Source organism: Gymnoscopelus microlampas (assembly GCF_963454915.1).
Source record: "Gymnoscopelus microlampas genome assembly, chromosome: 15".
Classification (NCBI taxonomy): domain Eukaryota; kingdom Metazoa; phylum Chordata; class Actinopteri; order Myctophiformes; family Myctophidae; genus Gymnoscopelus; species Gymnoscopelus microlampas.
Window position 1 is genome coordinate 22,798,836 of NC_139952.1, and position 55,000 is coordinate 22,853,835.

The 55,000-nt window shown below is 44.8% G+C and overlaps 1 protein-coding gene across 1 annotated transcript; it reads left to right on the forward strand.

The window, feature by feature from the left end:
* Positions 1–8,304: 8,304 nt before the first annotated feature.
* angpt2b (angiopoietin 2b) lies at positions 8,305–38,803 on the forward strand. The gene is made up of 9 exons (XM_084079829.1): positions 8,305–9,311; positions 16,746–16,901; positions 20,115–20,236; positions 24,144–24,376; positions 25,504–25,625; positions 30,013–30,114; positions 33,278–33,444; positions 37,181–37,311; positions 38,311–38,803. Exons 1-9 carry the CDS (start codon positions 8,979–8,981, stop codon positions 38,469–38,471), a joined length of 1,527 nt encoding a protein of 508 aa, XP_083935955.1. The 5' UTR covers positions 8,305–8,978; the 3' UTR covers positions 38,472–38,803.
* Positions 38,804–55,000: the final 16,197 nt, after the last annotated feature.

Here is a 55,000-nt window from a genome sequence, read left to right on the forward strand (position 1 = left end):
ACTTGTGTTACTACCTGTATGTCAGTGGTTCACTGATTTCTTTTTCATTTCAAGGACCCCAAAATAATATGTATTTGGCCACGGACCCCCATCTCAATATATTTTGTTCCAAGGACCCCCAGAAGCAAAGATTTGAGTTAAAAATGTTAATTAAAAAATATATATATTCAAATATTTGCACAAATTTGAAAGATTTCTCAAAAATAGCAGATCTACAAGCTCATAGCGCGGCACTCGGTGCCGCGCTATGAGTTTGTATATCTGCTATTTTTGAATAGCCAAAGTGTAAAATAATGCTTTTTACCTCAAATCTAAAAATGACAGATTCTTCTTCAGGTCTTACTGGGTTAAAAACCTTACCATTACGGAATGCTCCAACACATATGGTTGATGCCAGTTTTAAAGGTCTTAGACACCAAGAGCAATGCAAAACGTCACACAACTTTGTCGGCTAAAGAGTGAATCAACTTGGTCTAATTTTTATAATTAACAGAATACTGATCTTCCGATTAGGCTTGTGTCATTACTTCTTACGCTATCGTCATCTGCAAAGGACAATTTCAGATCGCTTCAAACTACTGGTTGTTTTGGTCATGTTTGCCATGTATTTTGACATGTTTGTATCAACGCGTTGCGAGCTTTTAGACCTGCTATTTTCGCCAATTAGGGTTCATGTGGTTGTTAAGAGCCTAGATACTACACCAACAGAAAGTCACTTTCCCTGAAAAGAACACAAGTTAGTGACAGACCTGGTGTGCAGGCCTATATGTGTCATTATGGTTGGTGGGTGTTAGGGAAAGAGGGAGAGTGGATTTCCTGGTTCTGGTGCACACAACAAAGAGAACAAGAGAACAGCTGGCTCCAATATGCGGTTCACCCGTAAAATACTCTGGATTACCTAATCTCACTCACACAACATGAGAGGTGCTCTGCGAAACGCGCACGTACACGCGCACGCACACACACACACACACACACACGCGCGAACGCTTATGAAAGTAGATGAGAACATGAGCACGCTGGCAATCCTGGTCAACAGAACATACATATCACATATGAAGCGCAGATGAACCGTGTGGATAGCCACCGAACGCCTCATGCCTGAAGGGGGAAAAACGCATAAGGAATGGGGAGAAAGGCATGCTAAAGGACATGAACTGGGATTGCATGAAACAGACCATGTCCCTCGCGGCTCGCAGCAGTTTGATCACAGCCAGCTCAATAAGAGCGCTGGCAGAAAACACGTTACCGTTGAAGCAAGCATTTGAAAATATATCAAGTAACCGAGGATGGAGGGAGCACTGGGATCTTCTTAAATCAATATATTTTATAAGGCGCGGCATCAAGTGTAATTATATTTCCCACTAACGGGTTGGAAGTCTCCATAGTAACCATTCCCAAGCTATCAGCCACTACCCACAATGACACAAGCAGCACCACAACAGTGTGTGAAAGTGCTTCAGATCTTCGCAGTAAAAACTAATGGGCAGGCGGTTAACCGGTGGTATAAACACACACACATCATCTGCTCATTGCTCTAATTGATTGCACCCAACCTCAAAGAAGAGGAGAACGGCTCTCGCAAGTTATACGGGAGACCGCAGGCAGATGAATGATGGTGTCTGGGTGTCTGCAACGGCCACTCTGGCATAGCTAACGCTACGTGTCACAGACCGATAATAATAAATGGATACATTTATTGTGGGAGGGGGCGGGGGGGGGGAGAAAAGATTTAGCTGCGAGAGAGGGAGAAGGCCGAATGTTTTTCCTTTGGGATGGAGAAGAGAATGACTTGACAGAGGTGGATGATGGAGAGCAAGAGATAGGGTCTGGATCTGTTTTTAGTTTAGGCTTAGGAATCAGACAAAAACAAATATATATCCATGAATTCAAGTCTCCATGGGGCGATAGTTTTGGGTGAACTATCCCTTTAACTGTTTTAATGAGGGTGTTAAACTGTCTATTTAGAGCAGTTGGTCAGCATATGAAGAATTAACTCTCTACCTGTCTACCTATGAAATTAGGATGTGAGGAGTAGAGCTGGGTGTGAAAACTGCCATTTTCCTAAAGCGCTTTGTCTGTCATTTCCTCCGCCTTCTCTCTTTTTCTGCGTCTTTGCTGGTGTGGCTTTTCTGTGCGGTGTGACTCGATTTTTAAGGTCTATAATGAAGCTGTCGTGCCAGTTTAGGCATTTCCTCCATGGGATAGCATGCATGCAGGGTGAACAGAGGTAAAACATCTGAGAGCCTGTATCAGAACAGAGAAGCCCCGATCTCCATGGTAATAGTATGTGTATCGTGGTATACACAAAGGCAAAGGTGCCAGGGTCAAAGAATCTCTGAGGATTTTTTTTTGCAACATTTCAGCGACTCCCTTCGGAATCTGAAATTCTAAATTTGTTTGTTCTGGATCTGTCAGGTTGTGATTATATCGTCTCCAAGCAGTTTTTCGCTCAAACAATCCAACTCTGACGCGTACAGTACAGTGGGAGCCTCTGAGTTTTTCAGCAAACTTCAACTAACAAGACTTTTTCTTTCCTCCTGTGTTTGTCGGATGCCGGTTCATCCAAGTTCAGCTCAATTCCAGTTCAAATGAGTGGAACTAATCTTTGTTTTCTCTGCTAAGCTGCTCCTCAGGGGTCTCACTTGCCTGAATGTCTTCCTTTCTCAGAAACAGCACAAACAGGCAAAAGAGCTAAGCTAGCAATTTACAATGTACAATTTAGGCATTTAGCTGACACTCATATAAAGAGTGACTTACGAAGTGAAAGCATCACCATCATCATTAATACATCCATTCTGACTTTAACAGGATACCGAGGGCTCAGCACCTCTCCTTTTCACTCATCTGCTAAACCGACGGAAGTAGGGATAGTGACACCAGCCAACAAATCGATCTTAAACAGATGCCTGTTTCCAGAGTGAATGAGAGCATTAACTGTTTTAAAAAGGGGCAGTTCTGTTCTCTTTCCTGTCCTCCCCCCACCCTGCCTGGAAGGAAGGCTGAGATTGTCGTGTGGAGTGACGGGTCCCATTGGGATGAGCGCTATCGCAAGGTTGATGTGCATACCACGTATACCACTCTAACAAGAAAACAAAACAGTCAAACCTTTTATGAAGTAATTATTTAATATATGGCTTCATGAAAAATTTGATGCCCATAATTTATGGCCATAATATTATTGAGCTGTGTTCTGAAAGAAAACACAAACAAATAGTTTTTCCTTTCAAACATAATGCATTTAACGTATCTAATTCCTGTATATAGCATTCCTTATTATAAGACCAAACCTTTTCTGTGGGCAGCCACATACTGTACAGGACTACAATCTCACAATCTACGCTTGTGCAGATGCATTATTCTCTTTTATTCTATTTTGCAACATACGATATTCCCACTTTTTTGTGCTATGTTACTTTTATTATGACTATTTTAATCTTCTTACTGTACTTTCATTATTGTCAGAGAATATTAACGAGGCTCTAAGTATAATAATTGAACTGCCTGCACTGTTGCCACAGCTGTATTGTACAGCAAGTGCATAATATGTGACAATACAAACCTTGAACCAGGTTGTTGTCAGTCGGTGGACAGCTCACAGACTCCCTTGTCCACTCTCATAGAGCATTTCCTCGGGGATGGGGTTTGGTGACAAGTGGGAGGAAACCCAGCCCTCATACCCAGGCCTGAGGGAGGGGTGGCTGGGTGTCACTGTCAAAATCTAGCAGGCGGTTTGCCTCAGGGCCTGCTGGGAAACGGCGGGAAATACCTCAGCCTGACAGGAGACAGTAAAACCCAAACAAACCAGCACTCCAACGAGAGAGCTTTGAGCTGCAACATGCGATGAAATATTGCTACAATTATATACATATATTTTTTACATAAATCATACTTTTTAAAAGAAAGTAATAGTTTGAAACATACCTTTGAATGAGTATGCACTTTGAGCAAAGTTGCGTAACAATTCTCGTAGGGAAAATATTTCCCCTACAAATTCCTCGGAAAATGCTAAAAATAACACTGACCCATTTACTATTACCCATATGTTATGAAAAAATATGACAAATCATGCCAGGAAGGCTTGTTTTGTCACACGCAACTCACCACAAAATGATGAAGTCCGACGTTTCAGTGTCTTATTATGTCCTAGACATTTTTACGGCTTTCCGCTTAAGTATTTGGACGGGCCTTTAACAGTTCCTGTGGTGCAATTACCGCCTCTATTATTTTGTAATTCTTTTCCTCTACAATCTCTGCGCATGCAATTTATAAGACGCAGCCATAATAATGATGACGCATCACCGATGCTCTCCCATTCACTGAGTGTGTGTGTGTGTGTGTGTGTGTGTGTGTGTGTGTGTGTGTGTGTGTGTGTGTGGAAGCAAGGTAGAAGCACAGAGAGAGATAGAGACAGACACATAAGGCAGATGGATAGGGAGTGGGGCTGCGCAATTAACTGAAAATATATCGAAACCGATATTTAGAACCAATAACCGACTTATAACGAAAAATCGAGAAGCAAAGTTATTTATGTATTGATTTATGTTTTCTTATGTACAGTATGTCAACTAATCCACACAAAAATAATAGATTATTTATAATGGACTTAATCAAATAGTCTGAATAACCATTTAACCCTGCAATATTTTGTTGTATAATGGTGGCAACCCGTCGCGGCGTGTTTTCACCTTGTAGATCGGCTATTTTAACTATTTTCCCCTTAATTTGGCTGGGGACTGCCAAGAAAACCCCTCAAGGACCACTGGGAGTCCCTGGGCCCCACTTTGAGAACCACTGGTGTACGATATGAACTGTAGCATTAAAAAAAAAGAGATCATTTTTATGAGCATGTGGGCCCTCTGGGGAGAAACACTGGACATGAGTCAGACTGCTGTCAGCAGATAGGACTGGATTTACCGCTTTCCTTTGTATCCCGTTGCGTAATTGCAGGCAAGTCAGAGTCAGAGATTAAATATTTACCCCAACTTTGTGATTGAATACTGTAAAGTGATACAATAGAGAGCATTGCACATTCCAGGATGTGCAGTGTGGACCTGAGGTGCGCTCGGCCATTTCAGACACATCCATAAATAATCATACGGAGGATTCTCCCGAACATTGGCTTGTTTAGATTGCACCGGGTTTATTTCTGCATATTCTTCCTCCTGTGCCAAAATATCGAATCCCCTTCAAGCCTGTCTCATTTTTATGAAAAAGTAAGTGCAATAAAAGTGAAAGGAGCTCTTTTTTTATGCTCCAGATACAAGCCGTGTGAGGGGAATACAATTCAAACGTCTCCCTGTGGGTATTATGGTGTCAAGAAGTTTGGTTGGAATCATTACTCTGTCACATATACATACTCACCCCATACGGTCTGTACATCCATCTTACATGTAAACGTGCACACGGTAAAATCCTCAGTGTTAATTGGGTCCATTTGGTTCCATTTGTACACTCTCTGTGTTAAATGAACCCTCAAGATTTTATCATGTGTGTACAAAACCCAAAGGTTCGACCAGAGAGACATCACAGAGACAATGAGACAATGTCTGTCTCATTGTCTTGGCGAAATTGCATGGGTTGTATTGTTCTTGTATATTATTCATTTGCGACTGTAGAATTTCGCAACAGTGAATACAAGAGAGGTGCCGCTTTATTATCTGTGGCAAGGCACGACACTGCAGGGATTTCTTGCTGCTGTGAACAGTAGTTGAAGATCAATTAATCAACCGACGAGTCAATGCTATGTCTAGCTTACATCCGCTGGGAAGTACGGCACCAAATTAAGGAAGTCACACATACATCCAGGATCCAACCCGTGAATTAAAACATCCTCTTCTCTTGTCCTTGCCTCAGTCCATCTGCAGGGAATATCATGTGCCCATGCATCAAACAAAAAAGCCTGCTTGTTAAAATGCTACCATCATCCATGTTATACGTATGGATTTCTTACAGGTTTATTTTTTTATGAGAATCAATCATGCTGTGCATGCTCACTGCAACTCCCCAGGGGATAGAACGGAGGGTTTGGGAGATTGTGTGTGTGTACTGCATGTGTGTGGGCAGTCAGGCACTGAGCCGTGTGTGCACGTTTCGCAACGAGTTGATGCGTGGCTCCTTAGATTGGTAGTCATTAGCATGACAGAGTGATGTGGCCACACACTGGGTTTAAAGCCTGCCTGGATCATTAAGCATCACATAAGACAGTCTGGGGAATGCCTCCGCTCATCATGACTGTGGGAGATAAGGCCAGATATGGGGGGGGTGGGGGGGTGATCGTGATGGCGGGAGCAGATGCTTGGATTCCCAAGCCGAAACTCCGCCCACAATTGCTGTGATTGGTTGAGATGGGCAGAGGGAGCGGCCAAGGGAGTCCTCTGCCTCGCATTGCTTCATGTGATAACCTATTCCGTCCACCGCGGCTTGCAAACTCAGACGGCATTCAGGACGGCATGCAAAGCCGGCGTCTGATCGGACGGGCATTTGCTTAACTGACGGTTCGCTTTGGCACACGTCACAAGAGTCAAGACGCTGAGTGAACCAACCCCGGTTCAGGGTGGCAAGTCGACATGCGTTCCTTGTCCAGTTGATAGACAGTTGATCTCACCCCTCAGAGCATGAGCTCTATCCCCTCTAACAGACCTCTACAAGTGGCTCATCTGGGAACAAAGGAGCAGCTCACACAAACAGTACTTTAAGTTTTTGACCCACTGGAGTACTGTACCTCTCCCCTGGCTAACTGCCTAAGAAAATCCACCTTGATCTCTCATCCCTAGTCTTTGTGCATGCCAAAATGGGTGTTTAAAACACAAGCCCACTGACCCGGTGATCCCTCCCGGCGATGCAGTTACTCACCCACACAGCCACTGAATGGGTACCCAAGGCCCCAGCAATTAGGCTTAGTCGTGCTACGCACAAAAACAAAAAGCTAAAATAACAAACCCAACAAGCCCTATGGGGCAATGTTGCTCACCCTACCCGTGACTCCAAAAGGTAACCCCAGCTACAGTATGAGAAGTGAGCATTGCACTAATAGTTATAGGAGAGATAATTATATTGGCATCACATAGGCCTACAGAGATAATCGTCACTGAGTTGAGGTTTTCTCTGGCAGGAGATGGGCTACAGTATGAAGTCCTACTGGTCTTTGGAACTTGATCCCCTTTAGACTCTGAGGATTAGGACTTGTACACTTTACTCGTCAAGCAGTAGCCCTTGAAATGGCTGACTTCATGTGGGAAAGGCCAAACACAATGAGACATAGAGACAGAGAGAGCTACCGAGAGACAGAGAGACAGACAGACAGAGAGAGAGGGAAGAGAGGGAGACGGATGGAGAAAGAGATGTTTCCACTTCTGATTTTGTTGTTGTCGGGGGAGTACATTACAGCCAAACCAATAAACAAAATGTCATGTCACATTTGTGACTGGGTGGCTTCCTGTCTCGTTAGCCAATGAGAATTTCATTTCTCCTCTTTCAAAAAGCGCCGTTTAATTAATGTCACCACGGATTAAACGGAGCAATGTGGATATAAGTGGAGTCTTCTGACCCGCTGCGAGCAATGGAGCTCTGGGTCCATTCAGACTGTGATTGATTCGACTGACTAGGTCCACTATTAAAAGGGAGGGCAGGGGGTCATATCATGTAAAAAAAACTGCAGGGGATAACAATGGGGGGGGTGGGGGGAAGTATAGTAGTGGCAGAATCACAGGAAAAAAGGGCTGGGAATCAAAACAAATAATTTGGTAGATAAAAAAAAGTTATTTAAAGGTGGGTCGTAGCACTTGCAGGAAAACAGAGAGATGGTGTGTGTGTGTGTGTGTGTGTGTGTGTGTGTGTGTGTGTGTGTGTGTGTGTGTGTGTGTGTGTGTGTGTGTGTGTGTGTGTCTGTGTGTGTCTGTGTGCGTGCGCGCGCACGCGCGAGAGAGAAATAGAGAGAGAGTTGTTCCATTATGGCAGTGAGCTGTGCATGCTTTGTTGTGGCTTCCTGCATACAGGAGAGAGTGAAGCCCGAGTTATATTTAGTTGCGCGCGGGTAAATAGCTGATCTACAAGCTTGTACATCTGGTATCCTAGATGTGCTATTTTTGGCGTGCGACACCCCGGGTGCAACAAAGTATAAATCACACATAAGAGACCGAGGGAGGGAGCAAGAGAAAGAGAGAAGGGTGGTTGAGTGATTATGTGCTGAAGGAGGTTTCTTGTGTATGTGTGTGTGTGTGTGTGTGTGTGTGTGTGTGTGTGTGTGTGTGTGTGTAGACTCACTACTTTAAGAGCTTTACCACTCTAACCCAACATCCCAAATCCTGCTGCTCCTGTCCTCTCCTCCCCGCCTCCTCTCCTCTCCTCTCCACTCCAGTCCTCCTACCCCAGCGTGTGTGGAATGCCAGCAGCTCAAAGAGAAGAGAGAGCGAGAAAAAGTGACTCCTCAGGAGAGAGAGATGAATATTGGGAGGGGTGGTAGCTGTTAGTATCCTGCACTGAGCTGCCCCAGCTGGAACTACAATAGGAAACACTCTGCTTTTCCTGTGTTGTGCTGTTGTTGTGGTGTGGTGGTGTGTTGCCGTCGGCCCTCGCGAGGAACGGCGAGCGAGCAGGGGTCAGGAAACTGCACCGAAGAGGACGACTCGCTCTTGCAAAACGGTTACAGCGCAGAGACGTGCAGAGAGAGAGAGAGAGAGAGGGGACTGAGAGGGAGAGAGAGGGAGATAGAGAGAGATAGAGAGAGAGAGACAAAGTGATAAAACAGATTTTGGAGTCTGCGGAAGCCAGGATCAGAAGGAACACAAAAGTCTTGTGGGACAGCTTCGAGAAAGAGAGAAAAAGAAAGAGAGAGAGAGAAAGAGAGAGAGAGCAAGAGTTAGAACTAAGGTGAGAGGGCGAGAAACTCACCTGACACACTTTCTGATTCAGCCAGGTGGAACAGCCCTCTCCCGCCCCCTCCCCCTCCTTTCTCTCCCCCTCTCCCCCTCCCTGAGATGGGCGGCCCGCCGGCCCTCATCCACCTGACCTACCTGGGCTACCTGTGGGCGGCCGCAACGCTGGGCGCCGCCGCGCGCCAGCGCCACCACGTGCAGCACGGCCCCTGCAGCTACACCTTCGTCCTGCCGGAGGTGGAGCACTGCCGCCCGGCCAAGGACGTTCAGGTCACCAACTCCCTCCAGAGGGACTCTCCTCCTCCTCCACCGCCACCAGCGGTGGCTGACCCTGACATGGGCCGCCCCGAGCAGGGGGCCAAGGCCTCCTGGCAGGAGAGGAAGCTGGAGAACCTGGAGAGCGCCACGGAGAACAACACACTGTGGCTGCAGAAGGTAAGGCGGAACGGTGAGACGAGAGCGGAGACTAAAACTGTGTGCACGTAAAGTAAAGCCATATATGTTGATTCAACCCAGAGAGTGTACAAATGTACACTCTGGGTTTAACTAACACCCAGGATTTAATATTTTAAATGTTCATTTAATGTTCATTTAACCCTTGTTAAACATTTTACAGTGTGGTAAAGTGCACTCATTTAGAGTCAACATCAACATCTTTAAATGTTTTGCTAACATCAAAACTACCACCAAAGTTGTCCCTGGAGGGTGGTCAAATTCTCCTCGCAAAACAAAGTCTTTATCTTATTTATGTAATCTTACAGTAGCTCCAGTGCACGCTGTACATTCTCCTCTTCTCCTGCTTGTACGCTGCCCTCATCCTGTCACTTGTGTGCTCTCGCCAGTTACATTTCTAGGCTGGATAGACCACAAGGAGTGAAATGCAAGCTCATGATGTCTATGAAATTCACTTTCTGATATCAGAGTCTGTCACGCCTTCGTTATGCTCAGTGATTTTCCCTGATGCTTGATTTGTGCACATCTGGGTCTCTGACAACATGTGGTGTATTCATGTGTGCGTATGTGTACTGTATATAAGTATGTGTGTGTGTGTGTGTGTGTGTGTGTGTGTGTGTGTGTGTGTGTGTGTGTGTGTGTGTGTGTGTGTGTGTGTGTGTGTGTGTGTGTGTGTGTGTGTTTGTGTGTCAGTATTTAAGACCAGTGGGTAGCTTTAAATCCCTGTTGCATGAGAGAAGAGAAAAGACAAAAAAACGAAAGAAGTTCAGTAATATCAGAGAGAGCCAAATGCTTCTCAGACCGTTAAACCTGCTTAAGTAGTGTTCCCCCCACTGGCAGAACGAACACACACACACACACACACACACACACACACACACACACACACACACACACACACACACACACACAGAAACTTCTCGCTATGCAGGCTCAGCCACATGCTTTGCTTCATTTATAAAGCAAAGTCTACAGACACTCCCCTGACCTGGGCTCTGCACTAAACTTCACTAAAAAGATAACACGTTTCCTCGACGGTACATTTGTTTATCTGCTGGAAGCACATTTTAGCACGTCTGGTCTCCAGGCCACTGGCCTTTGCTGTGCCATTTGGCCCTTATTATGGAACAAGTCGACTGAAGTAGTGCGATACAGAGTGGCTTCACAATAGCGCTTGCACCGCTAAGGTCATCAGCTTCCAGGATCAGCGTTGCATTATTGTCGGTGAAAGACTGGGCTGAATGTCCACCCATCTCCTCCCTGTTTCTATTCTTGTCTGCGGGGTGTTTAGGTTATACAATAATCCTCAAAGCCATTTTTAGGCATTGCTTTCCGTAGTGGTTAGACGTGTGAAGGCCAGATTACTCTGTTCGTCCCAATTCCCTATAAAGCATGCAGGCCATCCGCTCCAAGCATCCTAGAGTCTTCTCCCTCCCGTGTCCCAAGCTGTGGAATGACCCCCCCCCCCTCCCCTCCCCCTCCAGGACTGCAGACTTGCTCCCCATTTTCAACCACATACAGTAGTCCAACCCTATCTATCGCCAGAGGAAACGTTGTCATTGAACGTTTCTCCAGAAACGTTCAATGACAACATTTCTGGACCAAAAAAAAAACATTTTTTTGGAACGTTGCATTTCAACATTTAGATTTATGGTTCGGTTTAGGGGTCAAGTTTAGGGTTAAGGTTAGGTTTAAGGTTAGGGTTCGTTAGTATGCAACGTTGAATCGACAATTGACTCAACATGGTTCTCATCTGCGTACCACGTTCACATGCAACGTTTTGGGGATAACATTCTTTATCACTGTACGTTCCTGCAAAACTGCTGTGACAACGTTTTCTCTGGCGACCAGGCTGCATAGTCTCAAAAGTCTGCAGACATCTCTTCAGACTCTTACTTGTTCATATACAGTTTGTTATGTTATTTAGCCCTTTCAATCCGGGAACGTACTGTATCTGAGTCATTTTAGATTTGAGCTAGAACCATTATTCTATACTTTGGCCATTCAAAAATAGCAGATCTACAAGCTCGAGCTTGTGCGAGCTTGTACAGTATACTGTATCTGCTATTTTTGGAAAAACCTTGAACATTTGTGCAAATCTTTGAATACATATATATATTTTTAAACAACATTTTTAACTCTTAAATATTTGCTTCTAGAGGTCCCTGGATCATAATATTTACAAATATTCGCTTTAAAAATATATATGATATTCAAATATTTGCACACATTTTCACACACTATGAGCTTGTATATCTAAATTGTTAATTGAAATAACGATATGAGTTGGTCATTATACAGAATCATATGTTGAAATTGGCAAGGGAATACTAGAATATTCTGCTGAATACTACCAAATATCATTCAAATACGTGTAAGCTTACTTTTCTGTTGAAAACGACCCTAGTAAAAGCTCTTTTAAAGACTGCATAACCGTTGGTTAGTTACATATGGTCACTATGAAAGGGACAACGTGGCATCCGTAACCATTTCAATATGAATATGGCCAGCCAACCAATCCCTCTCCAATTCAATGAATTCAATTTAGTTACTTTCCACGCCTGTCAATTGGGGCCTTTCTTTATAATGGAAAATCTGTATTTCTTTCTTTCTGTCACCTCCATCACACGTGCTTCCCACACTCCCTTTTCGTTTGAACTCCCTCCATAGCCCTCCTCTTCTCTTCTCTTTCCACACTATAATCTCTATAAATCTCATTTTGTTCCATTTATCTGGATGGGATCTCCATCCGAGTTGATGATGAATGTGTCTCCTGTCAAAACCTTCACTTACACGTCAGAACTCCAAAAAATGTCTGTCTCACTCTCTTCCTCTTCATACGCACACGCAAGCACAAGCGCGCACACGCACTCTCTCTCTCTCATCCATGGATTTCACACACAGTCTGACACCCATGCTGTGGGCTGGAAACCTGGCTCTCTTGTGTAGGTTCCCCTGACAGGGTTTCAAATATTAATGGTTTGAGTGGGTTTGTGTGTGTGTGTGTGTGTACGCGCCCTGGGTTCGATTTGTGGGAAAGAATTAATAAATACATTCTTAACCACTAGCCCGAGCGCTCATCACAACCACCTGAACAGCCATCAGCTGGTTGAAGCTGAAGCTGAATTTCCCCTGTGGGATTAACATTAATCCTCAAGGACCCCCTGGGGGTCACCGGACCCCCACTTTGAAAACCAGTGCTCTAAGAAAGTGGTTCTCAATGTGGGGTCATCCTGTGGCCCTCAGGGTTCCTTCAAGCGGTTCCAAATAGACCCTTACAGGTCTGTAACTCTGAGAGTGATGGGGGGTCCTTGAAATAAAACAAAAGTTTGAAGAACCACCCTTCTAAGAAATGCTCCATCTGGCAGTTTCTCTCTCTCCTCCACAGCCTTGATACGACCTGTCATGGAGGTTGACGAGAGCCAGTTTTATGCCTTCCATCTAAGAGCTAAGCTCAGCTGAGACACAAGCCAAACAGGTCTGTGGGTCTGTTACTGCAGTTTGTCTATAGGTTGCCGTCCGGACGTGGAGATTGAAACCTTTCGACACCTTTCAGCACCCAGGGCCAAAGCCATTCATAACTGATGGCTGTGCTGGTGGGACTCCCACACAAACAAAGCAAGGACCCGCGAGTGCAAAGTTTCCGATACTTAGGCCCGAGTACAGCGGCCTTTAACCCTGCATGGAAAAGGCTTTTCAACACCTCACTGATTGTGGCTATAGCATTCAGGAAGACTGGGTTATGTATTATGGAGGGACGTGCGCGTGCGGTGTGCGTGCGTGCGTGCACTTGTGTGTTTACGCCAAACTTGCTGACTCGCTGTCAAAGCACCCCCGCGATGCTACAGCCCTTCCAGTGAACCTCACTCTGATGCTGTTCAAAATAAAAGACACACACGCACACACATGAATCCACAGCATTCTGAAATGGGATCTGTTCTCTTCATGCACGGCACATGTCCCCATTCAACCCCCCCCCCCACCATCTAGTCCCCTCCACTCTGCCTAGTAACAGTTACTTTAACTCTGAGAGTGCAAACATGTTTACATTTCTCCACTCACAGTGAAAGTAACACTGAGGATTTAACTTTCCTAGGGGGCTTGTGGGGGCTGTGCGTGTGTTTTCCTTTATACTGGCTTTAGGAAGGCTCATGTCAGATCATGCGAACACAGTAATATTGCAAGGGGATCAAGGTGGCTGGTGACCTGGTTCACTCGCTCTGCTCGGCTTCATTGAGGCTGCACTCGTACGCAATTGCCTCCAAAGTGGGTTTTTTCTTATTTTATTCACTAATTGCATTTATTTTCGTCCCATTTCTTCTCTCGCTTTAATTTCCACACTTTCTCTTCCCCCTCTTGAACATTATTGAGCCTCCACCCCACCCTTTAACTGCATCTAAAGCCTGAATTATACTCATTATGCGTCCTGAGCTTTAGCAGATCTGCCTTTTTCACTGTTCGTGCTCGTCTCACGCACACACCCGCCCGTGTCAAGAGTTCAATTTTGTAACTGTGTTCAACTTTTTCTATGCGGCATGCACTAGCTAATCTATTCACATGAGAAGCCCTTCAATAAGGCATAAGACCAAACCTTTAAACGGATAGTTCACCCCCCAAAAATATTTTCTCAATCAATCAGTCACCCCATAGAGACTTGAATTCAAGGATATGTTTTTGTTTTTGTCGCATTCCTAAGCCAATAATTTGATGACAGGCAGCAGTTCCGGTAGGAGACACAAAGAGTCTCCTTTGTGTCTCCTACCGGTCATCAAATTATTGGCTTAGGAATGCGACAAAAACAAACAAATATCCATGAATTCAAGTCTCCATGGGGTGACTAATCGATAGAAAGAAAAGTCACTTTGGGGGTGAACTATCCCTTTAAGTTCATGACCCCATTCCTTAACATTGAGGGGTACATTTGTGCGGTGTCTCTGTGTGAAGCATCAGTCAGATCACTCGTGTGATATTCCCTCCCATCAAATCTATACCCCGCCTTGATGGGACTCCCTCTTTCCTTGGTGTTTCACCTTGATTGCGCTTAAACATTTAAACATTTAACTTCACTAAAAATATGCCCAAAACTAACCCTCACCTCCAAAACACTATGCCTAACCTTAACCCTAACCTCACAGAAATAATGCCTAAACCTAACCTCAAAACCCTGTCCGCCTGGGCAAAAACACCTGGCAAAGACATCCTCCCCCGCCTTGACCTGTCATTAATATTTGGCAGGCATACATACCACAGATGGGCGTCTTCCATCCCCCTGTTAACTGAGAGCGAGGAACAAATCTGTTCATTCACTCAGCAATTAAGATATCAAGTAATACAAATCCTCCCCCGTTTCCTTGGTGCCGGGCCCCCCTGCTGTCCCGCTTAGAAACACACTGATGACAGAATGGCGCTACATTCCCACTGTGGATTATCTGGCCAGATAATGCCACTTCTGAGAGAGCTACAATACAAAAAAAGTATGTCTCCAGTTTGGATCAGGTCTTGGCAGCATGCAGCACCAGTGAAGCATGGACCGAGGCTCTATCACGGCAGGGTTTAATAGGAACACTTTGATGAGGACTCGCTTCTGATAGCGGCTTCAATAATGGAGGCCCATTATGTCACATGGATCTCCAGTTGTCCTCCTTTGGAAATGACTCTAATCCTCTGGTAATCTCTGCATGGCATTCATTATGAAAGGATCTGTCTCCGGTCCACTGATGCCTCGCGCTCCATTTTATGCTCCGTCTTACGGCGGAGTCACGCGCCCCAAAATAGCCGATCTACAAGCTCATAGCGCGTCGCATCCTCGACTCGTTGTGAGCCTGCAGATCGGCCATTTTCGCCGTGTGACACCGTGGTACGACAAAACATGAATCAGGCTTTAGTCGTCCAAAGAAATGTCTGAGATGGATTCATGTAGTGAGAGAAAGAGATTACTGCAAGCGATTTACTTGCCATTTCATCTCTATTGGCTGCTCCAATTAGCTTATACTCCCCAGAAATATATAATAATAATAAATAAATAAATGTGGTGGTCACGCCTTATTATATTCCCCCGAATGTGCATTTTCTTTATTGAGAAAATAAACAATTGAGTCTCTTTCAAATGTGCCTCCTCTTTCCTTATTAGCCACTCATTAGCTGGATAATTGTGAATATTCACTCTTTTAGCGACTTCATTTTCCAGCAAAGGGATTTAGTGAGTGAAAGTCTGATCCCGTTCTCCCTGGAACAGCATAAATATTAATGTCTTCCCTTCCATAACCCACTCCGCTTTATTACGAGGCACAGGCTGCCGCCCGTTAAGCGTCGAACAAAATTCCATAGCTCACGACTGGTAAACGTTTCAACTAAAGCGCCATGAGCGCTAGCGGAATTCGTCTTCCATATGCCATTAACTCAAAACAGCCGCATTAATAAAAGAATCTGTTTATTGCTGCGAGATGGATGGCACTCTATTTTTATCTCAGCTATGGAATAAAATGAGTTTCCATTTGCCCTTCTTGCTCCCGAGCCAGTTGATTGATTCGACTATATGAACAAGTGTCCCTTAAGTCCTGGTCACAAATGTCATGCGGCAGCCACTCAGGTATACAGCAATCACGCTGGATTTCTGAAATGCTATTAAAGCTACTCTTGCACCATTGTGCATATTACATATTAGTTCATTTCATTAATGCGAGCGTGGCATTTGCCTGAGGTAAAGCCACAGAGCGCAGAAGAGCGAGGGGATGAATTGATGGATAGAGATATTAACAGTTGCCTTAGGGATACATGGGCCGCAGCAAGTTCCACCAGAGCACCTGAGAGCGACGTGGTGACAAGAGGAGGAATAGCCAGTTCAATGTCACTTCAACTTCCTCCTTCACACGCTGTCAAGACTGTTGTCAAACTCAGAGATATCATCGCATCATCAGCATGACCGTCTGTCACTGCAGAGATGAACCACTTAAGCCCTATTTGATATAGCCCCATGCATGACCTCCCCCCTTCGCTGTAGCTTCAGGAGTCAGTCACATAGCATTGTCATTCCAGATAAAAAAAAGTGTAAAACATAGTCCAAAGTTCCTACAGATTTTTACAGTCTTTAGTAAAAACAGTGGTAAAATTTAAATCCACCGTTTTTTTCCCACAGCCTGTGCAGAACTTAACACAGATGCAGGTTCCCGATCGGCCATGCACCCCGTATTCTGGATTGGCAATGCTACAATATGTGACAGAGTCCCAGAGCTACTGTACAGCAGTGGGTGAGGTCACAGATAGGGATGTTGTGTGAAAATATGAAAAACAAATGCGTTGTGAGCTTGTCGATAATGACAACCCGAAAATACAGATGCCATGGGTTTAAAGTGGTTGCAAAACCACTAATTCTTACAATGTGCGATATGTGATCCATGTGTTGGAAATAACCCACAGCTGGAGAACTACATTCAGGAGAACGTGCGCTCCGGAATGGAGGAGATATCGAGGAACGCCGTCCACACCCAGACGGCCGCCATGTTGGAGATGGGGACGAACCTCCTCAGCCAGTCAGCGGAACAGACTCGCAAGCTGACGGATGTCGAGACTCAGGTAAAAGCAGGAAAAGTTATTTATGTTATATAATTGAAAATGCCAATAAATAGGTGCAGTTGGTGGAGTTGTTGTTTATTCATTGTTGTTTGATATCACACGGTTGAAACGTGGTTGTCAGTGCTTTTTTCGTTGCTGTCGGCGGAAACCTCATATCTTCAGGTTTCAAATAGTTATTTTTTTTTAACGTAAATTAAAGCCCTATACTTCATCATACAAGAGTGTCACACCAACATAGAGAAAATAGCAGATCTACAAGCTAACAGCGCGTCGCAACGCATTGTGAGCTTGTAGATCGGCTATTTACCTTTTTTTTATAACAAAAAGGAACGGTTTTGGATATAGATTTTCAACCGACAGTGACAATTTGAAAATTGCGAGAGCCGACAGTCTGTTTTGCGAGGCTACTTTGGAAGCCCAGTAATTGGAATGAATGGGCTTTAAATCCTTTAGAGATATTACACAACATGTGGTCACTACATGTGCTACACATACACACACGCACACTAAGAAGCATGATGTCAGTGGTCAAGATGTGGATTAGTAGCTAATTAGATTAAATTACCAGAGGTACTGACATGCTGCTCGGAAAAAGGCTGTATTTTGGTTCTATACAGACACTGATTGACACAATGAGCTGACAAAGGGTGGCTAACAACAAGCCAATTAAAACATGAAAGGCAGTATCACAACACAGATGTCTAATCGTGCCACAAAGCTGTTATTACAGATTGGGCTGTTTTGATCACGCTATACTTTGATTCTGTCGAGCATAAACGTCCCTGTGATGGATGGATAACACAACCTGCATAAACATTTTTGACGCTTTGCAAATCTCCTCTTTCATCTTGCGGCTTCAAAACATGACCCTGGGGGGCAAGTGAGATAATTACTTTTGATTGTGTGGGTTTGATAAAGGCAACATCACAGGGCCTTGTATGAAAGTGTGCAACATTATGGATTTGTTAGCGTAGCTTTTGATCCGCGTCACGTTCACTAGAATGCACAGCAGGGAGCCAGGCAGGTGGAACAGTAGGAAAAAAGGCAGAAAGAGAGGAGGATGCTACACTAGCCTGAGTTGTTGTTTTTAACTCTCTTACCGCCAGACTTATTTCTGGCTGCGTGCACCCACTGCCAGCGATTTTTAAATTTTCTTACCTCTTTCAAGTAGTCACAGAATATTTATCTCCAGTATGATCGATCCCCTGATGGTTGCTAATCACAGCGGGTTTCACTGTGCTTCAGCGAAAAGAAAAAAAAATGTCATCGCGATCTCCCCGTTCAATTTCATGCCTTTTAAAATAGCATGTCTCGGCCAAAAATACATAGTTAAAAAAAAAAGTACACAGTAGCCGAGATACAGCCTTTTTAAGTAATACATTAATACTAAAATACTATACTAACATATACTATATTAAATATATAATATATAGTTTATATCTGTGGCACCACAAAATGGCAGCCACTGCTATGCCCTATAGCCGATCTACAAGCTCACCGCATGTCAAGCATGCAATGTGTTTGAGCTTGGATATTGGCTATTTTCATTTTCATTTTTCATTGCGACAACCCGCGCTAATATAAATCCAAAATAGGCTTGAAATACATAATGAATTATCCTTTTGTTGTTGAACAATACCAGAGACATCCTGGACAAACACAGACGATGGCTTATGTGTGAACACATGAATGTGGGATTCTGCGCCAAGATGTGGTGAACTGCGACTGGGACTGTGGGAAAGAAAAATACAAGTGTTTCTCTGATGCTCCCCAACTGACCTGCAGACGGTACTTTATACAGGCTGAGGAAGGTTGTGTTCAGCTGTTCTCTGCCTTGGCACAGCCTAGTGAAGGGGTCACTACAGTACCATTACCAAATAGTCAGGTCTGTTAGCAAAAAATGTGGACACGGCTCACAAAAGCGCGATGTTGCATCTTTGAAATCCAAGATGGCCGCCTTCTGCCATCTTGATGACGTGGCTCCCCTTCCAAAATGAAACCTATGGTGATGGAGAGCATGTAGAAAAAATGCTTTTGTGAGCCGTGTCCACATTTTCCTAAAATCGGGGCCTAAGCAACCTGACTAAAATGAACAACAGTGGCAGGAGTGACATTCAAGTGATCAAACCAGTCGTCGAAGGTGCTGAATGACCTCAGGGGCGAACAACGGGACGTATCTCTGCTCCGTGCAGGGTGACACTGGTACAGTAATTTTGTGCTAAACGTTACCGCTCGCCAAGTTCAAGTCAAGTCCAACAGTCCCTGACGTTAATGACAGCACGTAAACAGCCGGGCCTGACGTCACCCATGACGTCACTGATTCCGTGCCAACAGCGAGGCCTGACGCCACCCCCCCTGACATCACTGTTACCCCGCCCACACCTGGCCCACTCATCACCCCTGTCGTCACTCTGCCCACTAAAAGGAAGCCCACTCCTGGACCTGTGCCACCGCCAGGGGTTGCCGGTGACATAGGCGTCATCATTGCCGGGCGTCCTCTCCATGCTAGACGCTGGTGGAGGCGTAGATTTGCTACGTGCAGTACAAGGGGAAGAAAAATACTACAGAGTAACAGTGATGTGATTGGCATTAACACATTGGCCGCCAGAGGTTAATCTCATAATGTACTCACCAGTGCCAACGTTTTATTGTTGTTTTTTGTTTTTTTCACGTCGCCATAGACCTTGTTAAAATCTGTAAGATTGAGCTGTGCACTGTTTGTTTACATCGCGGACATGTGCCTGGTTCGAGCAGTGAAGACCACGTGTCAAACGGGGCATCCATGTTGTAGTTAGAACGGTTTATGTTAAACAGTGATCACCGAGGAGAAAAAAACTACAAGGAGAAAATAAGGTTTCAGTTTCGTCATTAGAACGAGGGCTGACGGGATCGGCAAAACCGGATCCCGATTAATTCTGTTTCCGGTGGTGTTACAATGAAATGGTCCGTGTCGGAAAGTTTTTTTTTCGCAAAAAAGGAAAAAGCACCACAGCCCGTAGGCTACGGGATCGGCGCTTTACGGTTGGATTTAGCGGCCCGTAGGCTACGGGCCCGGCGGTCAGAGTGTTAAACAAAAGACAAAGAAACATATTGGAACCATGCCATTCCTCTATGGATCCCGAGATCCACATGATTGGATTTGCATCTAAACACTGACTAACCACCCTTCTATCTGTCAATCTGTGTCCCTGTTTGTACCAATCTATACTGTAGGTGTTGAACCAAACGAGTCGCCTGGAAATCCAGATTCTTGAGTACTCACTGTCCACCAACCGCCTGGAGAAACACATTCTCCAGCAGACCCAGGAGATCGCAAGCCTCAATGACAAAAACAGGTAAATACGCTACCCTGGTAGACGATAGAAAAGCTATTTCAAGTGCTTGGCCACTCTCCAGATATACGTCTTAAGTGCACTAAGTGAAATAGAAATGTTGCAGATTGAACACTTTTATTACAGCTATTAATATTGTCCTTTATACAGTCAATTAGAAGCACCAACTGTAATAACATGTCTTACCCTGCTCCATAGGCAGGAACCACAGGAGTGCACTTAGTGGTCATATATTCTGCATTTTTGTGTTTGTGTGTGCGAGTGTTGTGCATACGTTAGTGCACGTGCATGTATGTGCAGTGGTGTAAAGTAACTAAGTACATTTACTCAAGTAATGTACTTAAGTACAATTTTGAGGTACTTTTACTTTACTGGAGTATTTCCAATTGTCTATACTTTTACTTCTACTCCACTACATCTCAGAGGCAAATATTGTACTTTTACTCCACTACAATTATTTTTAAACTTTAGTTACTGGTTACTTTGCAGATATAAATGATTACATTATAAAACATACATTAACCACTTTAGCCCTATTTTATACCTAGGCTATTTCAAAATAGCCGATCTACAAGCTCACAATGTGTCGCATCGCGACGTGTTGTGAGCTTGTAGATCTGCTATTTTCAAACATTTTAGTACTTTTTTCCTTTGGTACTTTAAGTACATTTTGATACTAATACTTTTGTACTTTTACTCAAGTCAATTTTGAATTCGGGACTTTGAAATCGGGACTTTTACTTGTAACATAGTACTTCTACATTGCATTATTGATACTTTTACTTAAGCAAAACATTTGAGTACCTTTTTCCACCACTGTGTATGTGTGCGTGTAAATGCATGTGCGGGGTACGAGTGGGAGGAAGGGGAAGGACGCGTGATGGAGTGGTTTCGCCATTCTTCTCTCTAGGAACGCAAGGTCAAGCCGGGGCCAGCTGTCGATGCAGGGGTTAAGGACAGGCAGGCATGGCGGTGTGAAGGAAGCACTTGTTTTCCCTCCCCATACCTCCCTATCTGGTTGTTATTCATTCCATCCATCTGAACCAAGTGTGACGGCTGCAGCTCTGCCGACACCTGTTACAGATCTGGCCCCGCGTTGGCCCTATGGCCCTTCGTCCTTCATGTCGCTGACACGGACCCTGACATATGTAAATAAATGGACGTGTCTTATAAAGGGCAATCGCCATGATTTGGACATTATGCGATCGAGGGGGTCGGCCATGGACTCGCGGGGTCAGCCACAAGAGAAATAAGCATTTTGAGGGGATGTTGTGAGTGACTACCGCTCCTGGAACGCTTCCAACTATAGAAATGCTTGTTTTCACAGAAATGGCATATCCCTGACGTCGGTCGAAAAACTTGTATGTATCACGGTGGATGTTTGATACTTTTCAAGAATTGGAAAAAAAATAACGTGTGTTCCAATGGATCCAATGTAGTTATTCAGTCAAAAGCCATTGTTAATACTTTTCATTGTTTAAATACGTACTGTATACAATCTACAGACATACTATGGGGGTGGCCATAGCTGAGTGGTTAGTGTGCCCGGCTGGGCAGCCAGAGGCCCTGGTTGTCGCAGGTACGATGCCAGGCCAGGCCAGCAATGTGTCGATGTGTGTTCCTGAGCAAGACTCTTAACCCCAAATTGTGCCGGCTGCTCACTACTCCTAGTGATTACAGGATGGGTAAATGCATGTGCATATGTATATACTGTATATGCACATACGCAAAAAAGACAAGGCTAACAAGAGTATTGATATTCAGATATTATATACATATGCAGTGACAAAAAACACCCCAAGGAGTGGGGACTATATTATTATGCTTTGTAATAATAATCAAAATCTACAAAGTAACTAGTAACTAAAGTGTTCAAATAATTGTAGTGGAGTAAAAAGTATAATATTTGCCTCTGAGATGTACAGTGGAGTAGAAGTAAAAGTAGTGCAAATTGGAGACACTCCACTAAAGTAACAATTCCTCAAAAGTGCACTTAAGTACAGAATTTCAGTAAATGTACTTAGTTACTTTACACCACTGCTGTCTGACAGTGACTAAATAAAACAGCAGTGTGGAGGAACTGCAGCACCAAGAGCAGCTACTCTGCAGTGAGAGAGAGGGAGAGTCATCTAATTGCAATAGATCCACATTACACGGTTGTTAGCGCGTCAGTCTGAACACCCATGATGTAATGCAATCCAAATGTTCTTTATTGAACTTAGCCCTAACAAATCAAACAGTCCTTAACTGTATCATGAGAATATATAGACAAGGTTTCCTCTGTACCCGAGGTGAGAAAACAAACAAAAAAACAAAACAGATAACGACGATACACTTTCATCAAGTGTGCCTTTGGGAATCTATGTGAATCGACAACACACTTTCTCTCTCCCGGGCTCATGAAGAGTGCATGCTCGTATAGTGAGAGATTGACTAGCACCGGCGAATGTGTGCGTGTGTGTGTGTGTGTGTGTGTGTGTGTGTGTGTGTGTGTGTGTGTGTGTGTGTGTGTGTGTGTGTGTGTGTGTGTGTGTGTGTGTGTGTGTGTGTGTGTGTGCGCGCGCACTAAGGGAGGGGCGGGGCTGAGAAAGCAACTCATTCAATCTGGATGGTTGGATTGTTTCAATAAATATCTATTGCAGTCATTAGTCAGAGCCATAACGATCATGCAGCATGGATTTATGATGTTCATTGGAGCTGCAGACCTTTTCTGCAGGCAACACACACACACACACACACACACACACACACACACACACACAGTCAGATTGTTGCCCCATGTGGCTGTGATTGAGAGCGCTAGCTTTCAGGCCCATCTGTGAACATCGCTGCTGTACAGGTGTTTCTGTGGTGCTAGCCCAATGAGACTCTCAGCCTGAAGTCTATAACTCATCCCTCATCGCAGCCGGGGCAATGCCACCGAGGGAGTAGTCTCTGGAGATACACACTGCTGGCTCACACAACTCTCACAAGCCTTCCGCCTATAACAGTCTGTACGTCAGAAGCGTTGAAATTCAGCAGAAAATAAAGCAGATGTCCCGTAATCCCCCCCCCCCCCCCCCCCACCACTTCCGTTTCGTAAGTCCCATTGTAAATCAGTAGAATCAGTGGTAAAGCCTATCTAGCTTGCTGCTTAGCACAAATGGACATTTAAAAACATAAATTTTAAATAACAGGAAAATGAAAAACTGATGACAGCTTCCTATGCAGAAGGTTTAGAATGTCTTTGGCATTCGAAGATTGAGGAGTTGCCTGACATGAGAGACTGAAAGGTACATAAAGATAAACAGGATTAGTGGGGGGGGGGGTCTTCTCTCTTTTCTTTCCCACCTCCACCACCAGTGGTGGAAAGTAACTAATTACATTTACTTAAGAACTGCACTAAAGTGAGATTTTTAGGTATTTGTACTTTACTTGAATATTTCCAATATCCAGTACTTTTACTCCACTACATCTCGGATCCAAATATTGTACTTTTACTCCACAACATTTATTTGAAAACTTTAGTTACTAGTTACTTTGTAGAATGATTATTATTACAAAACATATTAACCACTTCAGCCTAATGCCTTATATATATATTTCGGCCATTTGGAAAAAAAACGATCTACAAGCTCACAATGCGTCGCATCGCGACGCATTGTGAGCTTGTAGATCTGCTATTTACAAAAGATTCTTATACATTTGAAAACTTGTGAAATGGGACATTCTGCATAATGCAGCACTTTCTACTTTTGGTACTTTTAAGTACATTTCCATACCAATACTTTTGTACATTTTTAATTCCAGACTTTTACTTGTAACAAAGTATTTCTACATTGCAGTATTGATACTTTTACTCAAGTAAAACATTTTAGTACTTTTTCCACCACTCATCTCCAGCCTCTCTGTGTGTGTGTTTTTTTGCCAGTGGTCTGGAGCAGAGGCTGGTAGCGCTGGAGGGCCACTACGGCAGGGAGCTCCAGGGCTTGCAGGGGGAGAAACAGCAGCTCCAGGACGTGCTGGAGAGGCAGAGCCGGCTGGTCAGCCAGCTCCAGGGCGAGCTGGGCAGCTCCACCCTCAACAGCACCCTCCTTCAGAGGCAGCAGGCCGCGCTCTCCGACACGGTCCAGCAGCTGCTCTCCATGGTCAAGCACTGCAACGGTAACAACTTAAGTCCTGTATGCGTTGCCTTATGCGGAATAGCCTAATCTACAAGCTCACAACCAGTGTTGATTTTGTCGACTAAAACTATGATGAAAAATGTTCATGCACTACCTTTTTTCACTGACGAAAACTAAATAAAAACTAAGCTATGATGACTGAAACTAAGACAAAATATAATTGACAATTTCGTCAACAAATATAAACTAGACTAAAATGGGAGGGAGGGACTAGTGGAGAAGAGATCCAGTAGAACTAAAAGGCAAGTCGTGTATGTTGCACGTGGGTGTTGTACTCTGAAAATAGATCTACAAGCTCACAACACGTCACAGCGCGACGTGTTGTGAGCTTGTAGATCGGCTATTTTCAGCATGCAACCAAGTGTAAAATCTGCCATTACGACGCCATGATCAAGGCACCGCCAAAATACATTTTCGTTGACTAAATCAACTGTACAGTAGATTCAGTCGACTATAATCTTATATTTAGTCGACTAATACTAGACAAAAACATGTCAAAAATATGACTAAAACTAAATGGAACTTTATTCAAAAGATTATTGACTAAAACGAAGAAAAAAAAAAGTCAAAATCAACAGCGCTCACAACACGTAGTGATGAACGTATTGTGAGCTTAGATTGGCTACGTTGGAAAACTTTGAAAGGAAGGACTATTTCCCCTTTAATGACATGCGCAAAATAAGGACACCAGGGTCAAAGTGGGGTAAGGCAAGACAGGGCGATCAACCAGATTTTGAATAGGCAACACATTTTTCAGTATCACAATGTAACAAGATGTGTGAAAAACACGAATCAGGTTGTGGCCAATATATATATAGATATATGATAGCGGTAAGTTTGAGTATTCACTATTCAGTCAGTTATAGTTTTTGCAAGCTGTGATTTTCAAAGGTATATGACTTGTGGAAAAGTGGGAAAAATGTACATCCTCCTCTTTCTAAATCTGTATTCTATATGGCTGAATGTCAAATAAAACTGCTTGAACTTGAACTTGAAAGCCATAAAGGAAATACATACCCTCATAAATCTGGGGGTTTTAATGTCAAGTCAGCGGTTTTAGTCGATAAAGTGACTATCCCAAACGTTCCATCTGAATGTGTTTTCTAGAGATCGCTGTCAGAGAGGAGCCAACCGCCAGTTTCCGGGATTGCGCCGAGATTCTGAGATCAGGAATGACAGAGAACGGGATATATAGCATACGACTCGCCAATTCCACGCAGACCGTCAAGGTAATAGGTCTCCAGAAACCATTAGCGTTTTCTGCTAAATAAAACACAATCGAGTGTGACATGGCAACCCTCACACAGGGAACTGTTATTGTGAGCCATTTTTATCCCATTGTGCTGCATTGGTTGATTGATTTTCTCTACTATTTGAGTCAGCGGCTAATGTATTGCTTAACCAAGAAACTAAACAAACTACAAACGGTCACGCAGAGGTTCGATCACTTCCACGGGCAACAACACGCGGTGGAAAGTACACACTGTTTCCGCGTAATGCCATTCTATTGGTCTTTTATGGCGCAGAGGTTGATGGAAATGTCATGTTTGGGTATGGAGAGCTGAAATAATAAGCAACAGGAGCGCCGTGCCCTGCAGGCCCGCTGCCTGGTCAGTGAGTGTGCAGTTGAATGTTAAATCAGAACAGCTTGAGAGGCCCCAGCCCTGACCTGAAGTAGCTGAGCCATGCTAACTCAACCTTAGCCCACACCAGCAGGCTACACTACATTAAAAACTAACAACCTTGGCCTGGGCGCTGGTCTGAACAGGGGAAAAAACCCTCCAAAGTTTTTACTTTTGTTATTAATTACTCGTTTGCTAGCTGCAAAGCCCCAAACCCTCTATTTTTCCCCATCATCTTCCTCCTCATTTCCTGTGGGCAAAAAGCAGCCAGGTGTTTGGCGCTGGTGCCATGTGTTTCCTGCCAGCTGGGGCCAATACATGGTTTCCATAGATGCATGCCGCATGCGTCTCCTACTACCCACATCATCCGCGCTTTCAATCTATGCCATGTAATTCCATTGTGGCTGGCAAACTGGGTGGTAGTATGCAAGTGGGGCAGCTTTAAATTGCCCTGCTTTCTATGCAGAATGTGGTTTTTGCACTCGCCGAGGACAAAAAATCTCATGTTTATGCGGGATGCAGATTTGCCCACAGTGGCCATGCATCCATGATCAAACGAGAAACATGCATATCATTTCCACCAGTGAAATTAACTGGAAAACAGCATGTGTCCGTGTAGCCGGAGTCTGTCTATCCATATTTATGTCTATCGACGTCTATCTAGGAAACTATTATATCTTTACAAATAGTAAAGTACAAACTGATGGAAAAAGTCAAAGTACTCTACTACTGCATATATATAACACACAGACACACGCACACGCACACAAAATAATGGTCTGGAGGACTGGGTATTCGCATTTCACTCTAATAGAATTGGCCTCATGCTGCCAGATAATGTGAGGATTTGGAATATTAAATATGGTTCTGGTCAAAATCACACTTTTGGGAAACGATCTTCAAGAGACTCTTATTTTTCATACATTCACAGTGCATGTTGCCTTCAAGAAACACTGACATTGAGAGAATGTGCCAGAAAATAATCATAGCATAACAAAATTTGTCTCAATGTTCTGAGGGGGAAAAACAAACATTGAGCCATGTTGACCTAGAAGTCCTATTCTGGGAAGTGTCTGGAAAAACATCTCTTTTGCAGCAGAACACAGTTGAGATATAGTTAAAATTGAGGTCCCCTTTAGGAGGTATCCTAAAAACCCACCAACACCTACAGCATTTGTCAGCTATGAGTCTCACTGAGCCTCAAGCCAGGATGTGAGTTAGACAGTGAGGCTGAGAAGGGGTGGATGGTTTGAAGGCCGGTCAGAATATCCAGGGTTGGATTTGCTGGGGATGACGGCATGCTTCTGCTTTTGGTCATTAATTTAGATCACCGGTGGAGCTATGTCTTATCCTTGCTTCTGGTCAGATAAAACAGTCTATATTTCCCAAAATGTGTGTTGGGCCTGATGATGCCTGATGTTTTATATAAACTGCCCAAAAAGAATCTGAAACTTAATTTCGGCCAACTATTTCTCCCCTTTAATAATACCAATTGGTATTGTGTAGGGGTGTGCCGATACACTAATTTCACGAAACGATACGATACGATATTTGGCTCACAACTTCGATACGATTTCGATACGATACGATACGCACTTTTTTTATTATGAAAATAAATAGGGGAGAAAAAAAGGAAATGCAAACAAATAATTCTGTTTTTGCATTATTCAGACATGCAAACTTGTAGCTTTTCCGCCGTTTTGAATCCAAATAGGGCAATAGTGTGACACCTGAGCCGAAAAAAAACAACATGTTGTCACCCTTTTCACCTCGGGGCTGTTTGCATGCCTGATTATTTTGATTGGTAAAAAAAAAAAACGATACATATCGTCGCGAAAACGTATCGCGATATATCGCGGGACGATATATCGGCACACCCCTAGTATTGTGTTTTATATAATTTTATCGTTGATTAGTCACCTTTACAACAAGGTAGAGCTGGTAAGGATCAGGCATTCGTGGAATGAGCAACACAGCTAAATGTGTGGTTAGTGCCCCCCCCCCCCCCAAAATTGGCCAAAATCCCCCAATATGCTTCTGTTGGTAATCGCTCTCGTTTTGAGCGACCTGCCAGCACACACCTGCTGGCAGGAGTGTGCCAGTCACAGGTGGGTGACTGGCACCTGCATGAGCATGGGTTCTTTGTTGAGTTTGTGTATGCTGCAAGCAGCAACACTGCCCCCATGGAAAGATGCCACGTTTTTCCCTTCAGGATAGTAGGGCAAGTGGAAGCTGGTGTTCCGTTATGCAGAGTGGAAGCATTATCTGGTGTCAGCCCTGGTACCATTTCCAAACTTGGACCAAGTTCTGTGAGACTGGTGAAGTCAAGGAAGACAACAACTCAAAAAGGTTCCTCATCCTTGCTTCACTGAGGAACCATAGGTTTTCTTCCAGAGATTTACAGGCTAGCTTTGCACAATGGTACCAAAGACAGATGTCAAAGTTGCTGGACCCATGCTCAGGTGCTAGTCACACACCTGTGACTGGCACACACCTGCCTGCAAATGGTACCAGGGCTGACATCAAATCCGCGTAATCTGCGTAACGGAACACCAGCTTCACTGCCCTATTGCACAGGCCTCATCCTGAAGGGACAAACATGGCATCTTTCCATGGGGGCAGTGTTTCAGCTTGGAGCATACAAAAACTCAACAAAGGGACATTAACCCTGGCATCCCTATTTTAGGCAAATTTGTCCAAATTTGACAAAATACCGTCTGAAAAAAAGTATACAGGGTTAAGAAAAATTTCACTCTCCGTTTTCTTCCCCCTCAAATCGACCCCTGAGAATATCAGCAACTGATCATGCAAATGTTTTCTTTGTGGTCGGCATTATGTAGTTTCAATTTTACAGCGAAGTGAATAAATGAATAAACGGAGAGTTTTGCAACAACTGCTTTAGAATAAGGACCGTTGCTCACCATGAAGCTGATTGATTTGAGCTGCCCCGCACTGCATGAGAGGAATTTAAAACACCAATAAAAACGAACTCTGTGGCCAGCGAGTGTTAAGACTACATAGTGCTTCCAAGATTACAGGGGCTCACGGTAACAAAAAGCCATCTAATCTTACCACCCACTGGAACCAGTCATTCATCCACTGTGGAGTTAAGTGTTACATGTAAATCCTGAGAGACTGAGATGTAAAAAAAAAGAAAAGAAAGCTGTTCCCCTAACGAGTATAAATTTCAATTCCTGTCACGAGATGAGTGTGTGCAATTCATTACCGTTTGTCCTTCCAAAGATGTCTGCATTTGGCAAATGCATGGTCAAGTAAGAACAAAAACACTGCCTGTAACTAAAGACGAGATGTCTCCATTTCCCTCCCCAGCTCTGTGTTCTGACATTTTAGTTTTTCCAACCCACCTGGGTCACATCATTGTGTGACACCCTGAAATGGTGGGCTCGCTCTCTCCAACTCTGGGCCTACTAAAGGCAGTGGTTCTCAACCTGTGGGTCAGGACTGCCAGGGGGGACTTTTACGACCTTTTTAATACCTAAAAAAGAAAGGAAAGAAAAAAGACCACTACTGCATCAAACGTAATCAACAAAGTATCCTATAAAAAAATGCCAAATTGTCAAATAATATAAGAAAGAGGCACATTTTTTGAAAATATCCGATCTATTTTCAGAATATTTATCTGTGGAACCTAGTCAAACAAAATGTAATGCCTCAACTCCTACAATTCCAAATGCTTATTAGGGTGGGGGGTCCCCAGTTCAAATATGATTATTTTGGGAGGTCGCGGCCTGAAAAGGTTGAGAACCACTGTTCTAAGTCAGCCTTTGACTCACACAACACGATGGACGGTGGTGTGTTATATCTTAATTTCAACACCTAAAATGGATAAATACAATATTTTGCACGGGGAATTAATATTGGAACACATTAAATGTGCAAGAATTTGACTTGGTGACAATGGTTTCAGTTACAAAATTGTATCAATTCATGGGTTTGAAGAAGTACAGCAAAAATAATAATTGTCCATCTACAGGTGTTCTGTGATATGAAAACCAAAGGCGGGGGCTGGACAGTGCTGCAGCATCGCAGAAATGGCTCGGTGGACTTCCATCGGGGCTGGAGGGACTACAAGATGGTACGTTGAGCTGAACGCATCGCTAGTAAACACCACGGCCTCAGGAGATTGGGATGTGTGTGTACATGCTGCAAGTCAGTGCTTCTCAAAGTGGCAGGACCGGGCAGGAACACCCAGGGGTCCTTGAGTGGGTTCCAGGGGGTCCCTCCCCAGCCAAATTTGTTGATATAGCATCAAAAACAGTTTAACCACTTAAATCTACACAGCCTATTTAAAAATAGATCTGCTATTTTCAAAAAATCTTGACATTTCTTTATGACAAATGTGGAATATTTTTTAAACAACAAAAATCTTGTTTGGGGGTTATGATATTTCCAGATGGGGGGCCGTGGCCAAATACATATTAATTTGGGGGTCCTTGACCTGAGCAAGATATTTCCAGATGGGGGGGCCGTGGCCAAATACATATTAATTTGGGGGTCCTTGACCTGAACAAGATATTTCCAGATGGGGGGCCGTGGCCAAATACATATAAATTTGGGGGTCCTTGACCTGAACAAGATATTTCCAGATGGGGGGGCCGTGGCCAAATACATATAAATTTGGGGGTCCTTGACCTGAACACGGTTGAGAGCCACTGCTGTAAGTGACTCTGGGCAGGAGGTTTCAATCTGGAGCCACGGGTGGTTTGGCGCGGAGAGGCGTGGGATAGTGGCCAGCCCCTGATCCCAGGTGACCTGCGGCTGTTTAATTTGGACCGCCCGTTTGTTCTCCGCTACCCCCCGTGTTATTGCACCTGCTCCCTCTCGATTGTTCTACTCCCACACACCAGCACACACATACTGCATGTCCATAAACACACACACACACACACACACACACACACACACACACACACACACACACACACACACACACACACACACACACACACACACACACACACACACACACACACACACACACACAGAGCATGTCCATAAACACACACACACAAGCACACACGTACTGCATGTCCATAAACACACACACACACACACACACACCAAACATTTCAATCACTCACGTAACACTCCTTTTTAATCCGTCATTAAAGTTCTGTTCAGGAAAATGGGTCGATGTGGTTAAGAAACAGTTCCATGGACTAGCCGTGGGCAACAAGCACGGCCTGGACATAATACAGCTGGCCACAGGAGACCAGAAATTGGTGCCAATGTTGTGCAAATATGTTTTCACACCTTCCTGTTGTTCTGGATTTTATAGATGGATTATAGATAAGGCTTTTTTAAAATAACATCACAGTTTGTCCTCATTATAATCGTAATCCCTGTTTAGAAACAAACACATTGCCACATGCTGGGCTGGGTCATTAACTGCTTTGACCCTGGCGTCCGTATTTTTGTTAAAAAAAAAATGTTCACACAGTTTTCACAGTTTTTTTTCCACAATTTGTCAAGATTAGTCAAATATTTTCAACATTTCAAACTATTTCACAATTCTTCGAAAATAGCAGGTCTAAATGCTCACAATGTGTCGCGATGCGACACGTGAGCTTGTAGATATGTATAAGTATGAAATAGTGCTTAATTGTTTAAATAGTGCAAGTGGACAGTGACTGTTAAAATAAAGTGTGACAGTGAGAGAGAGAGTGAGGGAGAGACCAAAAGAAAAAGAGTGCTTTTTTTCCTCAAAACTCTCTCAAGAACAATATTGTCACAAGAGAATGATAAATATTTGGCCCCTGCTGGAGCGTGGGAGTGTGGGGGCCCCTGTAGATGGCAGATAATGTGTGTACTGATGTGCTTCACTGACCCCGACCACACTTTATATTCTCCTAATCTTTGTTCATTGTTTATCATGTGTTCCACCCACTGGTGTCCCAGTGATGAATGCTGCAAAAAATAGCCATGTTTTCATATATTTGCTTTCACTTTAAGAGCAATAACAAACATGGTCCCTGTACATTGCTGGGTGGAGAAAAAAAGGGTCAGAGAGAATCTACCCATCTGTTAAGACTTTGGACAAAACGGCATCAACAGTATCCTGTGACTGTGCTCAATTATTCACATATTTGATTAAGAGTAATCAGCCAGTATAAGGCCAAAGGTTTATTGATATTGTTTGGGAGAACCCAGATGCAATAAGGTCCTTAATTGGCCTAAATACAAGAATAACGCAGTTCGAGTGCAACTTCCGATTTATGAGGATGCATTGGTGTCGAAACATGTTATTCTTTATTATTTAGATACAATATGCATTCATGTGCTCCAGAACTTTGTGTGCTGCTTGCACTGAATTATCCTACATCTGAGAACGACCAGATTGTTCTTCCTCGCTGGCTGGTATGGCGGTGACCTTCAACGTTGTTTAATTATTGATATGACTAGCAGCCAACATTTCCATCCCTTCTTATCATATTCATCTGCTTTCATCTCGCATGTCCCCTTGTGCCCGGGATGTGTCATTTTGTTCTTGATAGGACGTTTTGGACGCGACAGAAAAGTAACTTAGTTTGTGCCTCCTCCATCTCCTTGAATAGAAATCAAATCTAATTTGATTGTCATTCTCCCCTCGGGCGCATTATTCATTCCTACTATGATCTCTGTCTGTCAAAGTAATCACACCCTGTGCACACTCTATCCACTTTCATTCTAACATTGAAGTTACCTTTGTGAGATCATTTTTAATATTACTCCGCCGTCCACCCGTTAATATAATTTAACCTTCCCTTTGGACTAAAAAATTATCATATATCCCTTTGACATTAATCTTTTCTTACGCATTTTATTATGTTTAACTTTCCCACAAAGCGTATTTTAAAAAGGGGGAAACCATTGAATTACAGCTTTGAAATACAGTACCGTAGTATTATTAGCATGTCCTTGGACAGATCAGTCTGTGCTTATATCTTGCCTAGTCTACAATGAGTGAAAATTCATTCTTGTCCTGTTATATGCAGCCGTAGATCATGTAAAAAAAGAGTTTGAGCACATAGTGTTCTGATTTTTCTGAAGTTTATTTCTTCAGGCGGTACATTGGTAGGACATCAAACATTAGGATCTTGATTGCCTTTGCACTGACTTTAAAAAACAGAGTGCCCAGCATGTGACAACGTATTTTGAGAACGATTACTTCCAAATGAGCTTGGCAGATCTCTGCTAAAACGCTTACCCCTTTTCTACTTTATTCCCCTTTGTTTCTATACTCTGTTTACCTATTTAAGGGCTTTGGAGACCCCTCTGGAGAGCACTGGCTGGGAAATGATATTATCCACAAGCTGACCAGCTCCCAGGACTACAGCCTGCATGTTCAGCTCAAAGATGGAGAAGGCAATGAAGCCTACTCACACTACGACCACTTCTCCATAGACGGAGAGGACAAGAACTACAGGTAACATTAAAGTGTGCATTAATGCTTCCATTTAACCCATTAAGCCCGGGAACGTATCTGTGTCAATTTAGGTTTCTTTGGCTATTCAAAAATATCAGATATATAAGCTCATAGCACGGCACTCAGATCTGATATTTATTTTCTTAAGAAATCGTGAAAATGTGTGCAAATCTTTTAATGTATACATTTTTAACTAAAATCTTTGCTTCTGGGTGTCCCTGGAAAAAAATATCTTGAGATGGGGGGTCCGTGGACAAATACATTTTGGGTGTTCCTTGAAAAGTTTGAGAACCACTGATATTATAGCAACATAAGTTTTTTTTTTTCAAAAAAACTGTAGAATTGTAGAACCCCCAGAAGCAAAGATTTGAGTAAATCACTTTAAAAAACATAGAAATCAAAGATTTGCTAACATTTTATGATAAAAAAAAAAAAAGATCTACAAGCTCGTAGCCGCGCTATAAGCTTGTATATCTCCTATTTTTGAATAGCCCAAGTATAAGATAATGGTTAAAGTGGCTAAAATCTAAAATGACAGATGCTTTCCTGGTCTTAATGGGTTAATGTATACTATACAGCTAAAGCAGGTAGGACATAAAAACGTACTGATTGCAGCTTAATATAATATGCACAGTTATGCATTAACTGGTCAACAATAATGTATTCAATAATTCTACATGTTTCAAGTCTCTGGTCTGGATTCTAGCTACGGTATATTAATTTCAGTGAATTACTTTTTGTACTGTGCACTACAAAGCATGCAAAGCTAAGTTACCAAATGTGCCCAAAGCATTTGAAAACCTGCATTCCAAATTAAAGTTAAACCCTTTCACGTGTCAGAATTCTGTCTAGAAACATTTTGAAGAAGCATTCCTTCAGTCAAGACATTTTCACGGAAGTCCTTTGAAAGGCATAATTGCAATGAATGAATCTCCGTTTTCCCTTTGGGCATAAAACTCTAAGTACCATGACAAATTAAAAAGCATTATCTACACTTAAAACCCCTTCTATCCTTTCTTATCAGCGCACACAAAAGTAAAGTACCCGCCAGGCTTATTGTTAAGAATGTCACTCAAAATCATGAGCTCAGCGGAGGGCAGGCTGCCACTTTTTCAATCCGTCACCACGGCTACCTCTGCCCCTGCAAATCCCCAAGGGTAGCCCCGTCCACTGGTGGATAACATGAGCAGTTGGCAGCGCCAGGCCGTGCCAGGAAACTGACAACTCAGGCAAAAACTCTACAGTAACTCTGCGATTGCTAACAAGATTAGGTGTGCAAGCTGAAGCCATGGCCTTCCAAAAATTGTACAAACATACTGCACTGTAGGATGGTTTAAATCAGTGGTTCTCAAAAATGTCTATGTCAAGGACCCCCCAAATTCCCGAATCGATATGTATTTGGCTGCAGACCCCCATGTATAAACACTTCATGCCAGGGACGATAATATGAGAACATTTAAAACAAATCAAAATTATTCTAAATGTAAAGCAAAGAATAGCCTAAGTACAAAATAGGATTAAAGTGGTTAAACTGTTCCTCATATTGCAGGGGACCCCCTGGAACCCCTTCCAGGACCCCTGGTGGTCCCTGGTGGTTAGATTGCTTTTGAATGAGCTGAAATGCTTTTGTTTTCAGCAAGGTTATGATGTTTCATGCAATTACAGTATGAGATGAAACAACATAATATTAATTTGTTCCATGATCCCTGTTAATATATCTGATGGCCTTCATCTTTTTTAATAAGATCCCTGTTATGTAAAACTGCACTTTAGCTTCACAATATTCCTGTGGGCTATGCAGTGTGTGTGGCAGAGCACCTGCATGGGTGTCATCAAGCCCGTAGCCAACAACCACTGTGCTGATGTGTCGTCATAACTATTTGAGTGTGTGCTAGTTTTATTAGCGCGCTGCGAATGCTGGCCTGATCTCTAGGTTCCTTTTGGGGATTCCTGGATGGATGCCTATGGTGTTAAACAACTATCAAGTCACAGTAATAGCGTCTTCAGCTGCTGCCGACGTACTCCCAATGCCGCAACCGGGTGGTCTTTAGACAACGCACTTTCTACATCCATTCATTGTTATCACTGACATGCCAATGTATCCCTTAGCATAGTCTATGATAGCCATTATTAGTAATTGGAGATGGTCTTTTAATAGTGTTATCCAACCACAGGGACTAGGGGTTTGAATGCTCCTCTGCATCCACACGAGAGGGCAGTCTTTGTTGCAGCACCAGCAACTACTGCAGATGGGTCAGGGTCAGCTTGGGTGAGAGTCTCCTTACTGGGAGGTGGAAAGAGGTGGCAAGTGATTCCATGTGTGCCGGAGATGGCATGTGGTTTCAATACCATCCCTGTAGGACCATCCAGTCCCAAGAGCAACCACTAGGGGTCAGCTGTGACGGGAGTACGTGGGGAATTCAGATATTGGCATAATGATCAAATCTGAAGAGGGGAAAAGAATATAAAAAATCTAAATAACTTCCTCTGGGCCAACATTCTACATAACCAAACAGTTAAGACCACTCCTGAGGACAAAGGCTTCCAATAAAGACATCACCATCGCCCCATACTCCCCAATGCATTAGTTGAACTAACCAATGTGATTCCTGTCCTGTCAACCAGACCGCCCTTTGCTGCCCCTTTGCCGTGAGGCCCTGCTCCCTCCAAACTCACTTGGAAGGATTGGTGATCCCTCATACGGTCGTCAGCAGACAAGTGTGCCCCGGGTGATCAAGAGGTCGCATAACTCAGGGCAGAGTCCAATATTAACTAGACCAGTTGACAGGACAGCAGAGGACAGGCGGCAGGGTTGACCTTCTCATCCACTGCACTTAGGACCAACACTGAGCCACACATGCTCCAGGGGTTAGGCAAATAAAAGAAAATGGTTTGGGCCGCTTAACCCTTTAAGACCGAAAACGCGCCTGTGTCATTTTAAGATTTCTTTGGATATTCAAAAAATAAAAAAAATAAAAATATATACAAGCTCATAGCACGGCACCGAGTGCCGCGCTATGAGCTTGTAGATCTGCTATTTTTGAAAAATCGTGAAAATGTGAGCAAATCTTTGATTATATCTTTTTTTAAAGCAAACATAAACTCAAATCTTTGCTTCTGGGGGATTCTACAAATGTCTTCTAAATCCTATTTTTTTAAGAAGAATAAAATATGTTGCTGTAATCAGTGGTTCTCAAACTTTTTCATGTCAAGGACCCCCAAAATTATATGAATTTTGGCCGCGGACCCCCATCTCAAAATATGATGTTCCAGGGACCCCCCAGAAGTTGTAACAGAGTTAAAAATGTTCGCTACGGAAAAAAACAGATATTCAAAGATTTGTACACATTTTCACGATTTTTCCAAAAATAGCAGATCTACAAGCTCATAGTGCGCCACTCTGTGCCGTGCTATGAGCTTGTATATCTGCTATTTTTGAATAGCCAAAGAAATCTTAAAATGACACGTTCTCGGTCTGAAAGGGTTAAGAATGTAACCCAGTTGAACCAGCTGATGCATCTTTAAGATGGATATAATGGCACGGCTGTTTACATTGTGAGTTGACACTTGTTGATACTTGACGATCTGTAGGCTGCAGCAAATCTCGACTTTGAAGTCTGCTTGGTTTTAATTAGGGGAAGACGAGGAATAATTGTGTTTTGTTTTACTGGAGGATAGAGGCCAATGTTTTAACACTTTTTTGGTGGATTTCTCCCCTTTAACCTTGCTAATCCAGCCTTCATGCTGATGGCTTCGGTGGGACAGCCGGCCGCACCAGTAGCCTCACCCATACTGGCACCCAATTCAGCACCAAGGACAGAGACAACGACCGCTGCACCTGCAAGTGTGCTCAGATAGCCTCTGGAGGTACAGTAATAGAGTATGCTGTTTCTTGTCTGAAATCTCTCCCTCAAAACATATTTTTTCCTCAGTCAGCTGCCTTGTAAATGTCTCCTTTAGCCCATTCAATCCGGGAACACATCTGTGTCATTTTTAGATTTCTTTGAGCTATTCAAAAATAGCAGATCTGATGAGCTTGTAGATCTGCTTGTAGATCTGCTAAAGCGACATTTTTTAACTCAAATCTTTACTTCTGGGGATTCTACAAATGTCGTCTAAAACATTTTTATTTTTTTGGGGCGGTGTAGCCGCCCCCTATAAGTGAGTTTTGGACACTGACCAATCCTGCACAGTGATTGGCCAATAGTCTACAACGCATTGTATAACCCCTAACCCTTCCATTGTTAATGCAAATCGATACTTTTGCAAAGTCAGCCAATCACATTACAGCTAGTGTCATCACCACTAACTGTAATGTGATTGGCTGACTTTGTAAATTCAGGACTGTGATTGGCTAGCGAAACACATGACACATGTGCAGCCCTATGAATAGCAGTATGGACTTTAAAAAACGGTTTATCCGTTTTTTAAAGTGAGTCATGTTGTGATGACCACACACCGCCCACTTCACACTGGATGTGATTTTTTTACTTACGTTGCAATCAAACTTTTTCATGTCAAGGACCCCCAAAATGATATGTATTTGGCCGCGGACCCCCAACTCAAAACATTTTGTTCCAGGGACGCCCAGAAGCAAAGATTTGAGTTACAAATGTTTGCTTTAAAAATATTTTGAAAGATTTTAACAAAGTTTAAAGATTTTTCAAAAATAGCAGATCTACAAGCTCATAGCAAGGCACTCTTTGCCGCGCTATATGAGCTTGTACATCTGCTATTTTTGAATAGCCAAAGTATAAAATAATGGTTAAAGTGGTTAAAAATCTAAAATGAGATCATAAGTTTAAGAGGTCATAAGTTTTTTTCTTTTTTTTGTGCCTGACCTCTCTGATTGTGTGTTCACTCCAGGGTGGTGGTTCGAAGCTTGTGGGCCATCCAATTTGAATGGCATGTACTATCCTGCCTCTTCCAACGTGGTTCGCTACAACGGCATTAAGTGGTACTACTGGAAGGGGCCGAGTCTGATGGCTACCGTGGCAACGATGATGGTGCGTCCTGCAAGTTTTTGATAGGCTGGCACATGGCAGAGTGGAGCATGATCTCACCTAATGACTGATGTGTGCAGGAAGCGGATCCCTTGAGAGAAAATGTAAACCAAACTTTGGAAGGTTTCAGCTACCGGATATTTTCTCATGAAGTTGCTTTAATAATGTCCGGGGGCCACATGCATACTCGTCTGAGAAAATGACTGTGGGTTTTCTTGAAAGTTGGTAAAACAGGAGTTTTAATATGAATAATTTTTCAGATGAGATGCTGGGTGAAATTAATGTTGCTATTCATTTTGCTACAGTATGGACAACATTATTCATGAAAAATGAGGTAGTAAACATTCATGCATTTAAGTAACAAAGAAGTCATGTTTACTCATCTATTTGTTTCCCAGTGTGTTTGTTTTCATAGATCTTTTGTTTACAAAGATATTTGTTTTACATAAACTTCTGAGACCTGTATCCTATGTGATTTTGGCCATTTGTAAATGATGAAACTTTACGCATGTGTCTAGATGTTTATATGTTTTGATTATTATCAGTGATTTTTTTTTCTGTAAATACAGTATGTAGAAACATTTAGGCTTTATTTTATGTACACATGTACAGTACATGCACAATGAACTGTAAAATAATCTGTCTGAAGTTTGCAACTGTTACTGACACCATAATATCGTCAATGACAGACGTATTTTTGATGTTATTGATCATTCCGTCTTTTAAAGTTTTGGGAGTAAATCTTCTATAAAACCTCCCGGAATCTTTGCAGCCGCACCTTTAATAAAGTTTAATGAGTATGAGATCAATTTTACAAAAGTGCTTCCAGCATTTTCACAATTGTCTTTTCAACGAGTTTATTTACTCTCCAAAATGCAATATTTGTAATGAACTCACAGGCACACAGAAAAAAAAGGAATAGCTGGGGAAAATCCCGTTTTTTGTTTGTTTGTTTGTTTGTGGTTCGGAAAAGCAATAAAACCATTGGGGTGTTTGGATACTTCTGCAAGTAGCAAGTGTACTCTCTGCATGCGGGTTCTATACACAACAAGGTAAAACAAAGGCAAGAACCTGTCAGATGGAAGCTGCGTCTAGTACCATCAGTTTGATGAATCATCCCATAACAGTGTTCCCTATGGTACTCATTAGAGCACGGAAGCCCCCATGCGCTGGAAAAACCACAAAGTAAAATCCTTGGCGTTAATTTAACTCTGAGAGTGTGCATGTGGCCCAAAAGGGTCCATTTGATTCCTCTTGTAAATTACCTAAGCATTTTACTGTGCAGCAGCCACTGAAAATTTAGATAAAATGCAAATAGCTGGCTAAAGCTTTAGTGTCTGCAAATTATTATGGTGACTCATTCCAGATTTGACAAAATGCTTCCACTCGTTAGGGCTGTCTCATGCGATGCTCAAGGATGACGCACATCAACATAAACTGTGTTGGAAACCGGTGTTAGATGATTTCATGCTGATCAGTCTTGTCTTGTTTTACACAGAGAGAGAGGGGTGGGGGGGGGAATTAAACAAATACACTGCTCTCTATTGGGTTAAACCATAAAACTTTTACACTCAAATAACAACAGACACATTTCTGTCATTTCTGTAAACAAATGGCTTTTTATGTATACGGTTTCATTGGAACTGCAAAAGCACTAACCGGTCTCCCCTCCCTCCCTCTATATGGGCGTGATTTACTACTCTATTAGGGAATATGCAGGGGCTGCTTGAGACAATAAAACTACTCAGAGAGATAACACCGCTGTTACTTTGCCTGGCCGTATCTCACACCTCCATTAAATGTTCATGTATAAATATACGACGCAATCACAATGGAATTTGTGAGGAAACTGCACCGATCATCACTACCTGATCCGTGGCCAGCAGAGCTATGGATACGTTCGACCATGGAGTCCCAGGGCTAATGAAGATGTTGCTTTTAACCTCATCATGCAGAAAAGCATACACTACGCTACTAAGTAATTATATACATGTACACACACACACACACACACACACACACACACACACACACACACACACACACACACACACACACACACACACACACACACACACACACACACACACACACACACACACACACACACACACACACGCACACACACACACGCAAGCATGTACTGTAGGCATGCCCCCACAAACCCAGACACACGCAAATGCCTGCCTACACACACACACGGTGGTTGTATGGGACGACAGTGCCACTAAACAGGTTTATTACGACCTCCACAGGGCGGGACGGGTGATGGATCACAACGGGTGGGGGGCGGGAGTGGTGGGGGGGTGGGGGGCTTGGGAGTGGCCAGGGGAGTGAATCCATCAAAGTGAGTTTTATAAAGACCACTTTCAGGTGAACAGCGGCAGGTCCACCGGAGTGGTTGTGTTCCGGTCCGCTGGAGCGCAGGGCTGGGGACCGCCTCGCCACTCCGCTCAGCCCCCGCCCCAACCTCCCTGGTCCCCGTTTATTAGTTGGGTTATTTGTAGGCAGATGGCACGAGACGAAGAGAGGAATGTGCGAGACGGAGAGAGTGTGAGAGAGAGAGAGAGAGAGAGAGAGAGAGAGAATGTTTGTGTGTGCTTGTGTATGTGTGTGTGTGCAGGACTGTGTATATACAGCACATAGGTGATGTGAATTATAGCGGTAGCTTCATCCCAGCTAGACCCACATGTGAGAATTTATCACCTCAGCCAAGATGGATTGAGAAAGAGAGACAGCAAGAGGAGACAGAGAGAAAATGGGGTGGCGGAGTCAAGAGCTCATAAGTCCTCCCTCTTTCTGTCTCTGCCCCCCCCCCCCCCCCCCCCCCGTGTGTGTTTGATTCATAAGGCGGGGTGGGGGGGGGGGGGGGGGGGGGGCTGTTGACCACAGACAGGTAGGCCATTTTAGGACGAAAAAGGTGGTGGTGGTGGTGGCGGGGGGACGGGGTCGTTGCAGTAGAGCTGGTGTGATCTGCAACCCGTCCTCACCGCAAAGTTTACTGTGTCAGCAGTCGGCTTGTGTACAGTAATTGCGGCCGTCTGAACAAAATAAACGCGCCCGATAAATCAGATCACCGTGTAATGTGTCCGTTTCTGTCCTCCGTGTTTTTGTTTTATATACACAGAGAGAGAGAGAGAGAGAGAGAGAGAGAGAGAGAGAGAGAGAGAGAGAGAGAGAGAGAGAGAGAGAGAGAGAGAGAGAGAGAGAGAGAGACACACACACACACACTCATGTCATTTCTGGGAGGTGATGAAAAGATGGGAGATGCACCCACGAGCCACTTGGGGGCACTGGTGACACAACGAATGTTTCCTTCCTACCTTGTAGAGTGTTGAGAGCATCTGGAGCACCTCCCAACCTCTCTCTCTCTACCGCAGGTCTGGATTATATAACCGTAAAATCATTAACACATCTTGCGCGTTGCACCCCCCCCTCTCCCAACAGATGGTTAACTGAAGGCTAAAGAGGACGCAAGAAAACAAGGGGCGGGGGATTACTTAATATGTATGGCGAATTATATTACAGACACTCCGAAAAATCTGAATGAGATTCAGTTCATTGGCCAAGTTATGATCACATAATGAACTTGAATTGGTGCATTGCTGCCAGGCACAAAGACGGAAAAATGTACACTGTATACATCATATTACACAGCAGATATACGAGAAAAAGTATAATGCAATAGGTAGTATAAAAAAATCACATCCAGTGTGAAGTGAGCGGTGAGTTTTATGAGTTATTAATTTCATCATGCGTCTCGCTAGCCAATCACAGTGACACCATGTCTTGGCGTCACGGCATGGATCAATTCACACCTAGCGTAAATTGAGCGGTGCTTACATTTTTTACATTATTATTAATTTCATCATGCGTCTCGCTAGCCAATCACAGCTCGTCTGCGAAGTTTGAAGTTAATTTCATCATGTGTCTCGCTAGCCAATCACAGCACGTCCTGCAAAGCTTAGCCTATGGGCATGTTTTCCACAGCATGGCGTCACAGCGAAAGACAAATCTTCACGACGGAAAGAAAAACTTTCACCACGGATGGGTCCTAAACCCTCTTATAGGAGCGGTTGCACCCCTCAAAAAGTATATTATACGTATAAGAGTAAAAATATGAATAAGGAATATATAGGGGCAGACCAGTGGGATGCCAAACGCCATGTATCAGTACAGCACATACCTAGTCACAAATATAGCTGTAGCATTGTATGGGCTATGCTACAGGTAGTAGAACAACTACTGTACATCAGCTAGTGACTTTTTGTGTGGTAGAGGCAGTGGTGGAAAAAGTACTGTTTAAGTAATGTTTCACTTAGGTAAAAGTATCAATACAACGATGCAGAAATACTCTCCAATAGTCCATTATTCAAAATGTACTTGAGTACAAAAGTATTGGCATCAAAATATAAATTAAAGTACCAACAGTATAAGTACTGAAATGTTGAAAAAAAAATAGCAGATCTACAAGGTCACAACGCGTTGCGATGCGACGCGTTGTGAGCTTGTAGATCGGCTATTTTCAAAAAGCCAATGTATAAAATAGGGCTGAAGTGGTTAATGTATGTTTTATAATATAATCATTTATATCTGCAAAGTAACTAGTAACTAAAGTTTTCAAATGTTTGTAGTGGAGTAAATGTACAATATTTGTCTCTGAGATGTAGTGGAGTAGAAGTAAAAGAACCTGAATACTGAAAATACTCCAGTAAGGTAAAGATTCCGCAAATTTGTACAGTTCTGAATACGTCAGGCATTCAGAACATCGCCGGGTCATGTGGCCTGCTGCCAACAAGGAAAGAGAGTGGCTCCAGTTTGATGAGGACATGGACCAAGTCCTTGAAGCTACTGCAAGGGGAGACGCAGACCAGAAGTTGCGGACGATGTCTGCAATGATCATCAGCATTAGTGCTGAAAGGTTTGGCATAAAGGAACAACGGCCAACCAGAGGTCTAGGGGAGCCAAACAGACGGGAGGTGAAGATCAGCCAGCTTCGGCGGGAGCTTAGACTGTTGGGGCGGCAGTTTAAGCAAGCAAGGGAGGAGGAAAAGGCCGGGCTGGCAGAGCTCCGCAACATCCTGAGGAAAAAACTCACCACCCTCCGTCGAGCCGAGTGGCATAGGAGGAGGGGTAGGGAGAGAGCCAGGAAACGTGCAGCCTTCATCTCGAATCCCTTTGGCTTCACCAAGAAGATCCTCGGGCAGAAAAGAAGTGGCCACCTTGCCTGTACTGAAGACGAGGTTAACAAGTACCTCAGTGCCACCTACAGTGACAGTGCAAGAGAGGAAGATCTTGGGCCATGCAGGACCTTGATAACTCCGCCAGAGCCCACCTCGGCATTTAACACCAAGGAGCCAACTTTGAAAGAAGTTGAGGAGGTTGTCAAAGCTGCTAGAACCAACTCAGCGCCAGGCCCCAGCGGAGTGCCATATGTTGTCTACAAGAGATGCCCTAGACTCTTGAAGCGACTATGGACGATCCTCAAAGTCATCTGGAGGAGAGGGAAGGTGGCACAGCAGTGGAGACACGCAGAGGGTGTATGGATTCCAAAGGAGGAGAGCTCAAGTACCATTGAGCAGTTCAGGGTCATCTCACTCCTCAGTGTTGAGGGCAAGATATTCTTTAGTATCGTTGCCCGACGCATGACGGAGTTCCTCCTGGGGAACACTTACATCGACACCTCTGTGCAGAAGGGAGGAATCCCAAAGGTTCCAGGATGCATCGAGCATACAGGGGTCGTCACCCAGCTGATCCGGGAGGCACGTGAAGGCAAAGGAGACCTGGCAGTCCTTTGGCTCGATCTTGCCAATGCTTACGGATCCATTCCACACAAGCTGGTGGAAACCTCGCTTGACCGACACCACGTTCCAGGCAAGATCAAGGACCTCATACTGGACTACTACAGCTGCTTCAGTTTGAGAGTCACCTCCGGAACAAAAACATCCACATTTCATCGGCTTGAGAAGGGCATTATCACTGGATGCACTATTTCTGTGATATTGTTTGCCTTGGCCATGAATATGCTGGTGAAGTCAGCAGAGGTGGAGTGCAGAGGCCCACTCACAAACTCAGGTATGCGGCAGCCCCCAATCAGAGCATTTATGGATGATCTGACAGTGACTACAACATCAGTCCCGGGCTGCAGATGGATCCTTCAAGGCCTTGAGCGTCTCATTAACTGGGCCCGGATGAACTTCAAGCCATCCAAGTCCCGGTCCTTGGTTGTGAAGAAGGGGAAGGTTACAGACCAGTTTCGCTTCTCGCTAGGAGACATCCAGATCCCATCTGTGGGAGAGAAGCCAGTTAAGAGCCTGGGCAAGATCTATGACTGCACCTTGAAGGACACCGCAGCACTCCAATCAACAACTGAGGAGTTGGGAACCTGGCTGAAAGCAGTGGATAAGTCAGGGCTACCAGGCAAGTTTAAAGCCTGGATCTACCAACACGGCATCTTGCCACGACTCCTCTGGCCACTACTGGTCTATGATGTGCCAATGACCACCGTCGAGTGCTTCGAGAGGAAGGTCAGCTGCTTTCTGCGGAAGTGGTTGGGCCTACCACGAAGCCTCACCAGCATCGCCTTGTACGGGAAGAACAACAAGCTGAAACTGCCCTTCAGTAGTCTGACGGAGGAGTTTATGGTTACCCGAGCAAGAGAGGTGCTGCTGTACAGGGACTCTAGTGACATCAAAGTCTCCTCGGCTGGCATAGAAGTAAGAACCGGCAGGAAGTGGAAGGCTCACGAGGCAGTCGACCAGGCTGAGGTGCGGTTGCGACACAGCGAGCTGGTGGGAACAGTGGCATCCGGAAGGGCAGGTCTCGGGACCAACCCAAGACCTCGCTACAACAAGTCCCAGGGAAAGGAAAGGCGGAAGCTGATCCAGGAGGAGGTCCGAGCAGGGGTGGAGGAAGCCCGCTGCAGTAGGACAGTAGGGATGCGGCAGCAGGGGGCGTGGACCCGATGGGAGGAGGCAGCTGACCGGAAGATATCGTGGACAGAGCTATGGAGATCTGAGCCACACCGGATCAAGTTCCTCATTCAGTCGGTGTACGATGTCCTCCCAAGCCCATCCAACCTCTTCCGCTGGGGCTTGGCCGAGACTCCACTGTGCCCTCTCTGCCAGAGAGCAGGATCGCTGGAGCACATCCTGAGCTGCTGTCCAAGGGCACTAGGAGACGGGCGTTACCGCTGGCGCCACGACCAAGTGCTGCGGGTCATCGCAGAGGTCATCAGCACAGGGATCTCCACCAGCAAACACCAACAACCAACAAGGCAGTCCATCGCCTTTGTTAGGGCTGGGGAGAAGCCACAGCAGCGCCTGAGTCAAGCAGGGGGGCTGCTGGCAACAGCTCGAGACTGGCAGCTGAAGGTCGACCTAGGGAGACAGCTCAAATTCCCGGAGAACATCGCAGTGACCACACTCAGGCCAGACATGGTCCTGGTGTCAGAAACAACAAGGCAAGTGGTCCTGCTGGAGTTGACTGTTCCCTGGGAAGACCGGATGGAGGAGGCCTTTGAGAGGAAGAGGGCCAAGTACGAGGAGCTGGCAGGCGAATGCCGAAGCAGGGGATGGAGGACCCGATGTAACCCCATCGAGGTCGGATGCAGAGGATTCGTCGGCCAGTCTCTCATCAGGGCACTCAAGATGCTGGGAGTGAAGGGACTGCACAACAGAAAAGCCATCAAAAACATCACCGACGCGGCAGAAAAGGCGTCAAGATGGCTGTGGATCAAGCGGGGAGATCCGTGGACCACAAAAGCTACTTAGACACAAGTCGGGGCCTGATCACCCCCGGCTGGGTCGCCTGGGCGAGGGTGTATGATGTTGCGAGACCCGAAACACCCAGTGAACCCAGGATACATCACTGAGGATGTGTCTAAGTTGCACCAAAAGTGTTTATTAAAACTAGTTGATCTGGCTAAGCCAGTGACTTCCGGGAATAGGCCGGGTGACAACCATGAAGAGTATGGCGACAGCTGGAAAGACAGCCGACAACTGGAAAGACAGTAACCGGGGCAGAGAGGGCCAGCAACCCAAACTGCAGCTCCCGTGAGGGCGCACCCACAAACAAGCTACGGAAAACTCTACGTTATTATACCCCCAGGGGTGCCCGAGAGGGGGGGAGGATGAGCACCCCAACAGGACGGATAAACAGGCAACGACCCATGCTAACGGAAAAACGACGATGAGTGCAGTCTGTATATGTGGCAAAGTCTGCAAGAACCAGCATGGCCTGAAGATCCACCAGGCCAAAATGAAATGTTTGACAGGGAAGCAGGTGGTGCAACGCACAGGTCCAGTACCTGGTGAGACGCAGGAGGAGCCCGGCCGGGAGTCACCCCACAGTGCCCAGACCCTCCACGCTCCACAAGCCCCACCCTACGTCAGGCATTCAGAACATCGCCGGGTCATGTGGCCTGCTGCCAACAAGGAAAGAGAGTGGCTCCAGTTTGATGAGGACATGGACCAAGTCCTTGAAGCTACTGCAAGGGGAGACGCAGACCAGAAGTTGCGGACGATGTCTGCAATGATCATCAGCATTAGTGCTGAAAGGTTTGGCATAAAGGAACAACGGCCAACCAGAGGTCTAGGGGAGCCAAACAGACGGGAGGTGAAGATCAGCCAGCTTCGGCGGGAGCTTAGACTGTTGGGGCGGCAGTTTAAGCAAGCAAGGGAGGAGGAAAAGGCCGGGCTGGCAGAGCTCCGCAACATCCTGAGGAAAAAACTCACCACCCTCCGTCGAGCCGAGTGGCATAGGAGGAGGGGTAGGGAGAGAGCCAGGAAACGTGCAGCCTTCATCTCGAATCCCTTTGGCTTCACCAAGAAGATCCTCGGGCAGAAAAGAAGTGGCCACCTTGCCTGTACTGAAGACGAGGTTAACAAGTACCTCAGTGCCACCTACAGTGACAGTGCAAGAGAGGAAGATCTTGGGCCATGCAGGACCTTGATAACTCCGCCAGAGCCCACCTCGGCATTTAACACCAAGGAGCCAACTTTGAAAGAAGTTGAGGAGGTTGTCAAAGCTGCTAGAACCAACTCAGCGCCAGGCCCCAGCGGAGTGCCATATGTTGTCTACAAGAGATGCCCTAGACTCTTGAAGCGACTATGGACGATCCTCAAAGTCATCTGGAGGAGAGGGAAGGTGGCACAGCAGTGGAGACACGCAGAGGGTGTATGGATTCCAAAGGAGGAGAGCTCAAGTACCATTGAGCAGTTCAGGGTCATCTCACTCCTCAGTGTTGAGGGCAAGATATTCTTTAGTATCGTTGCCCGACGCATGACGGAGTTCCTCCTGGGGAACACTTACATCGACACCTCTGTGCAGAAGGGAGGAATCCCAAAGGTTCCAGGATGCATCGAGCATACAGGGGTCGTCACCCAGCTGATCCGGGAGGCACGTGAAGGCAAAGGAGACCTGGCAGTCCTTTGGCTCGATCTTGCCAATGCTTACGGATCCATTCCACACAAGCTGGTGGAAACCTCGCTTGACCGACACCACGTTCCAGGCAAGATCAAGGACCTCATACTGGACTACTACAGCTGCTTCAGTTTGAGAGTCACCTCCGGAACAAAAACATCCACATTTCATCGGCTTGAGAAGGGCATTATCACTGGATGCACTATTTCTGTGATATTGTTTGCCTTGGCCATGAATATGCTGGTGAAGTCAGCAGAGGTGGAGTGCAGAGGCCCACTCACAAACTCAGGTATGCGGCAGCCCCCAATCAGAGCATTTATGGATGATCTGACAGTGACTACAACATCAGTCCCGGGCTGCAGATGGATCCTTCAAGGCCTTGAGCGTCTCATTAACTGGGCCCGGATGAACTTCAAGCCATCCAAGTCCCGGTCCTTGGTTGTGAAGAAGGGGAAGGTTACAGACCAGTTTCGCTTCTCGCTAGGAGACATCCAGATCCCATCTGTGGGAGAGAAGCCAGTTAAGAGCCTGGGCAAGATCTATGACTGCACCTTGAAGGACACCGCAGCACTCCAATCAACAACTGAGGAGTTGGGAACCTGGCTGAAAGCAGTGGATAAGTCAGGGCTACCAGGCAAGTTTAAAGCCTGGATCTACCAACACGGCATCTTGCCACGACTCCTCTGGCCACTACTGGTCTATGATGTGCCAATGACCACCGTCGAGTGCTTCGAGAGGAAGGTCAGCTGCTTTCTGCGGAAGTGGTTGGGCCTACCACGAAGCCTCACCAGCATCGCCTTGTACGGGAAGAACAACAAGCTGAAACTGCCCTTCAGTAGTCTGACGGAGGAGTTTATGGTTACCCGAGCAAGAGAGGTGCTGCTGTACAGGGACTCTAGTGACATCAAAGTCTCCTCGGCTGGCATAGAAGTAAGAACCGGCAGGAAGTGGAAGGCTCACGAGGCAGTCGACCAGGCTGAGGTGCGGTTGCGACACAGCGAGCTGGTGGGAACAGTGGCATCCGGAAGGGCAGGTCTCGGGACCAACCCAAGACCTCGCTACAACAAGTCCCAGGGAAAGGAAAGGCGGAAGCTGATCCAGGAGGAGGTCCGAGCAGGGGTGGAGGAAGCCCGCTGCAGTAGGACAGTAGGGATGCGGCAGCAGGGGGCGTGGACCCGATGGGAGGAGGCAGCTGACCGGAAGATATCGTGGACAGAGCTATGGAGATCTGAGCCACACCGGATCAAGTTCCTCATTCAGTCGGTGTACGATGTCCTCCCAAGCCCATCCAACCTCTTCCGCTGGGGCTTGGCCGAGACTCCACTGTGCCCTCTCTGCCAGAGAGCAGGATCGCTGGAGCACATCCTGAGCTGCTGTCCAAGGGCACTAGGAGACGGGCGTTACCGCTGGCGCCACGACCAAGTGCTGCGGGTCATCGCAGAGGTCATCAGCACAGGGATCTCCACCAGCAAACACCAACAACCAACAAGGCAGTCCATCGCCTTTGTTAGGGCTGGGGAGAAGCCACAGCAGCGCCTGAGTCAAGCAGGGGGGCTGCTGGCAACAGCTCGAGACTGGCAGCTGAAGGTCGACCTAGGGAGACAGCTCAAATTCCCGGAGAACATCGCAGTGACCACACTCAGGCCAGACATGGTCCTGGTGTCAGAAACAACAAGGCAAGTGGTCCTGCTGGAGTTGACTGTTCCCTGGGAAGACCGGATGGAGGAGGCCTTTGAGAGGAAGAGGGCCAAGTACGAGGAGCTGGCAGGCGAATGCCGAAGCAGGGGATGGAGGACCCGATGTAACCCCATCGAGGTCGGATGCAGAGGATTCGTCGGCCAGTCTCTCATCAGGGCACTCAAGATGCTGGGAGTGAAGGGACTGCACAACAGAAAAGCCATCAAAAACATCACCGACGCGGCAGAAAAGGCGTCAAGATGGCTGTGGATCAAGCGGGGAGATCCGTGGACCACAAAAGCTACTTAGACACAAGTCGGGGCCTGATCACCCCCGGCTGGGTCGCCTGGGCGAGGGTGTATGATGTTGCGAGACCCGAAACACCCAGTGAACCCAGGATACATCACTGAGGATGTGTCTAAGTTGCACCAAAAGTGTTTATTAAAACTACAGTGCTTGAGTACATGTACTTAGTTACTTTACACCACTGGGTAGAGGACGGGATCGTGGCAACGTGCCACATTGATAGACAGAAAAATAGAGCAGTGCTGTACGTTCATGTTCATGGTGCCCTAAAAAAGGAGGTCGTCGTTAACAATGACAGTGCTGTTTTGATGGCGGGAATTATAGCAAAAAGAAGGAACACAGATCAGAACTGTCTGCACCAATCCTTTAAAATAATGAACAATTCCACAGTCAAATAATGGTGGGTTGCCTTGTGCTGCATGTGCTCGCTTTGAAACACACACACACACACACACACACAGTCGCTGAGGGTGGAATCCAATTATCAGCATAAAAGTCAATCTGATTCCTTTGTGTTGCATTACCACCCTACGAGATTCTCCTGTTGACAGACATGCTCTTCATTTCTCTCTCACAATCTCCTCTCCATCTTTGACATTCTCCTTGCTCCCACTCTCTATTACGTGTCGCCTCTGGTCGGGTGGAAACCTCATACAGTATGTTCAAAACTGTTACTTTTCAGGGTTGAAATTCAGAAATATCAAAAGCTCAAAGCTCAAAACGCGTCGCCTCGCGCCGCATTTCGAGCATTTTAAATTGGCTACTTTTGCTACCTTTGTGTGACGCTGTAGTATGATCAAGTAGGGCGTTTATTTAGGAAAAAAACACAAAAAGTTAAAATATGGAGATAAGAGGTTTCTGCTCTCGCTCTCCTAATCCTCTACAGCACCTCTGGACACAGTATGAAAGGCTCACTCATTTTCTCCAGCATGGTTTTCATTTGAGGTCCAACATCAATCACCCAAAAGTCCAAGAAAGTCTAAAAATCCATCTTGACTCTGTAAGGGTGGTGTTGTATTATTCATCAAGACAGAGAGCAAACGTGCGATAGTGCAGTGTAATCCAATGTTTTGACCTGGATTTTCATAGTCAAAGTTTGTCATAATATTCCATTAACATGCGCAACTATTGGAGAAATAAAGGCTGTACAGTATATCACAATGTTTGTGTTTGTTTGTGTGCATGCGTGCGTGTGCTTGCCTGTGCATTTGAACAGTACAACAATCTCGCAATCTGACAACAATTTAAGCCCAATACACACTTCGAAAATCTCCCGGTTCGGAATGCTTCCCGAACTATAGTCAGGACACCTGGAGGTGCATGGGTTCCGAGCAAAAGTTCTGGGACCGCCCTTCCGAAGCTCAGAATGAAGTCAATTTGTACTTACAGCATATCACATCCTTTTCCGAATAAAAGTTTGGTCGTCGGAAGGAATATGCAACGCACTTTAGCCTCTGGGGGCATTATTTTAAGTGTTTCTGTAACTCTTGTAGCCAGAGGATATCCAGACTGAAACCTCCACTAATGTGCCTCGGCCAAATTTGATGTTTTAGATACAGACAACATAAGCTAAAAACCTCAGATGATGGCGATGATTCGAGCAGGTTTTGAGTAGAGATTGTATTCTCCTTTGCTCTCCACACAGACCGTTTACCTGAATGCTAACCTCCCGTCATCAAAGCCTGCACAATCTTGGTCAACACTACTCGGACTACAAACGGATGACACATGGAATCCAACACTTTCAACACTTCTTCACACCTCTTGTCCCTTGCCTGAGATGACATCTGCATTCATATGCAGATGTCTGTTTATAGAGATCACATGTCGGTGCAAATAATCACATGTAGGGGCTGGTGTCTCCGTCTTATACTTAATACACTCCGTTGTACAAGAGTGCAGCTTGCCGAAAATACCAGATCTACCAGCTCTCAACGGGTGACACCGTCAAACGACGAAGTATACATTAGGCTTTAGAGCCTACCACGCTGCATCAATATGTTGGTGTGCGTTCATGGGAAATATTTGGGTTCTGTGCTCAGGCTTGTGGAAATGGCAGCCTGTCTCTGGGGCAGAGAGTGTCTAGCCAGGTCCTTCGGTGTGTAGGCAGCAGCAGTACAGAGAACATGCTTTCCTGCAGCCGTCACCCCTCCTGACAGCTGGGAACATCCACAGTGGAGAACACCGCAACTGTGAGAGAAAATGAGACGCAGCATTCTCACCGGGGGGACGAGCGTTACCTACAAAAACAATTCCAAATCCTACCAATTAATGACCGGCATGCGTGTGAATAGATTTGCATAACATTAATTATCGAGATCATTGCCGTTTGGAGTCATTTGATTTAGCAGAAAGTTAGGCTACTGCTTATTCAATCAGAACAAACCAAAAGTGATTATTGTAGCTTTTGTTCTTCAGCACAATTAGCGTCTGTTGATTTTTGCGAACGTGCCAGCGCCTCCATCGTGATGGAGGGATGCCAACCGGGTCTATTTCTGTCCCACTCTGCTCGGTACCTGAATGGGCCAATCAGAAAAGGCAGAGCCAAAAGCCAAGAACCCGGTAATTACGGTCGTAATTCACGTTGATTAGCCACTAGTATAGTTTACTAGTGAGTGGTTGAAACATGCATCGTGGGAATGCGTGAATTCAATCAAAAAGTCTCCCTAGCAAGTGGGTTGAGGTACGGTGGCAAGAGTAAATTTGTAGCTTTGTGTTAGCTCTATCGCCATGTTGGATTTCTCTAATTAGGGAAGCTATAGGGAAGTTTATAAGAAGTTATGTTTGCTGAGGTTCAATCAGGAGAGTGCACCACAGCACCATATTGTGATGGGTGACATTAGTTGATACATTACCCACATGAACCCTAGCATTCATATTCTATGCATGTCATAATAGGCGAATATTAGGTAGATCCACAAGCCCACAATTGTACAAAGATGTGTTGTATAGGGAAAAGGGGGCCTAGTAGAGACCATGGTGAACAAGGTACAGTATATAGAGTTTAAGTAGCTAATAAGAAAAGTTGCTGAGAAAACCCCCCGGGTAGGCCAGATGTACATGTACCTGTGTACCGTAGAAAAAACTAAAACACAAACAAATCCAACAGAGCTCAATATACAGTATCCAAGGGTTTATTGCAGGTTAGGCGATATGTCAGTCAAAACTGGTCCACACGAAGCAACAACTGCTCAAGAGCACCTCAAAGTCTCTATGGTTAGAACTTCTGATGATTCCTCCTCAAGCCCTCAATACACCACTGTTTCTCAATCGTTGGACATTTTTGCTAAGGTCAGCGAGATAACAATATCTGTGTGCTCCATTCATGAGTCAGCTTTATCAAAAGTTCAAGAATATGATATCTAGGTGTTCCGTTCATGAGATAACTATATCATAGGTCATGAAGATAATGACATATAATGTAATTTCATTCATATTGTTGGGCAGAAACCTTGTATCTCAATACACATATTGTATACTTCAGTTTTTCATCTATAATGACCAAAATGGATGACAGGTTGAAAGCAATGTAGGGAAGCAATGTGGGGATTTTTATTATTTCATGTAAACGAAAACTTACTGCGTGATGACATAGATCAACTTTTATGAATATAAATGTGATTCCCAAAGCTCACGTCGCTCCACTCGCACCTGATTTTAATTAGGGAGACACTCTTGGGCTGCTACGTTCTTTGTCTAACTCAAGATGATGGCTAGACGATGCATTACTCGTTTTAAACTTAAACAGTACTCTAAAATATGTATCTGAAAACATTTTAGGTTAGAAATAAGCAACACAGTAACATAAACGTGCTTCACACTGCCCTTCTCTTTCTCCCACAGGCTGCGTGAGATGCAAGGCATTGCAGGCTACAAACATAGCCTTCTCTGGCTAATGCCTTGCCATAGCCCAAGGGGATGGGACCTTCTGATTGGTTCAGAAACATACAGGCTACCGTTTCAGACTGAAACCTCTAAATAAAATTACAGAAAAATCCATTTCAACAGGACTTTAAGGCAGTAGCGCCGACAGAGATTAGTTTGAAAGTCGGTCCGTGGGTTTTATAAATATTTCACCTATGAAAAGTATTAACAAGAGCTTGTGACACTGGATCATTGGAACACAGGTTCTTCCCCATTTCCGTAAAAGTAACGGTTTGGGACATACAAGGTTCCTGCCCGACAGTGACGATATGCCCATCATGCACTCTGAGCCATATCCCCAGACCACCACGGTCAAAAGCACGATATCTACACAGTATGTATTCCTGCACTCAACAGGTTTCTCAGACTCCAACTAACAACTCCCTGTTCGCCTTTGGCTAGTATCATCGTACCATGTTCTGCTAACAGGTGCAGGGTAGAACTGACCTTCACTCCTCCACATTACAGTATGTTTCTGTTCTCTCTATCCGACTATATATATAAAGGTTTTTTGACACATCACCGCTGTCGAGTGGAAACCTAAGCTTGTATGTCCCCAAAAATTTACCCGTGTTTCAATGGATCCAATGTAGTTATTATTTTTCTCACACGTTATGTTGTTTCCTTGGGATAAACTGAATTGGTTATATTGTGTATTAGAAAAAGTATGGGTTTAGAATAAATGTTCACAAAAGCTTAAACAGTACTGCACAGGGCAGTAATATAAAGCACAAAGATAGTACGCCTTATTATATCCAAACAGAACATTAGAAGGAGTTGCTAATATTCTCCTTGCTGTGCACTGCCAATTGTCATTACGGCCCCTGACACTCTTCATAACATCCAATACTTGTAATCAAGTGGTGTTGGGCATGTGGGGTCTGATGCTGTTAAGACAGAACAGGTGTTTGGGCTCAAGGCTGCCAATCATAATTGCATGTCCTTAGGGCTAATCATTGGCACTCGACTTTTGCTCAGAACCCGACCGCTTTTAATCCCATTATGTACAGTATGGCAAACAAACTGCCACCCTTTATGAGCCATTGTGTATTCCGAGGGAATAGTCAATTAAGACTAATTGCAGGGTTGACATTTTCAGATATGAGTTTCAGAGAGTGTACGTTTGTGGCACAGAGGGGAGAGCAGAGGGGAAAGTTGGAGATGTTTAATTTCCCTGAAGTGCTATTGTGCTTTATTTCCCATGAAGCCGCCTCACTGAAGTG

What these genes read in the sequence shown, in the direction of transcription:
- angpt2b (XM_084079829.1), top strand. Translation starts at nt 8,979, where the DNA reads ATGGGCGGCCCGCCGGCCCTCATCCACCTGACCTACCTGGGCTACCTG. An exon ending in ATTCCACGCAGACCGTCAAG is followed by an intron (nt 25,626 to 30,012) that starts GTAATAGGTCTC and finishes GTCCATCTACAG; the next exon opens with GTGTTCTGTGATATGAAAAC. An exon ending in TGCTCAGATAGCCTCTGGAG is followed by an intron (nt 37,312 to 38,310) that starts GTACAGTAATAG and finishes TGTTCACTCCAG; the next exon opens with GGTGGTGGTTCGAAGCTTGT.